Source organism: Arachis stenosperma, chromosome 10 (genome assembly GCF_014773155.1).
Source record: "Arachis stenosperma cultivar V10309 chromosome 10, arast.V10309.gnm1.PFL2, whole genome shotgun sequence".
In the NCBI taxonomy this organism is placed as follows: domain Eukaryota; kingdom Viridiplantae; phylum Streptophyta; class Magnoliopsida; order Fabales; family Fabaceae; genus Arachis; species Arachis stenosperma.
This window is the reverse complement of record NC_080386.1, coordinates 77,592,725-77,664,813: the sequence shown is the minus strand read 5'-3', so window position 1 is coordinate 77,664,813 and position 72,089 is coordinate 77,592,725. Positions and strand designations below refer to the sequence as shown.

The following is a 72,089-nucleotide window of genomic DNA, read 5'->3' as shown; positions in this document are numbered from 1 at the left end:
AAGACTATAATTAATATGTGGTGGCAATACTTTTTGTTCTTGAATGAATGCTTGAACAGTGCATAAATTGTACCTTGAATTTGATGATATTATGGCTCCTGAAAGGATGAGGAACACGAAAAATATTATTGATGATCTGAAAATCATGAAATTGATTCTTGCAGCAAAAAAAAAAAAAAAATACAACAATCAAAAGGAATAAAAGCCAAGCAGCCCTTAAAACCAAAAGGCAAGGGTAAAAAGGATCCAAGGCTTTGAGCATCAATGGAGAGGAGGGCCCAAGGAAATAAAATCCAGGCCTAAGCGGCTAAACCAAGCTGTCCTAACCATGTGCTTGTGGCATGCAGGTCCAAGTTACAAACTTGAGACTGAGTGGTTAAAGTCGTGATCCCAAATCAAACAGAGTGTGCTTAAGAGCTCTGGACACCTCTGACTGGGGACTTTAGCAAAGCTAAGTCACAATCTAAAAAGTTCACCCAGTTATGTGTCTGTGGCATTATGTATCTGGTGGTAATACTGGAAAACAAAGTGCTTAGGGCCACAGCCAAGACTCATAAATAACTGTGTTCAAGAATCACATACTACACTAGGAGAGTCAATAATACTATCTGAATTCTGAGTTCCTAAGGATGCCAATTATTCTGAAAATTTAAAGATACAGGGGGATGCCAAAACTGTTCAGAAACAAAAGCTACAAGCCCCGCTCATCTAATAGAATATGAGCTTCATGTTAAAACTCTAAAATATTATTACTTCTTAATTTCTGTTAAAACCTATTTATTTATCTAGTTGCTGAGGACAAGCAACAGTTAAGTTTGGTGTTGTGATGAGGATATTTTATACGCTTTTTGGGGGGTAATTTCTTATAGATTTTAGTATGTTTCAATTAGTTTTTAATAGAATTTATTAGTTTTTAAGCAAAATCATATTCTGGACTTTACTATGAGTGTGTGTATTTTCTGTAATTTCAGGTATTTTCTGACTGAATTGAGGGAGCTGAGCAAAAATCTGACTTAGGCTGAAAAAGGACTGCTGATGCTGTGGATCCTGACCTCCCTGCACTCGAAATGGATTTTCTGGAGCTACAGGAGTCCAATTGGCGCGCTCTCAACGGCGTTGGAAAGTAGACATCCAGGGCTTTCCAGCAATATATAATAGTCCATACTTTGCGCGAGGATAGACGACGTAACTTGGCGTTAAACGCCAAGTTCATGCTGCTGTCTGGAGTTAAACGCCAGAAAAACGTCATGATCCGGAGTTGAACGCCCAAACACGTCATAATCTGAAGTTTGACGCCAAGAAAGGCCTTTACACGTGGAAAGCTTTAGTCTCAGCCCCAGCACACACCAAGTGGGCCCCAGAAGTGGATTTCTGCACCAATTATCTTAATTTATTCATTTTCTGTAAACCTAGGTTACTAGTTTACTATTTAAACAACTTTTACAGACTTATCTTGTACCTCATGACATTTTCAGATCTGAATTACATACTTTGTGACGGCATGAGTCTCTAAACTCCATTGTTGGGGGTGAGGAGCTCTGCAGCGTCTCGATGATTTAATACAATTCCTTTGTTTTCCATTTAAACACGCTTGTTCTTATCTAAGATGTTTATTCGCGCTTAATTGTGAAGGAGGTGATGATCCGTGACACTCATCACCTTCCTCAATCTATGAACGTGTGCCTGACAACCACCTCCGTTCTACATCAGACTGAATGAATATCTCTTAGATTCCCCAACAGAATCTTCGTGGTATAAGCTGGATTGATGGCGGCATTCATGAGAATCCGGAAAGTCTAAACCTTGTCTGTGGTATTCCAAGTAGGATTCCAGGATTGAATGACTGTGACGTGCTTCAAACTCCTGAGGGCTGGGCGTTAGTGACAGACGCAAAAGAATCAAGGGATTCTATTCCAACCTGATGAGAACCGACAGATGATTAGCCGTGCTGTGACAGAGCATAGGAACGTTTTCACTGAGAGGATGGGAGGTAGCCATTGACAACGGTGACACCCTACAGAGAGCTTGCCATGGAAGGAACCTGCGTGTGAGAAGAGGATTTCAAGGAAGAGTTGAAGTCAAAGGACAAGCATCTCCAAAACTCCAACATATTCCACAATCCTATAAACAAGTAACTCTATTATTCCCTATTATTTTAACTTACAATTTTAAGTAGTTTGTAGTTTGGCCTTTTACAAATAAATCCAAATAACTTCATTAGCCTCCTGACTAAGATTAATAAAATAACATTGATTGCTTCAAGCCAATAATCTCCGTGGGATCGACCCTTACTCACGTAAGGTATTACTTGGACGACCCAGTGCACTTGCTGGTTAGTTGAACGGAATTGTGCCCACTCGTACCAAAAATCCTAAGTTCCACAATTCTACATAAATACATTAATGCTATATTGATGTAATCACAATTTCGTCCACCAAAGGGGAATAATAAAGCTTAAGTATAAAAAATTTACCCACTTGAATGAGAGAGTGGATGGTGGTGGCTTGGGGAGAGGTATCTCCAATGTGCTAGCGAGCTCTACTCCCTTGTATTCTTCCTTGTCAACTTCCACCTCTTCATAAACTTCTTTATTTTCAATCCTTTGTTCATTATATTCATCTAGCTCTTCTCCATCACTCAAATCATAAATTGGAGGACGAGAGAAATCTACCTCCACATCACTTTCAAATTCATTGGGAGAAGGTTCTTCAAATTTAAAGGATTTTCCACCAAGAAAATTGGATGCATGATCTTCATCACCAAGGAAACTCAATTCTTGCTTCATTCCTTCCAAGTCTTCATTCAAAAATTGTTTTGGAGATTGTGCACTTTCCTCCTCAACATCAAATTCAATCTTCTTGGAAGGGTTTTCTTCAATTCTAAGTTCCCAAGGGGGTTCCGCATCTCCTAAGTCTTCAACCACTTCTTCCTCTTCTTCAATGGCCATAGGTTCCTCCAATTGTTCTAACACAAAGTAGCACTCCTCATTCTCCACCGGAGTTTCCAATCTCTCCTTCATGCTATGCTTTTCAATTGATTCTCCACATGTAACCATGGGAGTGCCTTGAGTACTCAAATATTGGGAGACTAAATTGCTTACTACCTTGGTCAAAGTAGCCATAAATTCTAGTGTCTCCCTTTGCATTTCTCCTTGCCCTTGAAGTATAAGGCTAAGGATTTTATCCATTGAAGATTGGAGTGGATAAGAGGGTTCATTGTCTTGGAGAAAGGGTTCATTATAGGAAGGTGGTTCTTCTTGGTAAGGTGGTGGTGTGTATTGAGGTGGTTCTTGGGAGTAGTAATCTTGGAATTGTGGTTCCATGTATGGCTCATATGGTTCAAAAGGTGGTTGGTGTAGTGGATATGAATCATGGTCATATGGAGGTGTTTGGTGAAAATAGGCTTGAGAGTGTGGTTGAGGCTCATGTTGAGGATATGACTCATAGGCATATGGTGGTGGTTCTTGAAAGTCACAAGGAAATTCACCATAGCCATTGGATTGGTATGCATCATAGAATGGCTCTTCTTCATAGTGCATTGGTGGAGGTTGTTGCCATGAGGATTGATCATATGCATATGGTTCCTCCCACCTTTGATTATCCCATTCTTGATACACATTCTCATTGAAGCTTTCATCACCTACAACATAGTTGTAATCACACTCAAAGCCAAAGTGAGAATTCATAATGAAAAGAGAAAACAAAAATCAAAAGATAATGGAAAATAAGAGAAATAAAATTCTATAACTAGCAAATAAAGCAAAAATCAAGATATTCACACTATTCACATATGTACAATAACCAATAACACAACACCATTGTAATTCCCCGGCAACGGCGCCATTTTGACGAATGGATTTTTGACGGTTTAGAATTCACAAATGAATTCTCGTTGCAAGTATAGTTTCTAAACCAATCACTAATCCTTTCGTACAAAAAGTTGTTTGTCACTAAAACAAACCCCTAAATTTATAAACCGAAGTATTCAAACCTCGGGTCGTTCTCCCTAGGAATTACAATAAAGTGTCTTGTTATTGGTTTGAGTTGTTTTGGGGTTTTGATAAGAGGCATGAAAGATAAATGGCAAGAAAGTAAACTAATGGCTAAAAAGGTCTTGGCAAGGGTTGGTGGTCAAGGATCTCTATCCTAATTACTAACCACAATATGAGAATTGGCAAGGATTAATCCCATTAAATCATCCTCTAACTAGTAGTAAAGGAAAGTCAAATGAGCTATATCAATCCTAGTCCATAAGTCCTAACTCTCCACCAATTCAATTAGTGAGAACTAGAGTCAATGGCTCCCAATCATCAATCACTTGGACATTAGTAACTCAAGAGTTCCTAAGTTACCTTTCCAAGCCAAGAGTATAAAATTCTACTCTAAAATCCAACCAAGCATTTCATCAAACACTTGGAAGGCATAAAGAAAAACATAGTAAATTGACAACAAGATTAATTCTAACAACAATCAAATGTAAAGAATTAACAACAACAATTAAAGGAAGAAAGATCTACATGAATTACCTCTTATTGAATTGAAAGAGAAAGGAAGGAACAAAAGTAGATCTACAACAAAATGTAAGAACAACATAAAGGAAATTACAACAAAAGAATAGAGGAAGATGAATGTAACAACTAGAAATTAAGAGGATAGAAGTAGAAGAAGATGAATCTAAATCTAGATCTAAGAAAAACCTAATCCTAATCCTAATTCTAGAGAGAAGAGAGAGCTTCTCTCTCTAGAAACTAACTCTAAACTAATCCTAATGTGTGTATGAACTAATGAGTTGGAATCCCCTTTTCTCTTCAATCCTTGGCTTTAAATAGCATCTTTGGCGCCAAAGTTGGTTGGGATTGGGCCCCACAACCCTTCAGAATTCGTTGGCCATGTTTTCATTAAAAAATCATAAACCAACACCGACGCGTACGCGCACATCACGCGTACGCGTCCATGGGGTAATTCGCAGGTGCGCTCAAGCGCCAGGTGCGCGCGCGCGTCCATGGGCGATTTCAACTTCTTTGACTTTTCATGATTTCTCCACTTTGCATGCTTTCCTTTCCACTCCTTTGATCCATTCCTAGCCTTTTCAATCTGAAATCACTAGCAAACATATCAAGGCATCTAGTGGAATCAAAGGGAGATTGAAATTATCAAATTAAAGGCCTAAAAAGCATGTTTTCACATCTAAGCACAAATAAGGAGACAATCACAAAACCATGCTATTTCATTGAATAAATGTGGGTAAAAGGTATTAAAATCTCTTAGAATCAATGCAAGACAAACCGTCAAAACGGGGTTTGTCAGTTGGCGTTCAACTTGCCCATGATGCAAGGAGATGCATGCCCCTACACTAGAAGGGTCAACTTTAATCAAAGGTTGGACCATGTCCTTATGGACATATGTGTGGAAGGAGCTCAATGGAAAAGAGATTCCAAAGGCAAGCCGGTTCAACTAAGAAGACTGGACCTCAAGACTGTGGCTAGAGGATGGTTGGAGTTCATCCAATGCTCCCTCATCCCCATTAGCAACCGATCTGAAGTTACTGTGGATCGGGCCATCATGATTCATAGCATCATGAATGGAGAGGAAGTAGAAGTTCATGAAGTCATCTCCCATGAATTCTACAAAATAGCCGATAAGCCCTCTACTTTGGCAAGGCTAGCTTTTTCTCATCTTATTTGCCATCTATGTTACTCAGCTAGAGTTATCATAGAAGGAGACATCCTCATTGAGGAGGACAAGCCCATCACTAAGAAAAGGATGGAGCAAACAAGAGAGCCCACTCATGGAACCCAAGAGACGCATGAGGAAGCTCATCACCAAGAAATCCCGGAGATGCCTCAAGGGATGCACTTTCCTCCCAACAACTATTAGGAACAACTCAACACTTCCTTAGAAGATTTGAGTTACAATGTGGATCAATTAAGGGTGGAACATCAAGAGCACTCCATCATTCTCCATGAAATTAGAGAAGATCAAAGAGCAATGAGGGAGGAGCAACAAAGGCAAGGAAGGGACATAGAAGAGCTTAAGGACATCATTGGTCCTTCAAGAAGAAGACGCCACTAAGGTGGATTCATTCCTTGTTCTTATTTTTTCTATTTTTCATTTTTATCTATGTTTTGTGTCTCTACTTCATGATCATTAGTATGTAGTAACTATGTCTTAAAGCTATGAATAAATTCCATAAATCCTTCACCTCTCTTAAATGAAAAATGTTTTTAATTCAAAAGAACAAGAAGTACATAAATTTCGAAAATTGTGATGAAAAAGAGAAATGTTATTGATGATCTGAAAAATCATAAAATTGATTCTTGAAGCAAGAAAAAGCAGTGAATAGCAAAAGCTTGCGAAAAAAAAGCAAGCAAAAAAAGCCAATAGCCCTTAAAACCAAAAGGCAAGGGTAAAAAGGATCCAAGGCTTTGAGCATCAATGGATAGGAGGGCCCAAGGAAATAAAATCCAGGCCTAAGCGGCTAAATCAAGCTGTCCCTAACCATGTACTTGTGGCATGCAGGTCCAAGTGAAAAGCTTGAGACTGAGTGGTTAAAGTCGTGATCCAAAGCAAAAAGAGTGTGCTTAAGAGCTCTGGACACCTCTAACTGGGGACTCTAGCAAAGCTGAGTCACAATCTGAAAAGGTTCACCCATTCATGTGTCTGTGGCATTTATGTATCCGGTGGTAATACTGGAAAATAAAATGCTTAGGGCCACGGCCAAGACTCATAAAAGAAGCTGTGTTCAAGAATCAACAAACTTAACTAGGAGAATCAATAACACTATCTGAAATTCTAAGTTCCTATGGAAGCCAATCATTCTAAACTTCAAAGGAAAAAGTGAGATGCCAAAACTGTTCAGAAGCAAAAAGCTACAAGTCCCGCTCATCTAATTAGAATTAATATTTATTGATATTTTGGGATTTATAGTATATTCTCTTCCTTTTATCCTAATTGATCTTCAGTTGCTTGGGGACAAGCAACAATTTAAGTTTGGTGTTGTGATGAGCGGATAATTTATACGCTTTTTGGCATTGTTTTTAGGTAGTTTTTAGTATGATCTAGTTACTTTTCTGTGATTTCAGGTATTTTCTGGCTGAAATTGAAAGACCTGAGCAAAACTCTGATAGGAGGCTGACAAAGGACTGCTGATGCTGTTGGAATCTGACCTTCTATACTCAAAATGGATTTTTTCTGGAGCTACAGAACTCTAAATGTCGCGCTCTCAATGGAGTTAGAAAGTAGACATCCAGAGCTTTCCAGCAATATATAATAGTCTATACTTTATTCGTAATTAGAAGACGTAAACTGGCGCTCAACACCAGTTCCATGTTGTATTCTGGAGTCAAACACCAGAAACACGTCACGAACCAGAGTTGAACGCCCAAAACACGTTACAACTTGGCGTTCAACTCCAAGAGAAGTCTCAGCTTGTGGATAGATCAAGCTCAGCCCAAGCACACACCAAGTGGGCCCCGGAAGTGAATTTATGCATCAATTACTTACTTTTGTAAACCCTAGTAGCTAGTTTAGTATAAATAGAACTTTTTACTAGTTTATTAGATGTCTTTGACTATCTAGTCTTTTGACCACATATCGGGTCCTTCTCCTTTATTTTCGAATTCACATCATACTTTGGGGGCTGGCCATTCGGCCATGCCTGGACCTTCATCACTTATGTATTTTCAACGGTGGAGTCTCTACACACCATAGATTAAGGGTGTGGAGCTCTGCTGTACCTCAAGTTTCAATGCAAGTACTACTATTTTTTATTCAATTCGACTTATTCTTATTCTAAGATATTCGTTGCACTTCAACATGATGAATGTGATGATCCGTGACACTCATCATCATTCTCACCTATGAACGCGTGACTGACAACCACTTCCGTTCTACCTTAGACCGGGCGCATATCTCTTGGATTCCTTAATCAGAATCTTCGTGGTATAAGCTAGAATTGATGGCGGCATTAATGGAAATCCGGAAAGTCTAACCTTGTCTGTGGTATTCCGAGTAGGATTCCGGGATTGAATGACTGTGACGAGCTTCAAACTCGCGATTGCTGGGCGTGATGACAAACGCAAAAGAATCAAGGGATTCTATTCCAACATGATCGAGAACCGACAGATGATTAGCCGTGCTGTGATAGAGCATTTGAACCATTTTCACTGAGAGGATGGGATGTAGCCATTGACAACGGTGATGCCCTACATACAGCTTGCCATAGAAAGGAGTGACAAAGATTGGATAAAAGCAGTAGGAAAGCAGAGATTCGAAAGGAACACAGCACCTCCATACACTTATCTGAAATTCCCATCATTGAATTACATGAGTAACTCTATCTTTATTTTCTGTTTAATTTATTATTATTATTTGAAAATCCAATAATCTCTTAATATAGTTGAATCCGCCTGACTGGGATTTACAAGATGACCATAGCTTGCTTCATACCAACAATCTCTGTGGGATCGACCCTTACTCACGTAAGGTATTACTTGGACGACCCAGTACACTTGCTGGTTAGTTGTGCGGAGTTGTGACAAAGTGTGATTTATGTTTGAGAGCACCAAGTCTTTGGAGCCATTGTTGATGATCACAATTTCGTCCACCTGTCTACAAAACCTTGGAGTTGCTGTTTTGTTAAAGTAGGTTGGGTTTTGAAACCTTGTGTCATTAGAAGATGAAGCAATATTTCCAAAACAAGGTTTTTCAACAGATTTGAAAGTCTTTTGAAACCCCAAGCTAGCTTTATCAAAAAGTGGTTTTTGACTAGCCAAAATTTGATTTAAATTTTCAGAACTTTGAGTGAACTTGGCTAGGTCATTTTCAAGGTTTTTGATCTTTTTCAGCTACTCTTCATTCTCTTTAAAACAGTTTACATATGCAACAATAGAATGGTTACTTTCACAGCTTTTAAGTTGAGCTTTTAACTGCTTATTTTCTTCAACAAGTTTAGTAGCAGTTTCGGCTTCCCTTAGCTTCTCTTTGAGAAATTCATTTTCAGCTTTAAGGATGGTGATTTGTTGTTCAAGATCTTGGTTATCAAGCAAAAAATATCTTATTTTTTCAAAAAGGTGGTCTATCATAAGATGAAGATCTTCAGTGTTTGGATTATGAAAGACTACATGTTCAATGTTATCTGCCATGAGACATGGTTGTGACTTGGTCTCGGATTCTTCATCACTGTCTGAGTCATTTTCCAAGTCCTCCCATGATGCCATCAGCCCCTTTTTCTTTTTTCCTTTTGGTTTCTTTTCTTTCTTCAACTTAGGACAATCTGACTTGAAGTGTCCGGTTTCTTTATAGTTGTAGCATGTAACCTTGCTGAGATCCTTTCTTTATTTTCTAAAGATGCTTTCTTTGCCTCTCTCCTTGGATTTCATCATTTTCCTGAATTTTTGGCAAATAACACAAACTCATTTTCAGAAGAATTATCACTGGATTCATCATCCAGGGGGTTAGTCACAGATGAAAAAGCAATTCCTTTCTTTTTTGAATCTTTTTTCAAATAAGTATTTTCAAAAGCAAGTAAGTTTCCTCTCAAATCATCATATGTCATGGAATCTAGACCGCTGCTCTCGAAAATGATTAATGCTTTTGTTTCCCACTCTTTAGTGAGACATCTCAACACTCTTCTCACAAGCACAGAATCAGAATGCGTTATTCCCATAGCATCCAAGCCAACAATGATGATGTTGAAACGTTCGAACAGTTCATCAATAGATTCTTCTTCCTTCATTGCAAACATTTCATACTCTCTGTTCAACATATCTATCCGAGTCTTCTTCACAATGGTGGTTCCATCATGAGTGATTTGAAGTTTGTCCCAGATTTCCTTTGCCGTTTTGCATCGTGATACCCGTCGGTATTCCTCGAAGCTGATAGCACAGTTGAGCATATTGATAGCCTTGGCATTGAGCTCCATCCTTCTTTCTGTCCTCTTCGGTCCAGGTTGCTTCAGGTTTGAGAGAGATTACTCCTTCTGCGCTTGTGATGGTTGGGAATTAGGGACCCTCCAGGATGATCTTCCATAGTCTGTAATCCACTGCTTGCACAAAGATCTTCATTCTCTCCTTCCAATAGGTATAGTTTTTTCCATTGAAAAAAGGAGGTCTGTTGCCTGACTGTCCTTCTGTAAGGTTGTAGGACAACAGATTTGAGTCACTGCTTTCTGCCATCTGGATCTTTTTTCCAAGCTGCAAAGCTTGATCTCTTTGAGACCAAGCTCTGATACCAATTGATGGTTTCAGTGGCTAAGAGAAGGGGAGGTTGAATCTTAGCCCCTTTTTCACTTCAGAACACTTGCTTGTCCTTGAAACAACTTCGGGAGATGTTTGTCTCGTCCCTAGCCACGAGACTTTTCTTTTTGTCTCGTCACTTGACACGAGATAATTTTTGGTTTTATCTCCTGTGCAGCAGAAACAGAAAATAGAGTAGAAGAGAAGGAAAATAACACCCAGATATATCTTGGTTCAACTGCTAAGTGCAGTGCAGCCTACATCCAGTTTCCATCACAACAATGATGGAATTTCACTATAATCATTTTTTATTACATACACCAATTCTCCCTAGGAACTACCTTTCCTATCTGGGACAAGTCCAGAATTCTAAACCCAATTTTGAACTTGACTTGGTCACTGCCAAGCTTTCAACTGTAAAGTGCTAACCCAACTTACAAGGGGATTCCCACAGAATCATGAAACACAACAAAGATGTATAAAGAAACTCTAAAGACATCTATGGCTTTTTCTTTTAATTTTGCACTCTCTGCCTTTTTCCGCTCTATGGCTTTTTCATACAAACCTCACTGTTTATCTTTTTCCATGAGACTCAAGACATGACAAAATTAAACAGAAAAATACAAAATAGAATACATTGAAGAAGAAGAAAATCTGTTAGCTTAGGCAGCTCTGAGAATTCTATGCCTTGCACTCTCACTCTTCTTCCTTGCTTCAAATCCTGACTGTTCACCCTTATATAGAGAAGGGGAAGCCTTCAAGGTTGAAACCAAACAAACCAAGCTAAACTTCTTCTTCTTCAAAATAGAACCGGTTCGGCTAGAGAGAGAGAAGAGATAACCCATGCAAAACCCAACATGCAATTACCTCTAGTCCTTCCTTAATTGGTCACCAATCTTCATCAATCCGAGCCTTTCATCTTGCCTTGCACTCCAAGATGAACTCCTAGCCCTTGATGCTTCATGATGATGATAGCTTCATCTGCTCCTTTCTCTGCCTCTTCCATCACGTAGCCACTGTAGCTACCTCCTGTGGTGGTTCAGCAAGATCAGAGACAAGCCATCCCTCCAAAGATCTTCTTCTTGCTGGCCGAAATCTTCTTCAACCAATTTTGGTATGGAGAAGCCAAGATCTCATCACAAAATCTTACCATAAGTGAATGAGAATCTTAGCCACAACATACTTTTTGTTTGCTTTTTCTTGCCATCATTGTGATGGTCTTTTGGCGTGCTTTTTCCTCTCTTCGGTGTCTAGTCATGGCTTCCATGGTTTGCTGGGTAATGACCGAATAGAGAAGAAAGAGAAATTATGAACAATAATTAATGAAGCAAAGAAAGAGAATAAATGTGAATTGATTTTCCACTCCCTTTGCTGAACAACGTGTAGCTTAATGATGTCCATCAAATCAAAGACCAACTCTCTCTCATATTTTCAATGCATGTATTAACTTCACTTTAATGAAATTTGAATTCCACTAGAAATGGATTCCGTTGGAAGTTAGAAGCAATACATTTGCTTTCTCTCAAGCTTGGTTTCGGACCAAGCATTGGATTATATAGCAACAATTTTTAATTTGGGCTTGTAGCAGTAATAGTTTAATTTGGCTCAAGTAATGTAACCATCAATTTAGCCATGTGGATCAAAGGATTTTTGTATCATTGCTGAATGTTAACTTTAATTTGGGCTTGTACCAAAGTTCTTTTTATTTTCGGCCCAATTAAAAACCTGGGATTTGGATCCTCTAAAGTTTGAATTTCACTTTAGAGAGTAAAGTGTGATCTCTCACCATTTATTTTATAGGTGGGACCAAGAATAAAAATGAAAGAGAAACTATTCAAGGATAGAAGATCACACTTTACTCTCTAAAGTGAAATTCAAACTTTAGAGGATCCAAATCCAAAACCTGCATCACAAAATTATTAATTTAACAAGTAAGAATTAGAATCAATTTAATAATTTTGCAATTAATTATATTAATAATGTTTAGTCATCACAAATATTAATTTAGATTTTTTCAAACTCATCAAATATGATATATCCAACTTTTTATGTCACCCAAAAAAAAACTGCATTTTTTATGAAAAAAAAAAAGCAGAACTTTTGAAACAACTTTTCTGTTATGTCATGACCATTGACCAAATTTGTAGTGACCTTGTAAACAAAGGAATCTTAATTAGAATCAATGCACATGCCTCGCATAACTTGTGCAAATGACATTTTCCGAAATCTCATGGAAGAAGGTTATTGAATTGTTTCTGTTTCCGATTGGTATTTTTCTTAGAAAACTATATATAATGTCATAGCTTAAAGGTGTGTTTGTGAAGTATGAGAGGCAGAGTCCCCTTATTTTGGAGCTTCGTAAAATGCAAATGAGAGATTTCTGATTCCACCAAAATCCTCAAAAATCTTTCTTGGTTCATTATTGATTTCCTCTATAACTAAAGATTCCATAAAGCAATTAGTTTCACCAGTTACATCTTCAAACCCTCAGATAAGAGTAAGGTTACAGCTTACAGTTTCGCTCCTTTTCCATTCCTTTTTAATACTGTGATATCTTTCCTTTCCTTTTCTTCAACTTTGAAATAAACTCTACAATGAATTACTAGAGTAATTTACAAATATAGAGAGAAACTCTAAAGTTTATCATTTTTTGTACAATTTGAACATTTCAAAACTCTACAGAGAGAGTGAAATATGTCACTGTATACAATTGTGTCTGAACCCTCCTCTGTTTCAATAGCTAGACGGTGCATCTCACCAAAGCTACAAAAAGGCTGATGCCTAACTCCTATACAGTATACACAACTATATACATCAATTGATTTTCTTTTCTTTTCTTTTTCTTTTTTTTCCCTTTTCTATCATTTCTACCCTGTTGTCCATTCTTTGAACAATGAAGAATAAATGAATAAAACAACATGGGGAGGATGAATGTCGCTTACTGCAAATATCAAAATCAGCAATTCAACGGATATGTATGAGCATACTAGAGTGATGTAACTTCAAATTTGTCCACTTTGAGTTTTTGCTTGTGCTGTCTATGCGTTGCAAGAGTGTGAGAGACCGAGAGATCACAGGGCTGTTTAAAGTCTTCCCATAATGGGAACTCCAGTAACCTTTCTGATCCATTTTACTCCTTTCACCCATTCAATTACCTTGTTATCTATGTACACAAGTCTTAATTCTAAAACCTAAGCTACACAATGCCTCCAAGTTTTATTAGCAAATCAACTGGGAGCATAGCATTTTTATTGGTGAGAACTCTACGGTGAGTCGTGCGTGATCAGAGAGAGAATAATCTTCAGGCCATCTACCTTTCTCCACCTCCGGAGGGGACAGAACTGCGTTCTTAACACTGAAACCAATTGATTGCTCCTGAGCATCATTTGTGTTGTTGACCTGCTCCTCATCTTTCTCGTCTAAATTTGTTGAACTCCAGATATTCTGCTGCAACCCAATAATATCAAGGCCATAATTTACTCAGAAAACAAGGAAAAGCATGAAAAACTCTACAACAACGATCCACTAGGAAGGGCTGGCAAATGGATCAAGCAAAGCTGTTTTGCTGAATAAAAGCCTTAGCTTCACTAAATGACTCCCCCCAACCCCACTCCCCTTTTTTTCCCTTTCTTTTTTACAAATTACGGTTGTACTAGTTAAATTGATTGCATAATCACACCCCTCAAATGACGAATGCAAGCTATAATTTCTATGAATTCCACATACAGAACTCCTTAGTTCACATGGTTGTGCATAATGGCATAGAAGCTATAATGCCTTGAAGGAAAAACTCAGATGTTAGAGTTATAGCCAATGGCTGCATAATTAAGTACGAGTTTAGGGAGAATTATTCAAGATTATGGAGTCTTATAAGACATCTATCTAGTAGCACTTCAAATGAACAATTACCAGAAATTGTTTGTAATCAAGAACCCCATTTCCATCTACATCTGCTTGGACCCATAATTCCTTTATCTCTTCTTCACTTAGCCCATGGCAATGGCCAATCAAATTAAGCTGCACAGAATTAAAAAAGGAAAGTCTATAACATCAGGATTCTCTGACAACCACATCATTATCTGAAGTTTGAAAGCGCTTATCTGACAGTTAACATAGCACCTCACCTCTCGAAGTGCTTCACGGAAAGCAGAGAAGGTAATACAATCTTCATTTTCACCCTTTAGTAAGGCAAATGCATCATTCTCAGTCAGTGAAGCTCTACGCAGCAGATACTGAAAGTGGAGAACTTGTCAATGATGATTCTATTCCACCACAAAATAAAATGGTACTAACTTTGGCTTCATAAAAGAATCTTTTCTATATTTGTAATAATGGAAGGTTAGTCACAAGCTCTATGCATATAACTGGACTTAAATAAAAGCAAGAAGATACCGTTCCCTAATGACTATATTAATGTTAACATGACACACAATAGCATAAATTTTGTTGTTCTTAGTGTACCAACTTAAACACTAAAATCCCATCTTGTTTGTTTCCATTTCCCTTTCCCATAGTTTGTAAAACTCTTACAAGTAAACAGCAAGAAAAGAAAATACTGGTTCCACAACACAAATACAAAAAAACCAGATCTTTGCTCAATGTTGAAAATTTTTTCTTTATACAATGTCTGATACAACTTTTGTAAGCAGGAATATAATGTTAAATCTAGAAAGAACCCGTGCTGTGGTCTACAGCCGTAAATGTAATAAATTCCTTGAAAAAAGAGGGTAAAAAAAAATCTAATAATAACTAGTTGTTGGTCAATGTATTTTAGGATTACCTTGAACATGCCAAACACTGCTTCAGTCCAACTTGCTTTTAGTAGTTTTCGATATTTGTCAGGATTTAGAAGCCAAATAAAATCAACAGCACATATATTTCCACGATGATTTCGGTGGCTAACCCACTGCATCAACACAATGGCAAGTAAATAAATTTAAGTGATAGGCAAATTATCCAGCAAAAAAATGTCTGATAGCCATGCTACATGCTTTACCTTGTCCGCATCTGCATCAGTATAATGATGTGCCGTATCATAAGATGATACAAACCCTTGCGACCTAAGGAACTTGTAAACATGTCCACGTTTGCTTCCATTCCAATCACTGAGTAATAAGAAGTTGTAAATAAAATATGCTTAAAGGTCTTGAACTAAAAATAAATGGAACTCCATTCGGTGTTTACCCGCATAACATGATTGGCATGGGCTTGAGGTGGAAATCTCTCTGATAGGATTCTACATATTGAAGTATCTTATAGACCTGCAGAATTGAAATAGCTTAAGGAACCTCTCAGTAAGATACTAGGCCTAACAGTTGGTGAGTGCTTATATACCTCATATCTAAATGCTAAATTACCTGATTTAGTCTTACAAGGGACAGGGTTGAATCATGAGGAAATAGTAGGTGAGTGTTTACAATCAGAATTTCTTGCCTAACATCACTGTTTTTCCACTGTGAACATGGAAGAGCCAGCTCAACATGTAACAACTGAGCTACACGATCACCACAATCATTGAAGTGTAACTCCTTATAATTAAGAATATTAAATAATTCCTTTTGCACTGCTATCAGAAGACCTGCGGATCCCATAGGAAGGAAAACAATATTGAGAATTCAGACTTTTTACATAAACAGTCAGCAATAGTTAAAAGAAATCCAGAACAAAACTTATGGGGCAAAAAAGAAAAGCGACAACCTAGCCCGTGATGTTTAACAAACAGAGCATGTTTTCTAAACCTGTCATGTACTGTTCCAATTTACAGAATTCAATAAGAAAAATATAAAATCTTAGAACCAAGTTAAAAGAGCAAATCTTTGCAAATTGGATTAGTATTTCAAGGTGTTCCTTGGGGAAAAAGGTAACTATCCACTTAAATTCTGGAATTGATATAAGATTACGCTACAACTATTGTAACGATAAATATACAGAATGTGGCATACCATCACCACGGTTGTTGGTCCTCCCAAGCTTGAAACTAACATAACCAGCATCTCCAAGTCTATTCTCATACAAGTTAACAAGCTCTTCGTTTCCAACCCAAAACTCCTGTAGTAGAATCCAAACCCAATCAATTTCCATTGAAATTCAACACGGACCAGAAAAAGGAGGATGAAAATTATGGTAATGACGAACCTGAAGACAGATAATGGAAGACTTTTCAGACAAGAGCCAATCCAATATGCTGTGGTTCCTGGCCAACCAATACGTTCTGTAATCACTTTCGCGGCAACTCGGGTCCTGTTTTGAATGAAAAACCTCCATTAATCATTATTTTTTAATTATTATTATTTCTGAAAAGTGACGAAGATGGTGGTTACCTCATGATTGATGCGTTTGTAGATGGGGGCAAGTATGTTGAAAGTGGTGCAGGTAATTAAAGGTTGTTGCTGGTTTTCTTTTCTAGAAATTGCGAAACCCCCAATCCTTGTAATCCTCCCCATACTCTTTGCCAATGCCCACTTGTCCGTTTTCATTCTACGTTCAAACCCACCAATGCTGCCCCTACAATATATATATTATCACGCCGCAATAACAATCACAATTATTGCTTCGATATTATTCTTTTATTTTTATTTATTAATTATTAGGATCGTTATATATGCCTGTGATATCAGATCCCCTCGTTCACATGCGACGTATAGAATACTAGAGCCCACACACGCCGAAGGAGAAAAGAGAATCACTTATAGAAAGAACCGTCCCTTTTACCTTTCTCACGCCACAATCAATGATGCCTCTTCTATCTTTTCTTTTCTTTTTTTTTTTTTTAATATGTGAATGGAGAAAAGGTATGTAACATTTTAAATTGATATAACCGCGGGTGAAAACTGGGCTAATTAATTTGGCTTTGCCATATATAATTGTTATTGTGATTGTGATTGGAGAAAGGAGGAGGAGGAACAGGAGACCGGGAATAGCCGGTAAAGAAGGTAAAGGTGGGTGTGGGAATGCGGGAAGAAGTTACCGGAAAGAAGGAGCAGCGGAACTAGGAGCGGCAGCGTCGCCCCCAAAGGGTGATTTTGATTGTGATTTCGATTTTGGAGAGCCCAAATACACGGTAGAGAAAAGATAGAGAGGGGGATGAGAGAGAAGAGAGAGAATGGTAGCTATTAGATTAGCGAACGCTGTGTTTGTGTGTTCCCTGTCCCGGTGGGATTATGACGAATTGACGATGTTGCTCTGGCACAAATACGAATCGTTTCGGTTTTATTTTGTGTTTTACCCTTTTGCCCTTCGTTCATTCCCTCTTTTTTCTCTCTGCTACGCCCACTTTAACTACCTCAACGGAACACCCGCCCTGGGGTTTATATCTGCGCGCGGATTCCCAATATTTCGCGCTAACAAATTTGACCATTTAGTCCTTTTTCGTACGTCGTCTTATACTCTTATATACTCTATCTTCTTCCGGGGGCCCTTTTTTCTGATTCGGTAAGTTGTGGAAATTGAGTAAACTATTAAAATATTCTAAAAATTCATATTATCTACAAAAATAATCTAAATAAATATGAATGATAAATACGTTTCTAAATCATTTAAAACATGATAAAAAATAATAAAATAATATTAATTTTTTTATATTTGACCAATGACTTGTGTATTTAATTTGAATTTTTATAAATATTTAAATAACTATTTTAAAATAAATTCTATTTAATTTTTTTTAAAATAATAAATAAATTATTTTTTATGATATGATACATTTTAATTAGATCTTTATTTTTAATTTGAGTTAATTTAATTTAATCAGAATGAATATCTTAACTAAAGTAGATTCACATTTTTTCTTCTGAATTTCTGAATTTTTATGGCGAAGGAAAAGCATGTGGCTCCACTTGAAATCTCTTACCATGAAGAAAAAGAAAATTAAACCATTTTTAAAAGCTTCTAGCCGATTATTTTAATAATGGATGTAGCAGTGTGGTCATATTAGCACTAGCAGACATTTTTGTTGGTTTTTTTTTCGTACAATTTGGCACGTAAATTCATTCAAACATTCAAAGAATCTGATGTTGATCTTAACTCCTATGTAGGGACTGATTTACTCTTAAAATAGTGGGAGCAAGTGTCCCCAGTCAAAATTTGAACATTTTTTAATAGTTCTTGATAATATAAGTTAGTTGCTCCAGCATAAAACTAATTTTATTCCATAACAAATTAATATAGATTATTAGTAATTTTTGTAGATATTTTTATGTTTGAAATAAGATTGAATAGTAATTTTAACTTTTTGATTGGTTGAAAAAATAAAAAATTTATCTCTAAAATCATACATTAGGTGTTGATATTAGATTTATTAAAACATTCTAAAATTTTAAAATCTTAAACATAAAATTATCTTTAGTAATTTGTCAGTTAAATAATTTAAAAAATAATCATATTTTACAAATTATATATTATAATACAATTATAAAAATTATTATCATAATATATATATTTATCTTTACTATCAAAATTTTTTAGATCCGTCATTGTTTCTATGCATATAATATGACAATCTATGCATATGGTTGTGGTTGTTGGCCGTGAGGGGCAGAAAGAATAGTGCTTAGTTCAATCTCAATTACACTTATTTTTTCTTGGCTTTTTTATATAAATAAGCAGGGGAGAAACATTAATTTCAGGAAGCCGCATGGCTGGAATTATTCATTGAAATACGCATGGCAACTCATTGCCACCGGCCACAAAATGGGTTTTCAAACCAATTCGCAGCAAGTGACCACGAAATGGGGGGGGAGCAGCAGCAGCTTTTCCAATTCGTGGCTGCCACATAGGAGGTGAACCACATCAACAACGGCGCCCACGAAATGGGCCATGTCAAGGCCAGCGCCCACGGAATGGGCCATGTCAAGGCCAGCGCCCACGAAATGGCCATTTAGCTGGCGGCGACAACGAAGTGGGTGGATTCGTGCCTGGCGCCCACGAGTTGGGTGTTCTGAACGGCAGCAGCATGCATTGGCTGTGTCTAGTGGCAGGGGACACTTGGAAATGGAGCCGAGAGTTGTATAAAAGGGGGGTTGGGAGAGCTTTCATGCACGGTTAAATTCCAAGTGGGGTAGGAAAAAAAAATGGTTAGCATGGTAAATATAACCTAAGAGGAGGTGAGCTTCTGGTAGTGAGGTTTTCAATTTAAAAAATAACTTAATATGAGTGGGGGTGGGGTGAACGTGGAGGAAAACTTGAACCGGCTGGACGAACATCATATAGCGGCACACTTATTTCATAAGGTTTGTTTACACCATTAATCAATTTGCTAGTGTAACGGATTGTTAGTAATTTTTTTTTCGATATTAACCTTTTTTTAAAGAGTATTTCTAACTGTTGTGTTTCTTGGTTTCCTATGTTGTAGCCCACACGTGTTCTTACTCCTCATAGCATGCTCGTAGATGTATTCATGTTAGAGCCTGGGGATCCAACCATGGAAATTAGGCGGGAGAGGCTCGACCCTTATTTGAGACGCAGCGGATTTTATCATGCCTCTTTGATCAAGCGTTTCGAGTATGACAATCCACTTATCAGTGCCTTTGTGGAACGGTAGCATCCTGAGACGCACACGTTTCATCTCCCTTGGGGTGAGTGTACTATAACTTTGGAGGATGTAGCCATGCAGCTAGGGCTACCTATAGACGGACAGCCTGTTAGCGGTACGTTGAGGTCATGGAGTAAGTTTCATCAGAGAGATATTTGGGAATGGTGTCATGAACTTCTAGGTGAGGTTCCCCCGGCCACGTAGGGACAACGAAGTACAACATCAAGTTGAAGTGGCTGAGAACTCGTCTTCAGCAGATGCCGCTTGAGTTAGATGATAATGGTCTCATGCAGTATGCACGGTGTCACATACTTTACTTGTTGGGAGGCGTGCTTCTCCCGGACAAGGCCAACAACACAGTCCATGTACGATATCTGTCATTATTGGCTGACTTTGATGCCATTGGCACCTACAGTTGGGGTAGTGCCGTCCTCTGTTGGTTATATCGTTCTATGTGCCTAGCAACAGAATATAGTGTTGAGGTTATTATATGACTATTTAACGAATGAAATGTTTAGTCTTATATATATAATTTAATTTTAATGTACTGTGAATATAAAATAATTTTACATTTATATTTAATTATATAAGTAAAAATAACTTGTGTACATCAAAACTAAACTCTTTTATATGGTAAATTCTAGCCTACCCTTCTTATAATAACATGTAATTTACCCTCTGTGACATGTCATCTTTTAATTGGTTGCTATGTTAACTATGGTTAAATTATTGGTAATTAAATTATAGCCCAAAGTGGGTGATTATGTAATTAAATACCTCCAAATTTAATTTCAATGCCATCCAGAAATCCCATATCATCATCACCATCACTATCATTATCATCATCATCATTATTTTCATCTTCTTTTTCGTCTTCCCCTTCTACACTATCATCATAAAAAGCCATCATAATCGATTTCACGTTCTTAAATTTTAAGATTTTCTGAATTTCGCAAACGTAAACTTAGTCTCACCTGGGCTAGGTTCACAAAACAAAAGCAGTTTTTATAACTAAACACAAAGAACACAAAACACAGAACACGACCTTACTTGAACAGGATCTGTTCTATAGGCTCGTACATCTGTATCCTTGAGTTCTAAGAAGACAGGAACCAAAGTCTGGCGGATGAACTATGACCGTGAGGTCAGAGCGTGATTAATTGTTCCAAAGCGCATGCCATCTGAACGGCGGAGGATCGTTCGCGCTACAACCTTATGGTCGAGATGGTCTCACGGTGTTCTGACAGACTCAAATCTTTTTTTCCTGTCCATTTAATTAGTTATTTTCTCTAAATACTTATTTCCTGGTTCATCAAAATATGAAACACCCAATGAGTTGATTTTTTCTTTCAATTTCAGAGAGAAATGGAACCGGGGTAAATTGAATTTCTACACAATGATAAAAATATAACTTTATTTTTTAATGTTTATAGAAATTATATATTTATCCCTCTTATAAAAATATTTAATTACAAAATTACCTTACTTTAGTTAACATATTAACTGTTATTGAATTAAATTAACTCAAACTAAAACTAAGCATCCAATTAAAGCATGTCACGTCACGAGGAATAATTTACATGTTGAAATAGAGGGGATTGGGTAGAACTAATCCTTATATATATATATATATATATATATATATATATATATATATATATATATATATATAAAGCATAGAGTAGTGGTTCAATCTAAGTCATATTTTTATAGTTATCTTTGCCGAAAGTTAGAAAATATTGAAGATGGAACATAGAATCAATCAACGAATGAGTGTCTGCTGCTCTAGACGGCCAAAATTGAAGGCTATGGTTGCGAATCTGCTGTTGAAGATAGATATTTCAAACTAAAATCCACCTTAGACTGAAATTTCATGTCAAAGTCTTACCTTCTGATCTCTTTGGTTAGGTCTTACACTTGCTTCATCATATTATTCCTTATTCCTTTTTCCTAATCTAGAACAAATTAATGCCTTGGTGAATTGGCGTCCTAACGAAGGCTATCTATCTAGCATATTCTCAATTCACATTGACGTGGTTTATATTAACATATATATAATGAAAAGTATATATTCTCAGCACCTTAATTTTTATATTATTACTTTATTAGAATTTAAGATTTAGATTTTAAATTTAGAATTTAGTATTAAATATTTACAGTATTAACTAAGTATTGACTAAAAATAATAAATTTTGTTAAATATATAGTATTGTTCTATAAAAAAATATTTATTCTATTTTTAAATTTAAAGACTGGTTAAAGATTGAATAGTTATTGACTAAATAACATTTTTTGTAGACAGATTTAGGTCATAATCCATCCTGGATTTGGAGAGGTATAATTGAAGAATGAAAGGTGTTAGTAAAAGGGCTATTTTGGCAAGTCAAAAGAAGGTCCAATGTGAGAATTTGAGGAGAGAATTGGGTGAAGAAATTAAACATCCTCCAATTATTGATGAGCAAACACAGAATACTAATCCTAATCTAATCTGGGTTAGCCAACTAATCATAGAAGGTGTTTTGGAATGAATAACTAATCCATCATACTTTTAACCCATTATTATTCATTCAAAATATTCTACAAAGAAAGATAAGACGAGGGAAACAAAGTAATATAGAATTATAACGTACTTAAGAGGCAAACACATGTGAAAAGAAATTTGGAAAAAAAACTTGATGTGTGCCTGTGCCTTTGGACATCTCTCCTTTTCTCTCCCTGCTGTAACAAGCTTAGCTTGTTATTGTGGGCTATCTGGAATTATTCTAGCTTCACTAGCAACAAACATTTGGAATATGAATGTTCATTGAACCTAACGATTTTGGCCATACATGTATTGAATCGAATATAGTGATGTACACATATATGATATTTCAGCACTTTAAAACTGTCAAATAATTTTCTCAAGAATAACAAATATATAAATTTGATTTAATTACTCTGTTGATTCTTATAATGTTATCAAATTTGTAATTAGATATTTATTTATTTTTAATTAAATTTTTATATTATTCTTAATTTTTTAATTAGATTTTTTTCATGTCAAAAATATTAAAATTAACGGAATATTTATCTCAAAAAATATGTAATTAAAGATATAATTAAATTTTTAATTATGGATACTTTTCATTTGTAGAAAAATATTTAGTTAATTTTAATATTTTTTATTCTAAAAATGATATAATTATAAAATAAAAAACAGTGTAAATTAAATTTAATTAAAAAAAATTTTAAGATTTAATTATAAATTTAATAAATTATAAAAACTATTAAAATAATTAAATCTATAAATTTTACATTTTTTCTTTCACACATAAAATGTGTCTTGTGTTTGTATGGACAATTTTTTAATAGTTAGCACAAATTTTTTTTACTTAAAATGTCCTTTAATATTTGGTGAAATATATGGTAAAGATGTTGTTTTAAAGATGTGCTTACGTGGCAAAATCTAAACCACACATTCTAAAACCACACTTTTAACTTAAAACCGTAACTCTTCACAAAGAAAAGCGTCACCTAATGGAAAAAAATAAATTAGAAGATTTAAGAGAAGAAATAATTAAATTATCAAAACTAATAGATCAAAAATTAATTATTTTAACCAATGTTAATTGTAATGACACTGAATTCTTAAAATCAATACAAAATGATTTTTTTCAAAATCTTTATTTTACTATAAGTTTTATTGAATGACTTTAAAAACCTGAAAAAACTTATTTTTCACATGGAATTTCTAAAAAATGCTACCATGGAAATGATTCCCCACATCTTCATCATACTTTTAACCCACAATTAAATTCTATAGTAGACATGCTTGAAGAAATTTTAGTATCTATAAAATTTCAAAGAAATAAGGAAAAAGAGAATCCCAAAGAAGAAAAATTTCAAAATATAATCAACATAACAGACTTAAAAGTAAAACCACCATTGAAATTATGAATATTGAAGAAAAATTAGAAGAAGTTACAATGCTTTTTAAACAATTAAAAATGGCTCAAGAAAATAATATTATGGAACATGATTTTCAAATAGAAGAAGAATTAGTAAATGCTGAAAATATAGAAAATGAAGAACACATTCTAGATTATTCAAGTGACGAAAAACCAGCAATTCCAATACAAGTAAAAAATGAAGCTGGAACATCTAAGGATAATCAATCTCAATTTAAATGGGAAACAGCTTTTGATAATTATGCTTTTAAAAAAGGATTTATAAATAAAGATTCAAAATATACAAAAATACCATCAAAATACGTTCCTAAAATCCAGGAAATGGAAGGAGAAAGAATGCTCGATTTAGACTGCAAAAAGAACGAAAAAGAAATTTTCGAAAACTGGTTGAATTCCTTCTTATTAGAAGCCTTTACTAATCCAAACTTAGTGAATTGTCTGGAAGAATTTGGAATTACATAGGATTTCATACTAAAGGAACTATAAGAGATATATGACATCAATAAAAAATCAATAATAGAAGAATTAGAAACAAAAACAACAGCTTATGATAAATATATTATAATGATGATTCTATATAAAGAATTTTTGGAAAAAAATATTATAGATCATAGACAAAAAGTCTATAATAAAGAATATCAAGAAGCAAAAAAACCATTTAGCTAATATTCAGATATATGATTTATGTAATGTGGAGTCTTATATATGTGAATATAGAATACATTATTACAAATTAAAAGAAGAAGATAAAAATCATTATCTTAGTATGTATATAACAAAACTTCCATATCCTGCTAATGAATTTATAATGGAAAGATTTATAAGAGAAATAAATAGAGGAACAATTGAAAATAATTTTGGTGGAGCAACTTCTGCAATAAGAGAGGAAATAAAAGAACGTTGTATGCAAGAAGCAACTCAAAAAAGATTTGCAAATATAATTAGAATTTGCTGCCAGGATAATGAAGAGATACCTCAAAAATATGGTCTTAATAAAAATTTTCAAAGAAAAAGAAAATATCAATTTAGAAGAAGAAAATACTATCCAAACTGGAGAAAAAGAGATATTTTAGGAAAGAAAATAAAATAAAACAAAAGAAAAAGAAATAACTATTGCCCGAATAAAAAAGAAAATTATAAATGTTATTGCCAAGAAGAAGGACACTACGCAAATGAATGCCCAAAAAAGAAGGATAAAAGGATCTTACTAAACAAATAGAAATTGCTAAGTCTTGTTTCATGGAACCATTAGAAGAATCTGATGATAACTTAGACTATATTTTTGAATTCTCAGAAACAGACTCAGAGACTGAGTAATAATGCTACATTTTACTATAAAAACAGAAAAATTTATAAATACTTTCATAGATTCTGGAGCAACACAATGCTTTGCTAGTTCAAATATAAAACTTGATTGAAAAAAATTAAAGAAACCATTAAGAGTTAGAATAGCTGACAAATCAATACATAAAATTGACCAAAAAGCAGAGATGGTTGAAATTTTTATTCAAAATTATAGGTTCATTGTTCCATCTATATATATGTTAGATTCTAGAATGGATTTTATCATAGGAAATAACTTTTTAAAGCTATATCATCCATTCATTCAAGAATTAACATACATAGTTTTAAAAGCTCCACACGATTCTTCAATAAATCAAAAATCAAAACGCATAAAAATACCAACTACTACTATAAATAAGATCTTAAAATTTAAAATATTTTCTATATTAGAAACATGTTATTTAAATCTATACTTTCAGATAAATATTCCAAAAAATAATCTTGAAATAAAGATAGAAGAACTTTTGGATGAAATTTGTGCTGAAAATCCTTTAGATATTAAAAACAAATAACGAATTAGTAAGCATTAAATTAAAAGATCCCACAAAAGAGATAAATGTTCCAAATAAAATTTCTTATTCCGCAAGAGATAGAGAAGAGTTCTCACTAGAATGTAGAGATCTTTTGGAAAAAGGAATTATAAGATTAAGTAAAAGTCCTCATGCGGCTCCAGCTTTTTACGTTGAAAACAATAATGAAATTAAAGGGGAAAACGAAGAATGGTAATAAACTATAAGAAAATGAATGAAGCAACTATTGGTGATGCTCATAAACTTCCAAGAAAAGATTCTATTTTAGAAAAATTAAAGGAGCAACTTGGTTTTCATCTCTTGATGCAAAATCAGGATATTGGCAACTTCGTTTAGACGAAGAAACAAAGAAATTAACTGCTTTTTACTTGCCCAACAAAAGAATCAACAAGTGTTGCTCTATGAATGGAATGTATTACCATTCGGATTAAAACAAGCCCCAGGTATTTATCAAAGATTTATGAAAGAAATCTAAAGGAGTTAAATGAATTTGTTTTAGTGTACATTGATGATACTAATTTTCACAAAACAGGATAAAGAAGATCATCTTCAAAAATTATTAATAGTTTTAGAAAGATGTAAAGAAAAAGGAGTTCTTAGCAAAAGAAAGCAAGAATAGCAAAACAAGAAATAGAGTTTCTTGGATTAATTCTATCCACTCAAGGAAAGCTAAAACTTCAACCAAATGTTCTAGAAAAAGTAAATTTATTTCCTAATAAAATAGAAGATAGAAAATAATTACAAAAATTTTTAGGTGTAAAATTATATTTCTGATCAAGGATTTTTAAAGAATATAACAGAATACACTAAAGCTTATTTTCAAAATAAGTACTAAAAAAGAATGGAAATGGGATGAAAAATAGTATGCAATTCAAAGAATTAAAGAATTATGTGAAAACTTTCAGAACTTTATATTCCAGAAGAAAATGACTACTTAATAGTAGAAACAGATGCCTCAGACATAACCTGGTCAGGATGTCTAAAAGCTAAGAAAGTTATAAAAAGCTTGGAAACAAAAAGAATCACTAGATTCTAAATATCCCCCAAAGGAATTACTTTGCAGGTATATTTCAGGAACTTTTACTCCAACAGAACAGAGATATCCACTCATGAAAAGGAAACTCTGGCAGCAATTAAATCTCTTAAGAAATGGAAAATTGATTTACTACCCAAAGAATTTACATTAAGGACAGATTCAAGTTACCTAACAGGTTTTATACGATATAATTTAAAAGTGATTATAATCATGGACGATTAGTAAGATGGCAATTATTTTTGTTACAATATCCAATAAAAATTGAATATATTAAGGGTGACAAAAATGTTATTGCAGATACATTAACAAGAAATGGAGTTCGTCTACAACGCATTAGATCAAGAAATTCAAAAATACGAACAAGAACTCGAAAAATGCAAGCATTGTCAGCAAATAAGGATACAGATCCAATCCCTCAAGAAGGCCATCGAAGCAATGAAATCAACACAACCAAAACCATCAGAGTTCAGCCAGCTCGTGGTGGACAACTCAGGTGAAGAAAAATTCCAGAAATAAAACAATTGCTGAATTATCAAAAAAATCCACCCAAGATAAAAAATATTATGTAATTTATAATGGCCCCATGAAAGGAGTATATGATGCCTGGGAAAAAGCAGCACCATTTACACATCAATCAAGGATAATTCATAAAGGAGGGTTTTTAACACTGGAAGAAGCAAAAGAATCCTTCAGGGAATATGAAGCTCTTCATCCAGAGCAAACCCTAAAAAGAGCAGAGAAAGCTCCAATTCGAACCCAGAGAACAAGGATAATAAGAAACATTCCTACAAGGGCTGAAATCAAGGAAAAGAAAAGGGTCTGTAGATCAAATCTCAGAGAAACCCTTAACATAGTCCTAAATTGGACTGAAGAAAAAAGGGCAATCTTGAGATATTATCCTATTGCCAAAGAACAGCTAACAAAGCTGGTTATATTTCCAGATGCTTCCCCATCTGACACCTATCAGTTTTTCCATGGATTAATTGATACAATTTTAATTTTAATGATTTAAAAATTATTAGTGAGTTTCCTGCAGGATTCGTTGATGCAGTAAAGAGATTTAAAAATATGATTGACAACGTAAATCCAAGGGATATATCCCTAAAATTTACGAATAGTCAACCTATTTTTAAAGAAGAAGAATGCTTGGTTCCAGCACATCAAGTAATCTTCATGTCCGTCTTCCCAGGAAATTTTCAACCAATTGATCAAGTTCAAGATTTAACAATCTACAGTCATGAAGGAAGACTAGCCAGCACACTAGCAAGGTCTTCGAAAGAACTCAAAATAACAAGGGAATCTCACACAAGAATCAATTATAAAAGCAGAAATACTTTGCTTGTGTCCAGTAAAAGGAATGAAATTGAAGAAAGAGAGATGAGACTCTTAGTGGAATTGAATCAGCATTCTACAACTTATTGGACTCTTAGAAAAGCTCCCGAAGGGATAAAGAGGATCTCTGCTATTTGATAAAAGACAGAGAAGACCACAAGTGCCAGCTATGTGTCTCAGAGTTATCTGAAGAAAGCAATAATGAAACGGAATTAACCCACATGATAAAGGAAGGAGACAACGCATCTGAAGGCCACATAATGAAAGGAGGACAGCACATCTGAAGCATCTCTCAACATTATTGCATAATGACGTAAGCGCTTAGGTCATAGAGCACCAACAATGTAGCTGGTGCAAGATAATAAACAATGACGTAAGCAATGACGTCATAAGAAGGGTAAGGATGGAAATTGTCCATCATACCAAACCATTATAAATAGGTTGCTTAGGCAATTGTAGAAGGCATCAAACCATAGAAAGCAGGAGGCTAAGAGTACTCATATGCTAGAGCAAGGAGGAAGCTGCCGAGGCGATTCTATAGTTTGAAGAAGAATTCCCTTAGGAAAAAACCAATTCTAAACTCCCCTCTGGAGTTAGTATCTACAATCTCCCCTCTGGAGATAAAACCATCTTATGTAAAATATTTTAAATAAAGGAAGTTTTTCTCCAGAAAGGTACGCCTTTACCTAATCTCTTAGTTATGAATTATTTAGAAAGTTTAGAATTAACGGAAAATCTGACTATTATAAATTATCTACATTATTAGATATGAAAAACAGGCTGTTCTAAAAACAGAATTAAATCTCAAATCAATGAAATTTTAATAACAAAATCTTTTAAAAGAAGTTTTTAATAGAAAAAATAATATACTATGGAAAAATTCAACTTGAAGCCCCTAAAAGATAAAATCTGCCAATGGAAAACTTGAAATAGCTTTGATAAATGATGAAGAATGAGTAAATCAAATGAAAATTTTAATAAACAAAATCTTTTAAAAGAAGTTTTTAATAGAAAAAATATAATATACTATGGAAAAATTCAACTTGAAGCCCCTATAAAGATAAAATCTGCCAATGGAAAACTTGAAATAGCTTTGATAAATGAAGAATTGAGTAAACAGATTGAGAAAATTAAGGATCAACAAAAAAGATCTAAAATTGGATGGATCCATATTAGTACTATACAAGTCTTAATCAAATCTACATATATGAAAGGAATTAATTCACCAATAAGCTTAGCAATCTGTGACAAAGAATTACTGATGACCCAATAGATCAAATAATTGGAATTGTTCATGGAAACTTGGCAAACGTAAATGTTAAATTCAATGCCCATCTTGGATATGCTATACCTTTTTCAACTGAAAACCTTGGAAGATCTATAAGTTTGGCTTATAAATTTCACAGAAAGAATCTAATGGAACAAGATGATGAACCATTTTCAATTACATATGCAATAAATTATGCTTTAACAAATAGCCATCATAGTATAATATTTAAAAACAGAGAAAGAATTTATGTTGATGAATTATTTCAGAAAATTGTAAAGACAGAAATACCAAAATATAAAGCTATTGAAAACCCAGTTCTTTTACTAAAAGAACCATCAGGAAAATTAGTTTCATCGAATTTTCAAATAAAAGAATCCAAAATTAATAGCCCTTTAAGTTTATCTAAGTTAAAGACTAAAGAAGAAAATTCTGAAATAAAAGAATTAACAAAAAAGGTCGAAAAATTAAATGAAACCCTAAACACTAAGTTATGACAATAAATAAAGAAAAATATATGTAACCTATCAAGACAAGAAACAAGAGCTCTTTGAAAGAGAAAATCGGTTGAATTATTTACAGTTTTCTGAAATAAATCAAAGAGCATTTAAAGCTCTAAAATAATCTATGACAAATTGAAAGGAGAAGTTGAAGAGTTAGAAAAATAATAGAATCTCTAGAAAATAGTGATGAATCGATGATAGAATTTGCAGAAATTCTAAGATAAATAATGAAGTTTACAAAGATTGAAAGACCAGAAAACAAAATAAAAAAAAGGGCGAAAAAGTTAAAAAGTAAAATAAAGTATAAAAGGGAATAAATAATCTTCAGTTCGAAATTAATGACCTTATAATAAAAAGGATAGAAATAAGAACAAATAACAAGTTGGAGCTAAACTTAAAAAAATATGCCTGGAAACCATATTATGATTTAAAGAATTAAAGCTGTTGAAAGAAAAAATGGAAAATGAAGTTGAAAAATTAAAAAGATATTTAGAAACAACAGAAAGTGTAGAAATAAAAGAAGTTTTTGAGGATTTGAAAAATTATATTAAAGAAAAGGACAAACAGATAAAAGATTTTATATACAATAATCCATGCAAAAAAGAATATTATAAACTAAAATAAGATTGAAAAACTATAAAAATGAAATCAGAATTAGTAATAGTAGAAATGGTCAATACTTTTGATTATGAAACTACAAATTATAAAGTGTCACCAACCAAATTCATACAAGTTATAAAAGCAAAATACGAAGAGTTAATAGAAATTTTGAAAAAGAAATTACATTTAAAAAAAATTTACGAAGAGTTAATAGAAATTACATTTTAAAAAATTGGTATCAGAGCCAAGTTAACGATTAAGGGTAACACTTTCTCTTTAAGCAACACTTTTAGTGATACGCTTTTAAAATCAACAAATAACCATAAAAGACAAAAATCTTTACAAATGCATCTGTACACTAGATGCCCCCTTAATATTTAATCATATATATAATCTATAGAAAATATGTTTTGTAATTTGTAATGACTTCAAGGTCTTTTAGTTAAAGTATAAATTACTTATCATTTTAACTACTAATTTTATATTTATTATTTTTCATATATTTAATTTATAAAAAGATAGTTAACGCTTAGTAATATACTGTAGCTCCTTATGTGTAAGTTGAATGTCATCAGTCAATTAATTCGAATATGATTATAATAATTTTATTAAAATAATTAAACATAATATTATTATTGTTATAAGTTGGGACAAACATATATGCCAACTACGTACCAACCTTTACTATCACCATCACGTGCGGTTCAAACTGTTGGAGATAAGGGTATATATTCAATAAAAGCTGGATATTAAGATTTTATAATTATTTTTATGTGAATATATTTTTTTTGTTTATTGGATGATGAATTATAGAGTTAAATTTTGATATTTATAAAAATATTGTTTTTGTTTAAAGTGTGATTAAATAAATAAATCATACTTTTAAACAAAGTATCTTTATAAAAAGATATTTTTATCATTTTTATTTGAATAATTGCCTTAATAAAATACTATCATAAATAATAATAATTATTATTATTATTCTATTTTATAATTCATAATAGTGTCTTTAATTAAATAAGAAACGAATAATTACTGATAAAAATCGTAATAATGAGATATACATTTTTTAAATACTCTTAATTTAAATTGTTCTTAATCGTAAAATCACTAAAATTAAAATATTAGTAATTCGAATAGATTAATATATATGTAATAATCTTCATTAGATGAATATTAATAGATCTCATTTATTAAATTATACTAATGTATGTTCCCGTATCCTATACGGGATAATACATAAAATTATATAAAAAATTTTATTAAAAATTAAATAAAATATATATAATAATTATTATTATAAATATTTTATAAAATTATAATTAAAATCAAACTCTTAAGATTTTTAATATTAAAATATTAAAAATAATTAGTATTTGTATTAATCAATTTGATTTTATTGAGTGATTATCTCACTCGTCTGCTTAAACAACTATTAGGAGTTAGAAACTCGACTTGTGAGTGTAGCAATCAATTAGCTAGCAGTAAATCCTTAATAAATGAAGTATCAATACGTGGTTAGACTTGGTAAGAGTACCCGAATACACGAGTACTCAACCCGTCTATACCCGCTTGGAGAGGATAATAACTTGACTCGAATCGGGGCTGACTTTGCTCAGGACATGACATGGTTGGGTTTAGGGTGTACCCGCTCCGGATATATACATATAAACACTTTTTAGGAATTAGGATTTGTCTCACATCACAGATTCAGTGATTTACAGCTTCAGTCCATACTCTATAGGCATGCAAGAGAAACCCAATCATCCTCACCTAGAGTCTTCTTCTTCTTGGCTTCTTCACAAAAGTCCTCATAGCTCCCGTCATCGTCGTTGCTGAGCCTATCGTTGCCTACCCCTTCACAACTCCTATCGCTGCTTATCTTGTTACCGTCGTTGTTAGGTAAATCTCCCTCTCTCTCTCTCCCTCCCTCCCTCCCTCCCTTTCTCCCTCCCTCTCTCTCTCATTGTGAGTCTCTTAAGTTCTTCTCTTCTTCTTCTTCCACAAACTCATTACTTAGTTGCCGTTGCAATGAGCCTGGGCATTGCCCTTACAGTTTCATCTGAGTCTGTCACCAAATAAAATAGAATTTTTATTCAAATTGGACCAGTTAGAAATAGGCACGCATGAGATCATTTTTACATATAATTTCTAAATTTTTTTCATCCAAATTTAATTTATGTGGTTGAGTATTTTAGTATGGCGATCATCGTGGGTTCATTGCGATACTAATGTGATAAAAGTTACAGTAATTTTATAACTTATATATGAGACAGACCAGATTATTAAAGTAATAAGAGAAATAACATTCAGAAGCATGTGCGCATAAAATTTATAAGATGTGATTATCTCAGGAAAATATATATGTATAGTCTAAATGAAAGATTGTTAGGAAATTATTATTTCTTAATATATTTATGGACAATACATATATTAATTATAATCGCAAATTAAGTAATTTCACATTAAATCACTTATATAATGGTGGTCTCATTTATTGTCATAAATATTAAATTAAATAAATCATTATTATTTTTTATTTGGATAAATGAGATTAAAATCATAGATACTATTTTATTTGAGTTTTAGAGTTTAATGAGTGTCACACCCAAATATAAATAATGACTTCAGAATTTTGGTCTCCAACAATATCAAGCTCACCTCCGTAACTCTTTTTTCACAGTGGAGTTGTGATTTAGCCCTATTAGGAAAACAGAAGATTTTGGTTGACGAAAATCAAAGAACCACAAGAGTCAAGCTCTCTGATCTCAATCATGCTCTTGAATGAAGGGACGCTTCCGCGTTCTCAGTTATATTTTTTAATTATTTAACATGGATGATCTTGAAGTTGAGAAATCCTAAGTTTTTCAAATAAAATAGAATTTTTTATTCAATCAAATAATGATAAATAAATTTATTGAATTAAATTATACTAATGTGATCATTAGATGATAAAGAATGCTAGACAAATAACTAAATAATATTTTAAGAGTATAAAAATATTAAATTATCATTTTAATTTAATTTTTCAATCAACGACAATAAATATCTTGAATTCATTAAATTTTTACAAAAAATTATATACCTAAAATTATTTTATTTCTTCAAAAATCTTTTGAACATACAATGGTTTAATGAGAGGTTGACTATTGAAAATTGAATATAATATTTTTAAATTCGTATTTTCAATAAAAAGATGAACTTAATTCTATCCATCCTAAATAATTCTATATTCACTATTACTAATCCAGCTGAATAATTCAAACATTGATAGGATATTGTTTTCAGATGCAAAAAATTTAAATATATTTATTCTATTTCAAAAATCAATATTCATATTTAACTTAAGATTTCAACAAATATGACAAAAAATATTATATTTTTTAGTTAAAAAAGTAAAATGTATATAAATATATTTTTGTGCTTTAACTTTAGATTTTTCAAAAAAAAAAAGTGGCAAGTTAATAGAATCAAATCATATTTCTATAACATATATAAGAATGTATATTACACATAAATAAAAAAGTTAAGTGTAATAAGAACAAATACATAAATTAAAGTAAAATTTAGAAAAATAAGAAGCAATAAAATATTGAAGGAAAGAAATATAAATAGAAGAGAAACAAAATTATTAGACAGAAGAGAAATAATTTAATAAATTTTATGTGTATATAAAAAAAAAGAATAAAAAGAAGATATATAGTACATTATTTAATTTAACAAGATTTATGAGAATAAACACATAGAATAAGAGAATAAAAAATAATAAAAAAATAAATATCTGAATTAATATAAAAAAATAATAAAATAATAAAATAATAATAATCTATCATAATCTTAATCTTTTAATATAATTAATTAATAGCAATATAATTAGTCTATCATAATCTTAATCTAACCTTTTAATATAATTAATTCTAATTAAGTAATCAAATAAATTGAATCTAAATATGTCTAATATAATTATATAAAGAAATAGTGAATTTTCTATAATTAGACATATTATATATATTGGGGATAAAATGTCACTTTAAAATGAGATTATTATAATTAATGACATATAAATATTAAAATTGTATTAATGCATTAATTGAAATACATTATTAGAATAAAAAGTTGTACGAATTAAAATAACTGAAATTTATTAACTTTAATTAGTTAAATTAGCAGCATAAAATAAGAAAGAGATTATTAATCAGATTAAATAAATTAAAAAATATTACTGAGCAAAGTAAATATCACAATAATTATATTACTAATTGAAAAAAATAAATTCAATCAATTCAAATTTTTATTTAAAATAGACAATTAAAGATCACCAATGAACAAAAATAAATGGGATATAATAAAGAATAATTAAATAATTAAATTAAATTATTATATAAAATTTTTACTTTTTACCTTATTATAATTTCAGTTAACATTAATGGTAAAAAATAATTTTAAATGCCTCAATTTGTATTTTACAACATAATCAAAACACGATTCATAATTTTTTATTTTTTGATTAATCAACATTTTTTAAATTTTTTGGTTAAGTCTTCCATATTTTATGATTGATAAATATTTTTTAGAAAACACAAATTTGTGATAAATTATTACAATCAAAATTAATTAAAAAAATCAAGAAAAAATTATAAAAAAATCAAATAAAAGATAAAAAATAGAGTAAAAATTTATTATGAAATTAAAAATTTGTCAATTGTGCTAGAAATTCTAAAAATTTGTGTAACACCTTTACTATCAAATTCAAGGCAAACACAGATACAGAACAGTTACCAGTTAAACAGAATTCATCAAATAAGTAAACTAAAACACTTAAGCAACATGATGCATGTCTATTCCTAACGCAGGTAATGAGCTCATTTGTCGGTTTCGACTCGCACCCGATGCAATCCGACTCGCAAATCAGATAAGGCATTCCAGCGACATAACCTCTGCAAGGTCCCAAACCACTTACTGTTCGTCACCCTCTCGTGACTTTTTAATCATTTCATAAATCATACGTGCCGTGTTCTCTTTACCCTTTCTTTCTTCTTATTAACAAACGGAACTCAAATCATAACTTATACAAAATTTCTCCTCAAAAGATTGAATTTAAAACATTATATTTTTTCTTAATAAATCGAATTGAAAACAAGACTCTTTCCATAATAAGTCGAAATCAAATAATATCCTTAAAATCAAATTTGCTTTTAAATAATGCTTTAAACAAAGTTTTAAAGTTTCATAAAAATTTCGGCAGCGTTTTGCTCTAAAACTAGGACTTTTGCCGCCCTTCAAGAGTCCCAACAAAAATATTTCTCAACCCTTTTTCAACTATTTTCAATAACTCAAACTAATTCCAAGATCAGAAATCATCTTCCAAAACTCAATTCATATCCAACAATTCAAACTAATTTCCAATGTTAAAATCATTTTCAATTCTCAGAATCATTTTCGATAAATCAGCAAAGTTCATTCCTAATATCTCAAATCATTTCAAATATCGATTCATTTTCAATATCTAATTAACCCGAAACCATGAAAATCATTTTCCATAACATTTAATCTAACCAACTTTTCAACTTAATAATTAGAAACAATTACAATTCGATCATCATCATAACAACCTTAAACCAAGTACAACACCTAGCTAAGCATCTTCAATCAATCAATAAACTATTCAAACTAACATTTACATTCATTCCAGGCAACTCGGTTCAATTAATAAAACTTGCAAAATCATAAAAATATAATTTTTATATCTATATCGACTTAAAACAATTCTTAGTAGTAAATTAATTTTAAGAAATCACCCCTACCTCATTCGCGACTTAACTACGCGACAAAACTCTTAAAACTCTTATTTTAAGGCGGCGGCGGCAAATTCGACCATCCTCCAGCAGTCACAGCCTCTAAGCATAGCACGCAAGAGCATAGTTCAACCCTAAAACATTAACGTCGCGTAAAACTCAATAATCTATAACAAAACAGCGACAAAAAGGGGTTTTCAGAGCAAAAGACCTACCGCACAAAAGGAACTAAGAACGAAGCAGCGACAGCTTTAATCAAAACATGCACTGACCGAAACGCGATCCCGTAAGAGAAGAACCTGACGAAAATGACAGGAAGTGAAAGCGGGGCAGAATAGTAGTGGTGGTTGCTCCGGTCAGCACCGACGGCGGTGCAGTTTCTCAGAGATGATGCAGCAACCCCACGGTGAAGTCCCAACCCTCAAAACGGTGACGGCAGCGGCCTTTGACGGCACCGACAGCGGCCTTTAACGGTGACGAAGGCAGTGCTGCTTCCTCTTCTCCCACGCGAACTCGTCTCTCACCCTCTCCTCTATTCGCGATTCACAGCGGTGATGACGTGCAGCTTGGCGACGGTGATGGCTCCAAGGCGACGACGAGGCAGGCTCAACCGCAGAACGGCGACGACGGTGCAGCTTCTCTAGCTCGCATCTTCTGCAGCAGACCTCTCTCCTCATGCGGTGCTCTTTTTCGACGCCTCCTCCATCCTTGGATAGCGACAGTGACGCAACGACGGTGGCGGCTGGCTGGACGGTGGCTAGGTGCGACCGTGGCTCCCTTTCTTTCTCTCCTCTTCATCTTCTTCGGGCATGTATTCCTCCTTTATGTGTGTGTGTTGGTATTTTGTGCTACGGTGTTGTTGTGAGGGGTGAAAGGGGAATGTGGGTGGGTGTTAGGTTAGGGTAGTTTTAAATTAGGATTTGTTTAGTAATAAAATTAGGGTTAATGGTAGTGTATGTATTTTTAATAAAAGTAAGAAGATTGTCTAATAATTTAAATTCAACTTAAATATAAAATAATTATCTTTAAAATATTATTTTATTATCCTTTTGCAAATCATTTTTCAAATAAATTTAATTCAATAAAAATTAGAAATAAATAATTAATATTTCTTTATTTATAAAATAAGGCTGATAAGTTTAATATTCAAATCAAAGCAAATAAAATTTTTATTATTTTTTAATTGCTAAAATTTTCAATCATCAATAAGAAAATATCCAATTGTTATAAAAATCTCAGATAATATATTATTGAATAAATAAAATAAATCATAAATAATTTATTGTTTACTTTTCAGAAATTTAGGGACTTACATTCTATCTCACTTATAAAAATTTTCGTCTTTAAAAATTAGTATAAAATAGGAGAAATTCACATTATCAACACTTTTGAACACATTGGGAAAATGCAAAATGCTTTGGCATCTATATATATATAATTTTAAATACCAGAAATATCACATGACATAACATATAAGGAATGAGCAATAAGGTCTCACTATATATAATTTCAAATTCCACAGTTTTCATATGGCATAAAAATACAAAGGTAAAGTGGGATTCGAAGTAGACGCTACAAAGTAAGTTTGATGCAAAAGTTTATATGATTCAAACATGCGATGGAAAATAAAGGCGATGAAGGGTTATAAAAAAAAGCATGGGTTAAAATGATACGCTTAACATCCGCACATTGATCTCATACAAACCTTAGAGCCCTAACTTTCCAAACTTCAACCTCCAATGTCTCCCGAATCCCACGATATGCGTTACCTATTAGCTCTATTTTGCCTACAATAACCCGTTAGTGCTCTCATTTACATAAACCGTTAGTGTTAAGCCGGCCAAATTTAATACTGTAACACCCTAATTATCCTAAGCCTTACTTCGCGCCATAAAGCAAAGGTTAATCAAAGGTTACGATAGTTCTAAAGCTTATACATATAATATAGAAAGACGTAATATATTCTAGAAGTCTGATGAAAGATATAGCTCAAAAACAGAGTTCGAAAAGCGCAAAACGTACACACGAAGCTAACTTAATGCATAAGAAATAGATATAATATAAAAAAAATACAATAGTAGAATAGTATAAAGATCTAGCCATGGCTTGCGGAGTTTAAGCCGGCTAGCTATATACAGACTATATAGAAATCTGAAAGTTAAAATAGCTTATCCAAGTTTTTCTCTCAAAGTAAGCCACTAGGCAAAAGTAAAATACAAAAGTGAGAGATTGAAACAAAATGATCAAAAAGACTCCAAAACATATTCAGGATCCTCCGCTCTGTCACCATCAAAGCAACTCACCGAGGTGGGTTGCGACCAGCATCTGAAAAACAACAACAGAATATGGTATGAGAATTGGAGGTTCTCAATATGGTAACAGTGCCCAGTGATGTAAGATATAAGACCCCGGGACGCCAAAGGCAATCCTAGAACTTCATATCCATCACAAGATTCATCTTAAAGCATAACTAAAATAGTAAAGCGTAACTTAAAACCATAACATAATAAAAGCGTAATCTAACTTAGGGGATTTTCTAGTCTAACAGTTCTCCGCTGTTCCACAGCCTTCACCAAGCTATCCTCCGTGCAATCCCATCGTCACCGCCTTCCGAACTACCTCAATCCTAGTAGAAAGCACAGATAATATCAATGCAAGTAAAACACAAGTATAGGCATATATGGCAAGTAATTCAAGTAGGCAATTAGGCATGTTATACAATTAGGCAAGCAATTACAAGTCGGCAAAACAAACAAACAGATAGAAGATGCACATGATGAATGCCTGTCCTATGGGCTGTGATATTACATTGTCGGTTCAACTGCCAACCTGACACATCTCCATGGAGATGTCGCCCTTCAGAATCATAATTGGGAACCCCGAGATACGGTGCTCGGAACACCATCCAGGATTTTGTGCCTGCACACTCTAGTGATCCGAAGGGATGCGAGCGAGATACCCTTGTCACGGACCTCACATCTCAACGCAAGCGGCACGAACCACCACCCTTACGCCACCGCCGCTACCTCGATAGGCGGGATCCAACCACCGTCCTTGCCGGGCGCATACTGTCTCAACAATCTCAGTATAAAACAGTAATTCAGTGGTTTTTAGAAAACATTTTTCAGTATATCATGGATCCATCATTTCATTCCGAGTCTTTGACTCATCTCAACCACTGTCAATTCAACATTTCCATTCCGAACTCATTAGTTCATCAGTTTCTCAATTTATATACTATTCTTCCTTCTCATTCTACCAAACCATCCTCATTACACCAAAAACCTAAGCATATGTTCTCTAACTTTTCAAGAAAAATACCAATTAATTCTACCTAAGACTTTTCTTTATGTTTTAATATCCAAAATAAGCCAAAAAATCTTAAATAAGTGTCACAAAAGTTTACAAGCTTGTTAGGAAGATGAAATAATTAAAAAGAAGAATTTAGTTGAAAAATAGGGCATGTGCGTACGCACAGGGGTGTGCGTGCGCACGCCCAGGAGATTTTCAATATGTGTGCGTACGCATAGAGGTGTGCATACGCACAAGTGTAAAATTTTTCAATTCTGCTCGCTCGCACAAGGCGTGCGAATGCCCTCAACAGAATGCACCTTCCAACGTGTGCGTGCGCACAGCTTGCCAAACCTCGTTGGTTATGTGTGCGCACAGGTCATGCTAGTGCTCTCAACAGCAAGCCTTCTCCTGTGTATGCATGCGCACATGTTTAAAAACTCACAGGGGTGTGCGTGCGCACACAAACCAGAAACCACAAATTCTGCAGCAAGCACAGAATTCAGATTTTGACACCAAACTTTGAACGATCATAACTTCCTCTACAAAAATACATTTCTTACAAACTTTATATCCATTTAAATATTTTTCAATGAACTTTATTTAAAGCAAATTTCAACAAAATTTAAAAACCGAGGCTCAAGTTATGATCCATCAAAGTTTACCAAAAATCTCTTTTTACCAAAAAGTTCACAAGTTCTCAATTTTCCAATTTCAAAACCAAAACTAAATCACCATCTCATCAAACTCTCAAAACACATCAATTTTCACAGTTTTCATACCTCAATTCACCACCCCACCTTGTGCAATCATCAGTCACCATATCAAATACATAACAATACATTCATTTTCAACCATCACATTAATCAAATATCATTCCACCATTACCAACCATCATCATAATCAATTGCAATCTCAATCTTCAATACCATACTATCAACATCAACATTTTAATTCATCAATAACCCCAAATCATCAAATCATCATACAACAATTCCAACAACCAATTTAATTTAATCCTATCCTATGGGTCACTAGCCTAAGTGTCCAAAAATATTATATATTACATAGAGAAAACTAAAATCATACCTTGGCTGATTCCCAATATACACTAAATTACCAAGTTGAGCTCAACCAAGCTTCCACAAGTTCTCAAACTCAATCAAGCCATCATTTCAACTCCAAGCTCCAAGTAAATGCCAGTAATCACAACTTCAAACTATATATACACATACTTTCATAACCAATCAACCTAGGGTTCAACTTAATCACAATTTCACAAGGGTTCAAGAATAACTCACCTTATCCAACAGTTTTGGAAACAAAACCCAATGGTAATCAAGTGCTAGAGTGTACCTAAACACCCAAAATTATAAAATTTCACTCAATACAAAATCCTAAAAATTCGAAATTTTGGGAGGAAGAACTGAGATTGATTTCTTGATTTTCTTACCAATTTCTTGGTTGAGTTTTCTAGAGCTCTTCACGAGGATTGCATGGCCACAAACAGTGCGGTGATCAAAGCTCCGTAGCTCAAGTTATGAGCTTAAGAAGAAGATGATGAATAATGCTTCTTCTCTCTTCTCCCTCTTTTCCTTTAAGCTGGTGTGTGTGTAAGTTTGGTGATGAATGAGCTAAATGAAGCTCATTTAAGTGTATTTATATGTCGGGTTTGGGCCCAACTTAGGCCCGGTCCAACCCGTTAGTGTTTTTGACCCGTTTGGTCTAACTTTTGGCCAAACCTTTAAAATTAATGCTCGGTTTTCAATGTCTAATATTTTTCTAAGGTTTCCTACTGTTTATAATTTTTCTCGTACAGTACCGGACATACTTAAACTCAATCAAAAAATGTATTTTCTGCCTCACAAAAATCTACTGAGTCCAAAAATCTTATTTAAATCCTCAAGTTCTTACTCTAAACTTTTGAATCCCATTTTGGGCAATATTAATTATTTAATTAGATGGTTAATTAGTCTCGGTTCTTACAAATACCATGATGTATGCAATGATAGAATAACGACAGTAATCAATAGGCAGTCATGTGCATAAAACTCTAATTCTCGTCATTAGGACAAGGCCTATGACATGACAGACGCTCAGAGTATGAAACTGAAGCACATTCAGTCCATTCCCAAGGCTCTAACAGGAACGAGCTGCTCTGATACCATAATGTAACATCCTCACTATCAAATTCAAGGTAAACACATATACAGAATAGTTACCAGTTAAACAGAATTCATCAAATAAGCAAACTAAAACACTTAAGCACACCCAACCAAAGCACACAAATGCAACATAATGTATGTCTATCACTAACGCAGATAATGAGCTCATTTGTCGGTTTTGACTCGCACCCGATGCAATCCGACGTGCAAGTCAGATAAGGCATTCCAACGATAAAACCTCTGCAAGGTCCCAAACCTTTGCAGGCACTGATTCTCCTGCTGAAGTATGCTGAATATAACCTTTGCAAGTACTTGCAGGTGCTGATTCTGCAGGTGAAACATGTTCATATTTCTCCTGGAAGCCACTCTATATACGCGGGCATCCCCGCACAATCATTCACACAGAAAGCCTACAGCTTAATATTTTCACTTCAGCACCTTAACCACTTACTGTCTGTCACCCTCTCGTGACGTTTTAATCATTTCATAAATCACACGTGCCGTGTTCTCTTTGCCCTTTCTTTCTTCTTCTTAACAAACCGAACTCAAACCATTACATTTTTAAAATAGTTTTTTTTCTTCAAATGTTTTGTATATTGTAAGCTTTGACTACAAACTAATTTTCAATTTTAAAATTAACCTCAAATTTACATTATCCATTAGTGATCAATGATGAGCATTATGAGATACAGGATCAATCTACATTAAAGATTACTGGAATTAGTAAATGTGGAGAAGGGTTATATACAATGAATAGAGAGGTTGAAAATTTTCAACAAAATTCAATAAAAGAGGCTCACCTAGCAGAAGTAAATTAACATACAACATCATCCATTACTAGTACCAATAACACCAACATTTAGAATCTTAGGTTAGGTTATTTACCATGCATACGTTTAGCATCCTAAAAAAGGATCATCCATACATACAATGCAATGATAAAAAATTGCTTTGTAAATCTTGTCAACTAGCGAAATAGAAACAGTTACCCTTTGATTACAGCAATATTATAGTTGATAAATTCTTATTTTATGATAATTTTTTGAATGAAAAGAGTGAAATTTATCAACCTAACTTACACTTATTCATTAAAAATGCATACCTTTTTGAATTTTTTTCTAATTGTTCTTAATTTATTAAAATATGGCTTTTAGGCCTTTAAAATTGTTTAATTAATTTTACTTTTATTTTATTCAATACCTTGATATGTTTGTTTGAGTTGTTTAAGGTTTAAGAGGAAAGGATGACTTGAAATAAATGGAAGAAAACTATGCAAAAGTGGAGATTTCATGAACAAATGAATATTGGGAGAAGCTGCAGGAATGCGTAGGCATGGTGCGTACATACGCGCTAAATCCAGCGTGTGCCTCAATTAAAATAGCACGTGACTCGCGATTTTTTGCCCATTCTTGACCCAATCTAACACATTTCTAAAGCTATTGAAGCAAGGAATGAAAAGGGCAAGCCACACTCATACACACTTCATCCATTTCACATTTTCTAAGTTTTTAGTTCATAGTTTTAGTGAGAGAAACTCTAACTTCTCTTTAGGTTTTCTAGTTTTCTTCTCAATATTATCTCTTGTTTTAGATTTTAATCTTGTTTAGTTGTAGTTTTGTCCTTAATTTCTTGTTCTTCTACACTAGTTTTGTTTAGAGTTTCTTGTTGAGTTACTTTACTTCATTTTACTAGTTTATGAACTTTGTGAATTTCAATTTCTATTAATGAATTGATGTTTTTATGCTTTATTTATATTTGTTGGACTTGTTGATATTGAATACTTATAGTGGATAGTTATAGATTTTATTAATTCTTGTAATTTATGATGTTTTTTTATGAATACCAAGTATTTCATAAAATATTTGTTTTGATTATGGAGTAGATTTTCCAATTCTTGGCTTGGGGTTAAGTAATTGGGTGACCTTGAGTTATTAATGTCCAATAGCGATTGGTAATTTAGGGTTGTTAGTTGATTTTGTTCTCACTATTGCTAACTTTTTACTAAATTCAATTGGTAAGTTGTTAAGGATTTGTGAATTAAGATTAATTATGCCTACTTGACTTTTTTCACGTTTGGAGGTTGACGAAGTGGGACTAACTCTTCATAATTATCATGTTAACTCTTCATAATAATCATGTTTGTGGTTAATGACAAGGATAGGAATCCTAAACTTTCAGCCCTAGCCAAGATCCTTTAAATAGTTGAATTTCATCCCTTTTATTAGTTCTTTTCTTTAATCTTGTATAGTTTGATCTAATTACTTATTAGTGTAGTTATCTTTAATTGTTGCTTTCTTATAGCATGTTAGCTTTGTTGAAAATTCTTAGAATTCCTTAATCCCAAGACTATTCACATTAAACCATTGAAAAAGATGACTAAAAGTAGAAGCATACCTGAATTCGTGAATATAATTGAAAGAGTTTAGTTCTTTAATTTTCTTCAACCAAAGCCTTCTGTATCTCTAATAGGGCTAAATGCAACTCTTATAATGAAAAAAGAACTACGAAAGTGGCTTCTGTAGCATCATCTGTGTACCCGAGCTTAGGTGTAGAAAACAGTTGTCGCGTATGCACACCTTCCGTTGTGTAGGCATGCACGTAAAAATGAAATTTTCACGTATGCATGCTAGTGGTGCACACGCATGAGCACTGGGCAGAGGCCCATTCCTGCGTACGCATGGCCTGTTTGCGTACGCATGTCTCCAAATTTTTAGAAAAAACTGTTTTACTGCAGAATTCAGTTTTTTTCACCAAACTTCAAACGCGCATAACTTTTTTGTTAAAAACCATTTTTCATCCATTCTTCGAATGGCATAAACTACATGAACCCAATTTTCATTCAAAATAAATTTCACACAATATAGGGGTCCAAAAACCACGTTATACCCCGTTGAAGTTTGTCAAAGATAGATTTTTACCAAAACTTGCAAAATCCTCTAGTTTTCAAAACACTCAACTTAAAGCCAAACCAACCATACTCAAAACATTCCTCAATCATTTCTCAAGCATTCAAACACCTAAATCATTCAACTCTCACCTCATCAACTCATTCAATAATTTCCAATCCAACCTAAATCACACCAATACTCATCAATTCTCATCAACATCAATAACATCATCATATTCATTATACACCAATTTCATTCACATACTCATCAATATTCTATAACATCATGCAAACTCATTCAATCTCCATTTCAAACATTCTCATATCACACACATTTACAATTCTCAATAATAATTCAATCATTCATACAAATTCAACTTATCTTAAGGTAACTAGCTTAAGTCTCACGCAACATTACATATTAACTAAAGAAAACCGAAATCATATCTTGGCTGATTTTCTTCCAAGCTTGAAACACCACAAAAAATCTTACACAAAAGCTTCCAATCCTCCAAACCAAAATCACAAACTTAGCCACCAAAAACTCAACTTCAACGACTCCAAATTTGCCAATTTCAAGCTCCAAACAACATCAATTTCAAGCTAGATCATACAAATTACCATAATCAATACTAGAATTCACAAAATCAATAAACCACAAGAGTTTTGAGTCTTCTTATCTTAACCACTGGTGATTAGAGTAAAACCTCACAATAATCCAATACTAGATAACACCTCAACAACCAAAATCACAAAATTTTCTCAATAACCAAATCTAAAATTGCGAAAATGTATATAGAGAAGAACTAAGCAAAAAATACAAAATTTTTTACTAATTTATTTAGATAGAATTGAAGAGCTCAGTAAGACAAATGCGTAGTCACAAACGGCACACCAAACGGAGCTCCAGATCAAAAGTTATGATTCAAAGAAGATGAAAGTGAATAGTGCTCTCTCTAGGATTCTTCCTCTCCAATCTCATCTGCACTCTCCCTTTCAAGTGATGGAATGAGGCCGACATGCCTCATTAAAGTGCTTATATATGTTGGGCTTGGGCCTAACGTGGGCATGATCTAACCGGGTTGCATTTTTGGTTCGTTTGGCCCAATCTTAGGCCAAAACCTTTAGAATAAGTGTCCGATTTTCAATTCTAAATTATTTCTCTATGTATTTCTATAGTTTTTATTTTCACATACATAGTTCTGGACAGACTTAAGTCGGTACTACCTACTAAATTACAAGTACGGATTTTTACGCATTTTTCGCAGAAAATTACATTTTCCTACTCAAAAAAATTCGCTAAATTCAAATCTCACCTTTAAATTTTTAAATTAATATTTCTAAATTTTTCAACCTATTCCAAATATTTAAATTATTATTTTATTCTAATTAAAAATACTAACAAATTTTTAGTTCTTACATGATTCTCCTTCTATTATAAGATATTTAGAGATACAAATGGAAATGTATTTTAAGCTCAAATTGCATATTGTTACTTTAATGAGACAATATTTCTAACATTAGGAGAGAGAATAAATAACTAGTAAATTAAAGGAGTTAAGTTGAGTGCATCATTATTGATACATTTGAATCCTCGATCAAGGCAATGTGAACTAAAAGTTTAAAAGATTGTACATTTTGCGGAATTGCTTGATGAATTTTCTTATATAAAAAGAATAACAAAATTCAATATACCAGCTGAAAATGAATCAATTCAAATTGATATTTCTATTGGACAAATGGTCAATAATGTAAACACGTGCCAAAAGTATGGTAGATTAGTTGGTTCTAAAAATAAAAATACTCAAGAAAGAAGAGCAAACTATGGTAATGAGGCAAATACTCTTCTTATTGAGAAGGACAAAAATATAGTTGGGATACCTGAAGTTGTCCAAAGTCATGACATAATTGAAACATCAAAAGATGTTTGGGTACATGAAAATTGTCAAAATAATGAGATTTAAATGAACTATGTCTTTACGTGAGAAAAGTATAATTGAAGAGAAATAACTGTCAGTGATATATTTGCATATAATGTACTAATAAATATTATGCATGAAATGAGGATCCTGAACAAAAAAATTATCGAATAATGTCGACGAAGAGCGAAAGTAGAAAGAAGCCTTGAAAAATGAATTAGACTCACTTAAAAAATGTGAAATCTTTAGACTGTAGTCTGTACACCAAAATGTGTGAAACCTGTTGGATACAAATTGGTATTTGTGAGAAAAAAATGAGAATAATGTAATTGTATGCTACAAAGTTCGACTTGTAGCACAAGATTTCTCACAAAAACCTGGTATAGACTACAAGGAGACATACTCTCATGTAGATGGAATTACTTTGAGATATTTGATTAACTTATCTGCATATCATAACTTAAATATGCATCTAATGGATTTGATCATGGCTATCTATATGGGTCTTTAGATTGTGATATCTATATAAGAGTCCCTGAATGATTAAAGATATCTAAATCATCCAAATGAAGTTCTCAAGGTTTATACTCGATTAAGATGCAACACTATTTATACGGTTTAAAGCAATCTGGACAGATGTCGTATAACTGTCTTACAAAATATTTAATGAAAATGAGATTCAAAATCAAGGTGATCTAATGATTTAAAATCTAGTACATAAAATTGAAATGCATCGATTTTAAAATCTTGTATGATGTTACCAATAAGGGAGAGACCGTATTCTTTTTCCTAATTAGGTTTTTATCCCACTGGGTTTTTCTTAATGAGGTTTTTTAACGAGACAGTTCTCATTACAAAGGATATTGTACTTTTTTTCCCTTTAGTCAGGTTTTTATTATTCCATAGAATTTTTCTTGACAAGATTTTTAACGAAGAATATCCCTAATAGAGATCCATAAAAGAATATTATAAATATTTGGATGTCCTACCATTAATTAGAATTAGATCACTAAATTTTCTAATGAAGCATTAATCCTTGTAAAGTAGAGCATTATTATCTAAAGGTAAAATTAGTGGGTTTAGTAATTAAACTTTTAACCTCTATAAATACCGAAGCTCCAAACTTCATAAAATAAAAACATGCATAACATAGCTGCATAATTCAAGTAGGCATTTTACTCCTTTGAGAGAACATTATGTATGCAATGATATTGTGTATGTGTTAAGTTATATTGAGTGACACATATTGAGAATTAATAACAAAATTCGAGTTAAAATCCATTTTGGTCCCTGAAATTTCAACTTAGCCTCAATTTCAACCCTAAAATTTCAATTTACCCAATTGTAACCCCCAAATATTAAACTGTAGCTCACGTTTGCCCTTAGAGTGATCTCCATTAACAAAGCACTTATGTGACTGTTAAGTGGATAAGGTGTGTTTTCATATTGTTTCAAATTTTCATGTGAAAGGGTAATAGATACATGATGTGGTAATATTTTAAATAACCTAAATAAACCCTCCAAAAGAGAGTTAAAATCCTAAATTACACCTCCATTTTCAACCTTGTTGAGAAGATGATAGGTTCAGGCAGCCAAGCTTCAGGACCTCTGTGAGTTTGTTTTCCCATGATGCCTTTGTGAGAAACTTAATCGTGGTAGATTGTCATTAGTGTAGGTGTGAGTTAACCTTCTTACAATGTACCATTCGTATAATTAAGAATCAAACTACATCGTACAAATCAAACTATAAAGTTCTCTAAAATCTCAAAATTCAAATTCGACTCCAATTCAATAGCCTCTTTATAAGCCTTTGTCCTCTATTTTCTTCTTATATCATTGTCCTAATAGACACCTTCCTCTCGCATTCTTCGGATTCAGCTAGGGGTGGCAAAACGGGTCGAACCCGCTGGGTCAAACCGCCAAAACTACCAAAAAGGTAGGTTGGGACGAGATTTTGAACCCGCCAAATTTTAAAAATTTGCCAAAATCGTAGGCCAAGGCGAGGGGGAGGGGGCGGGCTGGCCTAACGGGATGCCATCTTGTTTTTTTTAAAGGTATTTTTGTAAATTTACAAATGATATAAATAGTTCTTTGAATAGAAAATTAGGTTTTGCTTCCCACAAACAACAATCGGCCCTAACCCTTCCCTGACACTGAGACCCTGACCCTCAGCTTTAGCCTTCAGCAGCTCATTATCATCGGTCTCCCCATCGCCGGTTCCTGTCTCATCTCGTCAGTCCTCACCAAATCGAAGTCCTAGCAGCACTGTCTCATCTTGGCTCTACTATGCCCTTTGCTCCTCTCTCTTCCTTTGCCTCTTGGGCTTCGGCGGTTCTTTGTCCCGCTAATTTCCGCCGGCGCTCCTCTCTCCTCCTCTGCCTCTCTGCGGTTGTGATTCAGTAAGTGAAGATTTTATTTTCTTTTTTTTAAGTAAGGAACTATTATTACAGTTTACCTATCGTTTGTTTTTATTATGGCTCTATCATATATTCATATGTTTGTGATTGTGGACAGCTTCTTTCATGCTTTTGAAATTTTTTATGGAGTCTATTTCCATACATATATGAGTTTTGTCAAAGTCATAATACATCTACCTAAGTTCGTTGCACTGAAACAGATTAAAAATCTCCCGTCATGTGGAATTGAGATTATAACTTTTTAATAAGAGCAATTGATTAAAATTAAGTTAACTGTTGATAATTTCATTATTAAAATGATAGTCATAGTCACTATTTACGAATTTCGGTAAGACAATGCCACTGATTAACATGTTCGGCTTGAAATTCTAAATTAGTTTCAATTTTAGCTCTTGAAGAATAAATTGGAACAAGACATAGGCAACTCTCTTTTTCCTATTTTTAAAATGCTAACTAATATAGGTATAACTATAGGTAGCTATAAATACGTTTCAAAAGCTAGCAAGTTGACAACTAATTTCTAATATATGTATGTTAGTTGATATGCATTATTTGATTTTGAATGGGTACTAGGAATGTATTTTGGAGGCTCTGATCATTGCTAAAATAAATTATTCAATGTGTTGGTTCCAACAGTTTACGACGGGTAGGAGGATATGAATTAGCTTTAGTTTTAATTTGTTGAATGCTTGGTGTATGTGTTTTGATGCAACATTATCAAAGATTATTGATGGTTCAGTTCTGATGCTTAGCTTCTTTCATTTCTTTTAAAATTTTACTGTTTCAATATTTTTTTATTGATTTATTACTTATTTAAATATTGTTATGTATTTGTGTTATTTAGGTTGAGTTGTTGATTTTTCTATGGATAACTCTATCTCTATGGAAGTTGATGGTGGGAATGTAACACAAAACCCTGAAAATGAAGAAAGATTTGAAACTGCAGAAGATATTAAAAAAAAGACAAAGGCAACAACATCTAATGTGTGGAGATATTTTACAAAGCTTGGACCTGGGACTGATGGTATAGATCGTGCTCAATGTGATGGATGCAAACAGAAGTTTAAGGCTGGTGGTAAATAATATGGGACATTGGTGCACGAATCCCCACACTTTACACAACTAAACCAGCAAGTGCACTGGGTCATCCAAGTAATACCTGAGCGAGTCAGGATCGATCCCACGAGGATTGTGGTTTGAAGCAAGGTATGGTTATCTTGCAGATCTTGGTTAGGTGAGTAGAAGATGTTGGTATGTTGTTTCATTGCATAAAAGGAATAATGAGATTTGAACTAGGTTGACCTGTTTATAATGATAAGAAGATGGTTAAGGCTTGGAGATGCTTTGTCCTTCTAGATTAACTCTGCTCTTATTGTCTTCTTCAATTGTGAATGATTTCTTCTATGGCAGGTGGTGCACGAAATTGTGATACACAATGGCGCCAACAACTTGGTCGCACAACTGTAATCTCACTTCTTTGTCACAACTTCGCACAACTAACCAGCAAGTGCACTGGGTCGTCCAAGTAATAAACCTTACGTGAGTAAGGGTCGATCCCACGGAGATTGTCGGCTTGAAGCAAACTATGGTCACCTTGTAAATCTCAGTCAGGCGGATTCAATTGGGTTATGGAGTTTTCATAATTAAAAGATAAATAAATCATAAAATAAAGATAGAGATACTTATGTAATTCAATGGTGAGAATTTTAGATAAGTGTATAGAGATGCTTTGTTCCTGTTGAATCTCTGCTTTCCTACTGCCTTCATCCAATCCTTCATACTCCTTTCTATGGCAAGCTGTCTGTTGGGCATCACCGTTGTCAATGGCTACTCCCGTCCTCTCAGTGAAAATGGTCCAAATGCGCTGTCACCGCACGGCTAATCATCTGTCGATTCTCGATCATGTTGGAATAGAATCCAGTGATCCTTTTGCGTCTGTCACTACGCCCAACACTCGCGAGTTTGAAGCTCGTCACAGTCATCCCTTCCCAGATCCTACTCGGAATACCACAGACAAGGTTTAGACTTTTCGGATCTCAGGAATGGCCGCCAATAATTCTAGCTTATACCACGAAGACTCCAATCTTTCAGAATAGAGGCTAAGAGATACACACTCAATCTTAAGTAAAACGGAAGTGGTTGTCAGTCACGCGTTCATAGGGGAGAATGATGATGAGTGTCACGGATCATCACATTCATCATGTTGAAGTACAAGCGAACATCTTAGAATAAGAATAAGCATGAATTGAATAGAAAATAGTAGTCATTGCATTAATATTCGAGGAACAGCAGAGTTCCACACCTTAACCTATGGTGTGTAAAAACTCCACCGTTGAAAATACATAAGTGGTCTGGAGGTCCAGGCATGGCCGAATGGCCAGCCTCCCCAAATATGAAAATATGATATCCAGAATTCTCTATATGATCCCAAGATGAAAATACAATAGTAAAAGGTCCTATTTATAATGAAACTAGCTACTAGGGTTTACAGAAATAGGTAAATGATGCAGAAATCCACTTCCGAGCTCACTTGGTGTGTGCTTGGGCTGAGCATTGAGCTTTACATGTGTAGATGTCTTCCTTGGAGTTAAACACCAGCTTTGGTGCCAGTTTAGGCGTTTAACTCCAACTTTTATGCTAGTTCTGGCGTTTTGACGTCAGAAAAGGGCAGAGAGCTGACGTTTTGACGCCATTTTACATCGTCAAAACTCGTGCAAAGTATGGACTATTATATATTGCTAGAAAGCCCTGGATGTCTACTTTTCAACGCAATTGAGAGCACGTTATTTGGAGTTCTGTAGCCCCAGAAAATACACTTAGAGTGCAGGGAGATCAGAATCCAACAGCATCTGCATTCCTTTGTTAGTCTCTGAATCAGATTTTTGCTTAGGTCCCTCAATTTCAGCCAAAAAATACCTGAAATCATAGAAAAACACACAAACTCATAGTAAAGTCCAGAAATGTGAATTTTGCTTAAAAACTAATAAAAATATACTAAAAACTAACTAAATTATACTAAAAACTATATAAAAATAATGCCAAAAAGCGTATAAATTATCCGCTCATCACAACACCAAACTTAAATTGTTGCTTGTCCCCAAGCAACTGAAAACAAAATAGGATAAAAAGAAGAGAATATACAATGAATCCCACAGTATCAATGAAACTTAGTCCTAATTAGATGAGCAGCGCTTGTAGCTTTTTGCTTTTGAACAGTTTTGGCATCTCACTTTCTCCTTTGAAATTCAGAATGATTGGCATCTATAGGAACTCAGAATTTTAGATAGTATTATTGATTCTCCTAGTTTAGTATGTTGATTCTTGAACACAGCTACTTTATGAGTCTTGGTCGTGACCCTAAGCACTTTGTTTTCCAGTATTACCACCGGATACATAAATGCCACAGACACATAACTGGGTGAACCTTTTCAGATTGTGACTCAGCTTTGCTAAAGTCCTCAGTTAGATGTGTCCAGAGTTCTTAAGCACACTCTTTTTTTTTGCTTTGGATCACAACTTTAACCACTTAGTTTCAAGCTTTTCACTTGGAACCTTCATGACACAAGCACATGGTTAGAGACAGCTTGATTTAGCCGCTTAGGCCTGGATTTTATTTCCTTGGGCCCTCCTATCCATTAATGCTCAAAGTCTTGGATCTTTTTTACCCTTGCCTTTTGGTTTAAAGGGCTATTGAATTTTTCTGCTTGCTTTCTCTTTCTCTTTCTCTTTTTTTTCTCTTTTTTTTGCAAGCTTTTCTCATTCACTGTTTTTTCTTGCTTCAAGAATCAATTTCATGATTTTTTTCAGATTATCAATAGCATTTCTCTTTGTTCATCATTCTTTCAAGAGCCAACAATTTTAACATTCATAAACTTCACTATAAAAAATATGCACTGTTCAAGCATTCCTTCAGAGAACAAAAAGTATTGCCACCACAACAAAATAATTAAACTAGTTTCAAGATAAAATTCGAAATCCAAGTACTTCTTGTTCTTTTGTAATTAAGCATATTTTTCATTTTAAGAGAGGTGAAGGATTCATGGAGTTATTCATAACCTTAAGACATAGACACTAGATATTAATGATCATGTAGTGAAGACATAAATATAGATAGAACATACAGCATAAAGCCGAAAAACAGAAAATAAATAGACAAGAAAATTAAGGAATGAGTCCACCTTAGTGAGGGTGGCGTCTTCCTCCTCTTGAAGAACCAATGGTGCTCTTGAGCTCTTCTATGTCTCTTCCTTGCCTTTGTTGCTCCTCCCTCATAGCTCTTTGATCTTCTCTAATCTCATGGAGAATGATGGAGTGCTCTTGGTGTTCCATCCTTAATTGGTCCATGTTGTAACTCAAGCTTTCCAAAGAAGTGTTGAGTTTCTCCCAATAATTGTGTGGAGGAAATTGCATCCCTTGAGGCATCTCAGGAATTTCTTGATGAGAGACTTCCTCAAGCTCTTGTTGAGTGCCATGAATGAGCTCTCTAGTTTGCTCCATACTCTTCTTAGTGATGGGTTTGTCCTCTTCAATGAGGATGTCTCTCTCTATGACAATCCCAGCTGAATAGCAAAGGTGACTTATGAGGTGAGGAAAGGCTAATCTTGCCAAAGGTGAGGACTTGTCAGCCACCTTGTAGAGTTCTAGAGGTATGATTTCATGAACTTCTACTTTCTCTCCCATCTTGATACTATGGATCATGATGGCCCAATCCATAGTTACCTCAGATCGGTTGCTAATGGGAATGATAGAGTGTTGGATGAACTCCAACCATCCTCTAGCCACAGGCTTAAGATTCGGTCTTCTCAATTGAACCGGATTGCCTCTTGAGTCTCTTTTCTATTGAGCTCCTTCCACACATATGTCCATGAGGACTTGGTCCAACCTTTGATCAAAGTTGACCCTTCTAGTGTAGGGGCGTGCGTTTTCTTCCATTATTGGCAAGTTGAACGCTAGCCTCACATTTTCCGGAATGAAATCTAAGTATTTCCCCCGAACCATTATAAGCCAATTCTTTGGGTTTGGGTTCATACTTTGATCATGGTCCCTAGTGATCCATGCGTTTGCATAGAACTCTTGAACCATTAAGATTCTGACTTATTGAATGGGGTTGGCCAGAACTTCCCAACCTCTTCTTTGAATCTCTTGTCGGATCTCCGAATATTCGCCCTTTTTGAGCCAAAAAGGGACCTCAGGGATCACCTTCTTCTTGGTCACAACTTCATAGAAGTGGTCTTGATGGACTTTTGAGATGAACCTCTCCATCTCCCATGACTCAGAGGTGGAGGCAGTTGCCTTCCCTTTTCTCTTTCTAGAGGCTTCTCTGGCCTTAGGTGCCATAAATGGTTATGGAAAAACAAAAAATAATGCTTTTACCACACCAAACTTAAAATATTTGCTTGTCCCTGAGCAAAAGAAGAAAGAAAGATGTAGAAGAAGAAGAAAATAGAGGAGATGGAGGGTGTATAGGGTTCGGCCAAGGGGGGAAGAAGGTGTTTGTGATGTGTGAAAATGAAGGAGTGAAGGGGGGTATTTATAGGGAGAGTGGCCGAATGGTTTGGGTGGGTTTGGGAGGGAAATGGGTTTGAATTTTTAAAGGTGGGTGGGGGTTTTTAGGGAAGAGCTAAGGAAGTGATTGGTGAATGGTATTTGGAGAAAAGATATGGAGGTGATTGGTGAAGGGTATTTGGGGAAGAGTATTGTGAAAAGGTGTGAAGATGAGAGAGAATGAGTTGAGATTGGTGGGATCCTGTGGGGTCCATAGATCCTGAAGGGTCAAGGAATTCTTATTCCTGCTCCAATTGGGAGTACAAAACTCCTTAGAGTGCAATCTTGGCATTTAAACGCCAGTCTGCTGCCTTGTTCTGGCATTTAAATGCCAGCTTTCCTTCCTGTTCTAGCGTCTAAATGCCAGTTTGTTGCCTTGTTCTGGCATTTAAACGCCAGTCTGGTGCCCTATTCTGGCATTTAAACGCCCAGAAAGGTGCCAGATTGGGTGTTTAAACGCCCATTTTGCTACCCTTACTGGCGTTTAAGTCTTTCCTCCAGGGTGTGCTGTTTTCAATGTTGTTTTTGATTTTTTCCTTTATTTTTGTAATTGTCTTTGTGACTTCACATGATCATCAACCTAAAAGAAAACAAAATAATATAGATAAAATTAAAATAAAATTGGGTTGCCTCCCAATAAGCGCTTCTTTAATATCAATTGCTTGAAAGTGAGCTCTCATGGAGCCTCACAGATGATCAGAGTATGGTTGAGATCTCTCAACACCAAACTTAGAGTTTGGCTGTGGCCTTCTGATGAATGGATTTTTGATGGTTTAGAATTTCTCAAATAAAATCTCGTTGTAAAGTATAGTTTCTAAACCAAGCAATAACCCTTTCATACAAAAATTTGTTTGTCACAAGTAACAAACCCCTAAAATTAATAACCGAAGTATTCAAACCTCGGGTCGTTCTCCCTAGGAATTACAATAAAGTGTCTTGTTATTGGTTAGAAATGTATTTTGGGGTTTTGGATAAGAAGCATGAAAGTAAATGGCAAGAAAGTAAACTAATGCCTAAAAAGGTCTTGGCAAGGGTTGGTGGTCAAGGATCTCTATCCTAATCACTAACCACAATATGAGAATTGACAAGGATTAATCTCATTAAATCATCCTCTAACTAGTAGTAAAGGAAAGTCAAATGAGCTATATCAATCCTAGTCCATAAGTCCTAACTCTCCACTAATTCAATTAGTGAGAACTAGAGTCAATGGCTCCCAATCATCAATTACTTGGACATTAGTAACTCAAGAGGTCCTAAGTTACCTTTCCAAGCCAAGAGTATAAAATTCTACTCTAAAATCCAACCAAGCATTTCATCAAACACTTGGAAGGCATAAAAGAAAAGCATAGTAAAATTGCAAGAAAAGTAAATCTACACTACTCAATTGCAAGGAATTAAACAACAATAAATCAAATGAACACAATTATTATGAATTACCTCTAATTGAATTGAAAGAGAATAGGAGGAACAAAAGTAGATCCACAACAAAGCATAAGAACAACATAAAGGAAATTACAACAAAAGAATAGAGGAAGATGAATGTAACAACAAAGAATTGAAAGGTAGAAGTAGAAGAAAGCAAAGATTAAAACCTAGATCTAAGAACTAATCCTAATCCTAATCCTAATTCTAGAGAGAAGTAAGAGCTTCTCTCTCTAGAAACAACTTCTAAAACTAAACTATGACTAACGGTAACTAACCTTTGTTTCCCTCTTCACTCCTTGGGTTAAATAGCATCAGAAATGAGTTGGATTGGGCCCACAAGGCTTTAGAAATTCGCTGGCCACGTTTTGCTTTAAGTGAACCAGGTGGCAGCAACGGCGCGTGCGTGTACTTTGCGCGTGCGCGCCACCATACGTGTAGCAAGTATGGCAAATCTTATATCGTTTCGAAGCTCCGGATGTTAGCTTTCTAACCCAACTAGAACCGCATCATTTGGACCTCTGTAGCTCAAGTTATGGTCGTTTAAGTGCGAAGAGGTCGGCTTGACAGCTTTCCGGTTCTTTCATTTCTTCATGAGTTCTCCAACTTTTCATGCTTCTTTCTTCATTCCCTTGATCCAATCTTTGCCTCCTAAACCTTAAATTACTTAGCAAACATATCAAGGCATCTAATGGAATCAAGGTGAATTAAATTTATTCATTTTAAGACCTAAAAAGCATGTTTTCACTCTTAAGCACAATTAAAGGAGAAGTTATAAAACAATGCTATTTCAATGGATAAATGTGGATAAAAGGTGATAAAATCCCCTAAATTCAATACAAGATAAACCGTCAAATTGGGGTTTGTCACCTCCTAACACCAAACTTAGAGTTTGAATGTGGGGGCTCTGTTTGACTCTGTATTGGGAGAAGCTCTTCATGCTTACTCTCCATGGTTACAGATGGAGAACCTTGAGTCTTTACTACAAGGCATTCTTCATTCACATGAAGGATCAACTCTCCTCTGTCAATATCAATCACAGCTCTTGCTGTGGCTAGGAAGGGTCTTCCAAGGATGATGGATTCATCCTCATCCCTCCTAGTGTTTAGGATTATGAAATCAGTAGGGAAGTAAAGGCCTTCAACCTTTACTAGCACGTCCTCTACTAGTCCATAAGCCTTTTTCATAGGTTTATCTGCCATCTTCAATGAGAATTTGGTAGCCTATGCCTCATAGATTCCCAGTTTCTCCATTACAAAGAGTGGCATCATATTTATCCCTGACCCCAGGTCACACAGAGCTTTTTCAAAGGTCATGGTGCCTATGGTATCAAGAATTTACCAGGATCCTGTTTCTTTTGAGGTAAATTTTGCTGAACCAATGTATTCAGTTCATTGGTGAGCAAGGGAGGCTCTTCCTCCCAAGTCTCATTACCAAACAGCTTGGCATTCAGCCTCATGATTGCGCCTAAATATTGGGCAACTTGCCCTTCAACAATGTCTTCATCCTCTTCAGAAGATTAATAGTTATCAGAGCTCATAAATGGTAAAAGAATGTCCAAGGGAATCTTTATGGTATTTGTATGAACCTCAGATTCCTTTGGTTCTTCATTAGGGTATTCCTTACTGACCATTGGACGTTCCCTGAGGTCTTTCTTATTGGGATTTACGTCCTCCTCCTCCTCTAAGGTTTCGGCCATGTTGATTATATCAATGGCCTTGCACTCTACTTTGGGATTCTCTTCTGTATTGCTTGGGAGAGTGCTAGGAGGAGTTTCAGTAACCCTTTTACTCAGCTGGCCCACTTGTGCCTCCAAATTTCTAATAGAGGATCTTGTTTCAGTCATGAAACTAAGAGTGGCCTTAGATAGATCAGGGACTATGTTTGCTAAGCTAGAAGGATTCTGCTCAGAATGCTCTGTTTGTTGCTGAGATGATGATGGGAAAGGTTTGCTATTGCTAAACCTGTTTCTTCCACCATTGTTATTATTGAAGCCTTGCTTCTGTTGATCCTTCCATGAAAAATTTGGATGATTTTTCCATGAAGGATTATAGGTGTTGCCAAAGGCTTCACCCATGTAATTCACCTCTGCCATTGCAGGGTTCTCAGGATCATAAGCTTCTTCTTCATAAGATACTTCTTTAGTATTGTTGGATGCATTTTGCAATCCATTCAGACTCTGAGAGATCATATTGACTTGTTGGGTCAATATTTTGTTCTCATCCAGTATGGCATTCAGAGCATCAATTTCAAGAACGCCTCTCTTTTGAGGCATCCCATTACTCATAGGATTCCTCTCAAAGGAATACATGAACTGGTTATTTGCAACCATTTCAATAAGTTCCTGAACTTCTACAGGCGTTTTCTTTAGGTGAATGGATCCACCTGCAGAGTGGTCCAGTGACATCTTGGAAAATTCAGACAGACCATCACAGAATATATCTAATATGGTCCATTCTGAAAGCATGTCAGAAGGACACTTTTTGGTCAGTTGCTTGTATCTTTCCCAAGCTTCATAGAGGGACTCACCATCTTTTTGTCTGAAGGTCTGAACATCCACTCTAAGCTTGCTCATCTTTTGAGGAGGAAAAAACTTGGCTAAGAAAGCCGTGACCAGCTTATCCCAAGAGTCCAGGCTATCTCTACGTTGTGAGTCCAACTATGTTCTAGCTCTGTCCCTTACAACAAAAGGGAAAATCATAATCTTGTAGACTTCAGGATCAACTCCATTGGTGTTAACAGTATCACAGATTTGCAAGAACTTAGTTAAAAACTGATAAGGGTCTTCTGATGAAAGTCTATGAAACTTGCAGTTCTGTTGCAGTAGACAAACTAATTGAGGCTTTAGCTCAAAATTGTTTGCTCCAATGGCAGGGATTGAGATGCTTCTTCCATAGAAGTTAGAAGTTGGTGTAGTAAAATCACCAAGCATCTTCCTTGCATTGTTGTTTGATTCGGCCATAATTGTTTCTTTTGTTGCTTCCTTTTCAAAAATTTCAGTGAGGTCCTCTTCAGAGTTTTGTGCTTTAGCTGCTCTTAGCTTTCTCTTCAGAGTCCTTTTAGGTTCAGGATCAGCTTCAACAAGTATGCCTTTATCTTTGTTCCTGCTCATATGAAAGAGAAGAAAACAAAGAAAATATGGAATCCTCTATGTCACAGTATAGAGATTCCTTGAGGTGTCAGAGGAAAAAAAGAATAGAAGAAGGAGGTAAGTAAAATTTTGAACACACAAAAGAGATGGAGTTCGAATTGACAATGGAGGAGGAATGTTAGTGTTTAAATAGAAAAAGATGAGAGGGGGAAAATTTTCGAAAACTAAATTTTTAAAAAGAATTAAGTTTTAAATGAAATTTTGAAAAATTGGAAGTGATTTTCGAAAATTGAAGTAAAAAAATATGGTTAGGTGATTTTAAAAAAGATAAGAAATAAATTTGAAAAGATAGGAAGTTAGAAAAAAGGTTTTTGAAATTAGAATTAAAAAAATGTGATTTGAAAAAGATATGATTTAAAAAAAAAGATATTTTTGAAAAACAAATTAAAAAGATTTGATTGTTAATGACTTGATTAACAAGAAACTAAAAGATATGATTCTAAATTTTAAATATGGAATGTCTCTTAACAAGAAAGTAACAAACTTGAAATTTTTGAATCAAGATTTTTGAAAATATGAGGGAAAGATTTGATTTTTGAAAAAGATATGTTTGAAAATATTTGATTTAAAAAAGATTTGATTTTGAAAAAAAATTATGAAGATTTGAAAAAGATTTGATTTGAAAACAAAATTCCTCCCCTAGTGTCATCCTGGCATTAAACGCCCAGGAGCTGCATGTTTTGGGCGTTTAACGCTCAATTGCTGCATGGTTTGGGCGTTTAAACGTCCAGCCAGGTACCTTGGCTGGCGTTTAAACGCCAGTTTTTCTTCTTCACTAGGCGTTTTGAACGCCCAGCTTCTTCTCTGTAATTCCTCCACTTTATGTTCTTGGATCTTCATTTTGCTAAATCCTTTATTCAAGAAGATATGTTTTAAATTTTGAAATACAACAAAATAAGTCAAAACATATAATTCTAGGATCAAAACACAAGATATATGCAAGAACATTGTGAACGTCAAGATGAACACCAAGAACAATCTTGAAGATCAAGATGAACATCAAGAACTCAGTTTTCTTAATGAAAGAAAACATGGAGGACACCAAACTTAGAACTTTCTCATGTTTGGGCCAATGAATGCAAGAATGCATATGTAGAATATCATGCAGTGCAAATTAATAAATCATGAAGATCAAAAAAGGCAATTCATCAAGAACGGCTTGAAGATCATCAAAAACACAATGCATGTGTTTCGAAAATTGCAAGACAATTAAAATCATGCAATTGATACCAAAATTAAAATTTGGCACTAGATTCAAACAAGAACCATGAAATATTTTTGAGTTTTTATGATTTTATGAATTTTTTTTTGGATTTTTCCTAAAATTATTTTGGAAAAACGAAAACAAATAAAAAAACTTTTGAAAGATTTTTGAAAATTTTTTGAAAAGAAAATAAAAATTACCTAATCTGAGCAACAAGATGAACCGTCAGTTGTCCAAACTCGAACAATCCCCAGCAACGGCACCAAAAACTTGGTGCACGAAATTGTGATACACAATGGCGCCAACAACTTGGTCGCACAATTGTAATCTCACTTCTTTGTCACAACTTCGCACAACTAACCGGCAAGTGCACTGGGTCGTCCAAGTAATAAACCTTACGTGAGTAAGGGTCGATCCCACGGAGATTGTCGGCTTGAAGCAAGCTATGGTCACCTTGTAAATCTCAGTCAGGCGGATTCAATTGGGTTATGGAGTTTTCATAATTAAAAGATAAATAAATCATAAAATAAAGATAGAGATACTTATGTAATTCAATAGTGAGAATTTTAGATAAGTGTATAGAGATGCTTTGTTCCTGTTGAATCTCTGCTTTCCTACTGCCTTCATCCAATCCTTCATACTCCTTTCTATGGCAAGCTGTATGTTGGGCATCACCGTTGTCAATGGCTACTTCCCGTCCTCTCAGTGAAAATGGTCCAAATGCGCTGGATCTCACAGACAAGGTTTAGACTTTCTGGATCTCAGGAATAGCCGCCAATAATTCTAGCTTATACCACGAAGACTCCGATCTTTCGGAATGGAGGCTAAGAGATACACGCTCAATCTTAAGTAGAACGGAAGTGGTTGTCAGTCACGCGTTTATAGGAGAGAATGATGATGAGTGTCACGGATCATCACATTCATCATGTTGAAGTGCAAGCAAACATCTTAGAATAAGAATAAGCATGAATTGAATAGAAAATAGTAGTAATTGCATTAATACTCGAGGAACAGCAGAGCTCCACACTTTAATCTATGGTGTGTAGAAATTCCACCGTTGAAAATACATAAGTGGTCTGGAGGTCCAGGCATGGCCGAATGGCCAACCTCCTCAAATATGAAAATATGATATCCAGAATTCTCTATATGATCCCAAGATGAAAATACAATAGTAAAAGGTCCTATTTATAATGAAACTAGCTACTAGGGTTTACAGAAATAGGTAAATGATGCAGAAATCCACATCCGGACCCACTTGGTGTGTGCTTGGGCTGAGCATTGAGCTTTACATGTGTAGAGGTCTTCCTTGGAGTTAAACACCAGCTTTGGTACCAGTTTGGGCGTTTAACTCCAACTTTTATGCCAGTCTGGCGTTTTGACGCCAGGAAAGGGAAGAGAGCTGGCGTTTTGATGCTATTTTATATCGTCAAAACTCGTGCAAAGTATGGACTATTATATATTGCTGAAAAGCCCTGGATGTCTACTTTCCAAACGCAATTAAGAGTGTGCTATTTGGATTTCTATAGCTCCAGAAAATCTACTTCGAGTGCAGGGAGGTCAGAATCCAATAGCATCTGTAGTCCTTTGTTAGCCTCTGAATCAAATTTTTGCTCAGGTCCCTCAATTTCAGCTAGAAAATACCTGAAATCATAGAAAAACACACAAACTCATAGTAAAGTCCAGAAATGTGAATTTTGCTTAAAAACTAATAAAAATATACTAAAAACTAACTAAATCATACTAAAAACTATATAAAAACAAAGCCAAAAAGCGTATAAATTATCCGCTCATCAGCAGGCTGTATGTGATTGTCGCCGGTTGAGAGGTCGCCAATGCTCCTCTAGATTTGAACCCCAGGGTTAGCGTGGATCCATTCTGATTGAGGGTGAAGCTCCTGCAGTCCATTCTCCTTAATGATCATACTCAAAATGCCACATACAAGGTCGGATCTTCAAGATCAAAGAATGCTGCGCCGTTGGGTTCTAGCCTCTACCACAGAGACCCTAATCTCTCCATACCTCGGCTGAACTGGTGTCTCGAGAAGTCTCCAACGAAGTCGTGGATTAGCTGTCTAAGAGATGTATAATCAAGTTGGTGGTTCGATGCTTTCTAGTTATGTATTCACACGAACCCAAGAAGAACACGGGTGGTTGTCAGGAACACGGTCTTAGTATGAAGAATAAAGATGATTATCATGGGTCATCCCATTCACCAAGTTGAAGAATGAAGATACATCTTAGAATTGAATCAAACACGGATTGAAGAGAAATAGTAATACTTTTATTAATCCATAAAACTCAGCAGGGTTCTTCCCCTCAACCTAAGAGGTTTAGAAACTCATACTGATAGAAAATACAATGTGAAAAATGAAAAATGGCGGATCTCCCTTTGAAGATCGTGTAAAAGTTCTTTAAATACTAAGCTAATGACTAAAGATTACATAAGAAAGGGTAAAACAGTCTTTTAGTGCTAAAATTCACTTTTGGGGCCCACTTGGTGAGTGTTTGGGCTGAGCTTTGATGAGATCCACGTGCCAGAAGGCCTCTAGGACATAGAACACTGGCTAGGGGATCCTCTTTGGTCGTTTGGACGCTGGTTTCCTCCTTGTGGGTGCTGGACGCCTGGACTGAGGTAGGAGGCTGGCGTTGGATTCTGGTTTTGGGCCTTCAATTATGAAGCAATGTATAGACTATTATATATTGCAGGAAAGCTCTGAACGTCAGCTTTCCATAGCCATTAAAAACACTCCATTTGGAATTTTGTCGCTCCAGAAAAGCTCTTTCGAGTGCAAGGAGGTCAGATCTGGACAGCATTTGCAGTGCTTTCTCTGCCTCTGAATCAGATTTTTGCTTCAACTCCTCAATCTCAGCCAGAAAATACCTAAAATTACGTAAAAACATACAAACTCAAAGTAAAATCCGAAAATGTGAATTTTTACACTAAAACCTATAAAAACTTAATAAAAATGAAACAAAATATGCGAAAACTATATGAAAATGATGCCAAAAAGCGTATAAAATATCCGTAGCATAGTCATTCCAGGTCCACGCATGTTGGAGATAGTTGTTATAAAATTTATAGAACCTAAAATGGATGAAACACCAGATATCCTGCTTTTTCTTCTTCGTCAGGGTACCTCATGGGTTCATAGGCAGGCAACAGATGTTCTCCCAAGTGATCCGCAATCGCACTGCCTTTGATTAGCTTAGAACTTCTCCTTAGAAAAAAAAGTTTGATCTATTGGATTCTAATTTTATCCCGAACCTGCCGTGGACACTTTACTGGCCTATCTAAAGAGAAAGCATTGGGACTCTTTCTTCCTTGTCTAATCTGCTGCTCAGGGTAGTTGTCCTCAAGGTGTCTATATCTCACACAGTGGTAACTGATAGTAGGGAGCCATTCATATTCAACCCTCAAGGCATGATCATCGACTTTGATTTTGGAAACTAGCGGTTTAGAGAGATCAATAATGAACGCTAGACGAGCAAATCGGCCTCTATCTCCAGTTTCCGTCTTCTAATCAATATCCATCCTAATAACCTCGCCAAGAACCTGTGCAATTGCCCTCAGCTCGACTGATAATAACGCTAGGGCAGCCTCTGTTCCAATTAGATGTGAAAAATGCCTTCCTGAACGGGGACCTACAGGAATAAGTTTACATGAGTCCTCCACCCGGTTGTGTCAGGGGGGGGAGAACAAGAGAGGTCAACTGGAGTGGAAGCCAAACGACGGGGCCGAGAATCCGTGATCGATCCGAAGAACCACTGCCAGATACGATTCTGCTCCCCCTTCGTACTACCAATGCGATTCTTGCCCGGCTTTCTTTCGGCTGGCTTAAGAAGGCTGCGGTGAGAATGAGGATCACTTCGGAACTCTAGGAAAATGGGCGTTTTAGGGCGGGATCTAAAAGTTCTCCAACGTGTTGCGGAGCCTTCGGCCGTGAGAGGGTCTTTTGGCTTCCTCAGGGCCGTGTGAAGCTTAGCTTTAGCAGCCACGTGATGATTCAAGATTCGTGGTAGGCGTAGGAGCTGGGCGAAGCGGTAGCGAAGCTCAGGTGGTGATGCAAGTGCGCGGTGAGCGAGAATCTTTCTTACTCCGTCTACAGAGCATGCCACTATGCGTAAGACATTGAAATGGAATGGCTAGCAAGACACTAAAGCAGGAAAGGAGGAAAGCAGCTTCCAAAGGAAAAGGGCAAAGACTGACTTGATTCTTTGCTCTTCGATCTCGCTACTCGCCCCTATTCGATAAGTAAAGGAGAGGGCTTAACGCTCCTGCGCTGAAAGCATCAAACTCTCATCAAACATCATCACTTAAAAGTCATTTGGACAGGTGCGTGAAAATAGACTTTGAGGATATTGGTCAATCTTTGATAGAAATGCAAAATAAAATAGGGGCTTTCAAGATAGATAATTATGTATCGCGTGAGATGTTTGCTGCCTTTGTGATGTTTCCTTTTCTATTGTTGATAATAAAAAATTTAGGAATTGGGTAAAATATATCAATCTAACTCTAGGCCTGATTACTAGAAATACTCTTAAGGAAAATGTGCTGAAAATTTACTCAAGGAAAAAAGAAAAGCTTAAAAGTACTTTAGTAGCCATTCCTAATAGAGTTTGTTTGACTTCTGATTTATGGACATCCATCACTACAGACGGTTATTTATGCTTAACTGCTCACTTTGTTGATTTGAACTAGAAATCGCAAAGTAAAATTTTGAGTTTTTGTCATATGCCCCCTCTTCATACTGGATTTGAATTGTCTTCCAAGATTTTTGAGCTTTTAAATGAGTGGATAATTGAAAAGAAGATTATGACTCTTACATTAGATAACGCATCTGCTAATGATACATGCCAAGATCATTTGAAAAGTACTTTAAATGTGCATGATTGGTTGTTGTGTAATGGGGAGTTCTTTCATATTCGTTGTTCTGTTCATATGTTGAATCTCATTGTGCAAGATGGATTAAAAAATGCTCATGATGCATTTGATAAGATTAGAGAAAGTGTGAAATATGTAAGGGGATCGAAAAGTAGAATGATAAGGTTTAAAGAATGTGTTTCAGCAATTAAATGTTTGGTTTTTACAAGTGGGTTGCATCTAGATGTTACTACTCGATGGAATTCTACGTACGTTATGCTCGAAAGTGCTATCAAGTAGCGGAAGGCCTTTGAGTATTTGAAGGCAACCGATCATGCTTATAAGCATTGTCCTTTGGTTGATGAATGGGGGAGAGCTGAAAGGATATGTGAATTTTTATATCCCTTTTATGAAATTACTAATTTGATTTCTGGCACATCTTACCCTACTTCGAATTTGTATTTTCTACAAGTCTATCATATTCAATGTATTTTGATGGAAAGTTTGAGGAGTGAAGATTAGCTTCGAAGGAGCATGGGAGAAAAGATGATGAACAAATTTAAGAAGTATTGAAAAGTATAGTGTCATTCTTGCATTTGGTGCTATTCTTGATCCTAAGCTTAAGATTGCTACTTTAGAGCTTATGTATGAAGAGATTGATGCTGAGACTACAAAGGAAAGGTGGAACATGTGAAAAAAAATTATACAAGCTTTTTAAAAAATATGATAAGAATTTCCTTTCAAATGTTGAAGCACAAGGACCTAGTATTCAATCTTCATCCATAGCCCATACCCCTGAAAGTGCAAGCAAGAAGCGACTTGGGATTGTTGGTGTAAGTAACGTTTATCATATTTTAATTCTTTTATATTATTAATTGTCATTTTTCTATCATAACAAGATGTGATTATTTCTATTTTGCTAGAAATTGATGAAATGTTACCATCAAGCTGAGGTCTCTAGTGGAAAAGAATCCATTTGATACATACTTGGAGGAACCACTTTTATTAAAGGATTGTTTGGAAGATTTAGATCTTTTAGAATGGTGGAAATTATATGAGAATCGTTATCCGAAGTTATCAATCATGGCATGTGACTTATTGAGTATTCCAATTACTACGGTTGCATCATAATCTGCCTTTAATATTGGAGCTCATGTCATTAACAAATATAGAAGTCGTATGTTGCCAGAAAATGTTGAGGCTGTGATTTGTACTCGCAATTGGAATAAAGACTTTGTTGATGGTAATTACTAATTAGATTGTTAGTTACTAATTTAATATTTATATAATATTTAAGTATTTATATCTTGTTCTAAATTTGAGTATTTTTCAACTTCCGGATCATATTCAAATTTTATTAATTTGAAAGTTGATAATTGATTTATGAATTTTTTTGGGTATCTTGTCGATTTATGGATTATGTTGTGTGTTTTGTTTTAAGTATAGTAGGATTATTTGAAATGGATTTATATGTGGATTATGTATTTGTTCTATTATTGTTATGCACTTATATTTGAGACTTGGGACTTATTATTTGTTAAGTTATTGTTATTTGTTAATTTCACATAAAAAAATTAATACGGTTAATTATAAATTTTTTATGGATTAATAATTAATTTAAGATATTACTCTATATATTAAAAAACTAATTCGATAAAATAATTTTATTATAAAATAAAATAATTGTTATTATGTTAAATTGAATTTCATCATAAAAAAAATTTAGTTAAAAAATATTGAAAAAAAAGAAGCGAGTCGGCCCGCCAACCTGCGAGTCCGCCCTTTGGCGGGATAGGGAGTTGAACCCATATTAGTTTGGCGGGGTGAGCCGGCCCGCCCCATATTTGGGAGGGCTTTAGTAAGGTAAGGCAGGCCAGCCCGCTTTGCCACTCCTAGATTCAGCTTCACCAACTGGTCAAATTGGCAACCGCCGAGTCAACTCAGCCTTCATCTTGCTCGCTTATTGCCATCTTCAGCTCCGCCCGCTTCACCAGTGTGTCGTCCCTCTCTTTAGCAATTTCCTGCCATTTGGCAACAGCGCCGCATCGATTGCATCAAGCTCCGAGGTTCGGGACCCTTGTAGATTGAGGATCATTACTTTGAGTAGGTATGAAGCTACAACCCTTGGATTGAGCACAATTGTTGATCTACTTCAGCTAGGGCTTCGTTTGCGAGAGAATTAAAGTTGGAAGATCGGTTCTTCTTGGTGGTTCGGGCTTTAGTGAGGAGCTGAGCGCTGCGAATGAAGTGCCGCTTGGTTTGGACGGAGCATCCCCTTGGGAGGCAAAGCCAGGTGAGGAGCCTCTTTGTCAAAGTCACGCATGCGAGAAGAAGAGAACGAAGTAGAATAAGAAGAAGGAGAGTCTAGTTTAGTTTGTTTGGTCATCATTGTGTAGACTATAACACCCCACCACACAGAATTTTACGCTTAAGTCGTAAAATAGAGGTGGTATGGTACTACGACCTCTAGAATATATATATATATATATATATATATTGAAAGAATATAACATACGAGGAGCCTTGAAGGATAGGTAAAGCAAAATCGTAAAATTAAAAGTACAACGCTCATGAATAACGTTTACTTGCGTACGAAGAAAGCATATATATATATATATATATAAGGCTAGTCGGAGAATATTTACATACATATATATAAAGTTCTGAGTGCCAAAATATACAATAGAAATCTTAGTTTTCCATAAAACATCTATGAGGTGCAACAGTAGAATATATACATAAGGAGTGTTCTATACATTTAGACATGTCTAAGCAGAACAAAACATAATATTCCAAAAGACTCACTTTGCTGCAAGAACTCTAGACGACTAGTGAGGTGTCTCTCGACCTGCATCTGAAAAACACAAATATTCATATGGAATGAGAACCGGAGGTTCTCAGTATGCTAATGGTGCCGCATACATAAGATATAAGGTTCTCTAAGGTTCTTAACTTAACCAAAACCTAACTAAACCCCTCAATCCTCTGCCTTTCCTCCAATCCTCCAACTCTGGTGGAACCACACAGACAAACAAACACAATTAGAATACAAGTAATGCAAGTAGCAAATATAGCAAATATAGCAATTAGACATACTGATTCACAAAGGCACTCCCAATTAATGCACAAACAAGCAAAGGAAACATATGCATATGATGTATACCTGTCTTATGGCTGATGAGTCTCATCTATCGGTTATGAAGCCAACCCGACATGTCCGGCTGTTAAACCCTGGACAGTCCTTCGTACGCGCATCCTCAAGAGTCTATTTATAACTTTTTCCCATTTATAAAATAAATTTTGCTCATTGGGGTAATCTTCCAGGGGATTTAATAAGTGCCTGGTCACCTTTGTGACGTACGTCAATAGAATATTAAGTCTCAACTTGGAGCCCGTGGTGGCAAGACACTACATTTTACCCAGAAAAACTCGTATCTCAGATAAAAGAAGTGCATAAGCCTCATTCTCATTCATATTCATTCATAATCATTCATTATAGCCATAAATATCACATACACGTCATATCTTTGCACTTCTCATACATAAGTGGTAGGCGGAATTATTATCACCAGGCATGGCTCCAAAAACTTGGTGCACAATACCATGATTCACATGTCTCTTCACAATTTCGCACAGCTGACCAGCAAGTGCACTGGGTCGTCCAAGTAATACCTTACGTGAGTAAGGGTCGATCCCACGGAGATTGTCGGCTTGAAGCAAGCTATGGTCATCTTGTAAATCTCAGTCAGGCGGATTCAAATGGTTATAGAGTTTTGATAATTAAAAGATAAATAAACATAAAATAAAGATAGAGATACTTATGAAATTCATTGGTGGGAATTTCAGATAAGCGTATGGAGATGCGTTATTCCTTCTGAATCTCTGCTTTCCTACTGTCTTCATTCAATCATTATACTCCTTTCCATGGCAAGCTGTATGTTGGGGATCACCATTGTCAATGGCTACCTCCCGTCCTCTCACTGAAAATGGTCCTCTACGGTTTCTGTACGGCTAATCAACTGTCGGATTTCTCGTCTCGGATGAAAAATACTAGGCACAGCTACCACATGGCTAATCAGCTATTGGTTTTCGATCGTATCGGAATAAGATCCAATGATCCTTTTGCGTCTGTCACTACGCCCCACAGTCGCGAGTTTAAAGCTCGTCACAGTCATCCCTTCTCAGATCCTACTCGGAATACCACAGACAAGGTTTAGACTTTCTGAATCTCAGGAATGCTGCCAATTGATTCTAGCCTATACCACGAAGATTCTAATCTCGGATTCAGATGCCCCATTATCAGAGGGTAGTCGATGTGAATCGTTGATTAGAAACCCAAGAGATGCACACTCTAGCTTTCGCAGGTAGAACGGAAGTGTTTGTCAGGCACGCGTTCATAAGTGAAAATGGTGATGAGTGTCACGGATCATCACATTCATCAGGTTGAAGTGCGAGTGAATATCTTAGAATAAGAATAAGCTTGAATTGAATAGAAGAACAATAGTACTTTGCATTAATACTCGAGGAACAGTAGAGCTCCACACGTTAATCTATGGTGTGTAGAAACTCCACCGTTGAAAATACATAAGTGATGAAGGTCCATGCATGGCTTAATGGCCAGCCCCCAAGTCTAAGATAGCATAAAACTGATCAAAGATGTTCCAAAAGACCGGTCTAAGGACTAAACATCCAAAGATGTGAGTACAATAGTAAAAAGTCCTATTTATACTAAACTAGTTACTAGGGTTACAGAAATAAGTAAATGATGCAGAAATCCACTTCCGGACCCACTTGGTGTGTGCTTAGGCTGAGCATTGAAGTTTTCATGTGTAGAGACTTTTCTTGGAGTTAAACGCCAATTTTTATGCCAGTTTGGGCATTTAACTGTAGCTTTTATCCTGTTTCTGGCGTTTAACGCCAAAATAGGGCAGGAAGTTGGCTTTTGAACGCCAGTTTGCGTTGTCAAAACTCGAGAAAAATATGGACTATTATATATTGCTTAAAAGCCCAGGATGTCTAATTTCCAACGCAATTGAGAGCGCACTATTTAGGTTTCTGTAGCTCCAAAAAATCTATTTCGAGTGCAGGGAAGTCAGAATCCAACAGCATTAGCAGTCCTTTTTCAGCCTCTGAATCAAATTTTTGCTCAGGTCCCTCAATTTCAGCCAGAAAATACCTAAAATCACAAAAAAAACACACAAACTCATAGTAAAGTCTAGACATGTGAATTTTGCTTAAAAACTAATAAAAATATACTAAAAAGTAGCTAGATCCTACTAAAATCTACCTAAAAATAATGCCAAAAAGTGTATAAATTATCCGCTCATCACAACACCAAACTTAAATTGTTGCTTTTCCCCAAGCAACTGAAAATCAAATAGGATAAAAAGAAGAGAACATACAATGAATCTCACAATATCAGTGAAACTTAGTCCCAATTAGATGAGTGGGGCTAGTAGCTTTTTGCTTCTGAACAGTTTTGACATCTCACTTTATCCTTTGAAATTTAGAATGATTGACATCTATAGGAACTCAGAATTTTAGATAGTGTTATTAATTCTCCTAGTTCAGTATGTTGATTCTTGAACACAGCTACTTTATGAGTCTTGGCCGTGGCCCTAAGCACTTTGTTTTCCAATATTACCACCGGATACATAAATGCCACAGACACATAACTGGGTGAACTTTTTCAGATTGTGACTCGGCTTTGCTAAAGTCCCCAGTTAGAGGTGTCCAGAGTTCTTAAGCACACTCTTTTGCTTTGGATCACGACTTTAACCACTCAGTCTCAAGCTTTTCACTTGGAACTTCATGACACAAGCACATGGTTAGGGACAGCTTGATTTAGCCGCTTAGGCCTGGATTTTATTTTCTTAGGCCCTCCTATCCATTAATGCTCAAAGCCTTTAATCCTCTTTACCCTTGCCTTTTGGTTTAAAGGGCTATTGGCTTTTTCTGCTTGCTTTTTCTTTTTCTTTCTTTTCCCCTTTTTTTTGCCATTTTTTTTTGTTTTTTTCCGTAAGCTTTGTTATTCACTGCTTTTTCTTGCTTCAAGAATCAATTTCATGATTTTTTTCAGATTATCAATAGCATTTCTCTTTGCTCATCATTCTTTCAAGAGCCAACAATTTTAACGTTCATAAACTTCGCTATCAAAAATATGTACTGTTCAAGCATTCATTCAAAAAAATAAAAAGTATTGCCACCACATCAAAATAATTAAACTAATTTCAAGATAAAATTTGAAATCCAAGTACTTTTTGTTCTTTTGTAATTAGGCACATTTTTCATTTAAGAGAGGTGAATGATTCATGGAATTATTCATAGCTTTAAAGCATAGACACTAGACACTAATGATCATGTAATAAAGACACCAACATAGACAAACATAAAGCATCAAATTCGAAAATCAGAAAAATAAGAACAAGGAAATCAAAGAACGGGTCCACCTTAGTGATGGCGGCTAGTTCTTTCTCTTGAAGATCCAATGGAACGCCTGAGCTCCTCTATGTCTCTTCCTTGCTTTTGTTGCTCTTCTCTCATGGCTCCTTGATGTGTAGTCAAATGCTCTACTACTGAGCTATGGACCCATGAAATGAATCTCTCCATCTCCCACGACTCGGAGGTGGAAGCTTTTGCCTTCCCTTTCCTCTTTCTAGAGGTTTCTCTGGCCTTAGGTGCCATAAATGGTTATAGAAAAACAAAAAGCAATACTTTCACCACACCAAACTTAAAAGGTTTGCTCGTCCTCGAGCAATAGAAGAAAGAAAGAAGGGGAAGAAGAAGAAAATGGAGGAGATGGAGGGTGGTGTGTGGTTTTTTGGATTGGGTTTGGTAGGGAAAGGATTTGAATTTTGGAGGTAGGTTGGGTTTTTGGGGAAGAGATATGGAGGTGATTGGTGAAGGGTATTTGGGAAAGAGTGTTATGAAAAGGTGTGAGAGAGAGAATGAGTTGAGGTTGGTGGGGATCCTGTGGGGTCCACAGATCCTGAGGGGTTAAGGACTTCTCATCCCTGCTCCATTTAGGCGTGCAAAATGCCCTTAGAGTGCAATTCTGGCGTTTAATGCCAGATTGCTGCCTGTTTCTGGCATTAAACGCCAGCTTTTATACC

At 34.9% G+C, this 72,089-nt stretch overlaps 1 protein-coding gene, 1 non-coding gene and 1 pseudogene across 3 annotated transcripts; 2 read left to right on the top strand and 1 right to left on the bottom strand.

Moving 5' to 3' along the window:
• Positions 1 to 12,799: 12,799 nt before the first annotated feature.
• On the bottom strand, positions 12,800 to 17,431 carry LOC130954931 (uncharacterized calcium-binding protein At1g02270). Of its 2 annotated transcripts, XM_057881700.1 has the most exons (11): positions 16,946 to 17,431; positions 16,555 to 16,738; positions 16,370 to 16,474; positions 16,177 to 16,282; positions 15,592 to 15,812; positions 15,419 to 15,495; positions 15,231 to 15,339; positions 15,015 to 15,140; positions 14,359 to 14,466; positions 14,144 to 14,251; positions 12,800 to 13,681 (listed from the first exon to the last, which is right to left on the bottom strand). In XM_057881700.1, the coding sequence occupies exons 2-11, from the start codon at positions 16,708 to 16,710 to the stop codon at positions 13,454 to 13,456; spliced, it is 1,344 nt and encodes a 447-aa protein (XP_057737683.1). In that variant the 5' UTR covers positions 16,711 to 16,738; positions 16,946 to 17,431; the 3' UTR covers positions 12,800 to 13,453. The 2 variants fall into 2 exon arrangements, with proteins under 2 accessions (XP_057737683.1, XP_057737684.1); XM_057881701.1 differs by having other exon boundaries at positions 12,800 to 13,678; positions 16,555 to 17,430.
• A 3,372-nt stretch (positions 17,432 to 20,803) lies between these two features.
• On the top strand, positions 20,804 to 21,013 carry LOC130959334 (small nucleolar RNA U3; annotated as a pseudogene).
• A 37,210-nt stretch (positions 21,014 to 58,223) lies between these two features.
• On the top strand, positions 58,224 to 58,331 carry LOC130959301 (small nucleolar RNA R71). The gene has a single exon (XR_009078393.1). It is a non-coding gene; the product is annotated as a small nucleolar RNA R71 (small nucleolar RNA).
• Positions 58,332 to 72,089: the final 13,758 nt, after the last annotated feature.

What these genes read in the sequence shown, in the direction of transcription:
- LOC130954931 (XM_057881700.1), bottom strand. Translation starts at nt 16,710, where the DNA reads ATGAAAACGGACAAGTGGGCATTGGCAAAGAGTATGGGGAGGATTACA. An exon ending in CTTCCATTATCTGTCTTCAG is followed by an intron (nt 16,283 to 16,369) that starts GTTCGTCATTAC and finishes ATTCTACTACAG; the next exon opens with GAGTTTTGGGTTGGAAACGA. An exon ending in CAGTGTTTGGCATGTTCAAG is followed by an intron (nt 14,467 to 15,014) that starts GTAATCCTAAAA and finishes CTCCACTTTCAG; the next exon opens with TATCTGCTGCGTAGAGCTTC.